The following is a 60,948-nucleotide window of genomic DNA, read 5'->3' as shown; positions in this document are numbered from 1 at the left end:
TTAAATGTTGCTGCCGCAAGAAATTGTGGGACATTATCTTCTTTCTTTTCGTAAGGGATGGTCCCGTGTACCCATGGATGTAGAATAAGACCTGGATACGGCGCCGGCACTCAGCCTTGCTTCCAATTTTGCCCAGTGGTATTGCAGCAAGAATTCCCCCTGCGGTGCAAAAAGCATTTCCCACATGGAGCACCTTTGTAGAAGAGATGTCTGTAAAACAGTCGACAGGACACCTCGAAACCGCTGATTCTTTCTATTGTGATTTTTTTGATCAATGGAGGTTTCATATTTGTAAAACTTCCCTGAGCCGATAAAAGCGGTTTACAAATCTGTGACAAAAATAGAATAAATCACCACAATGTAATGTAAAAACTTGTGGGCGGGGCCAGTGGGAGAAACATTACTGTGAATAGTCAATGGACGACATAACAGAAAGCTAGACAACGTTTTTAGCATATGCACAATTCTAATTGGATTAATCTCCGTCTTTGGGTTCATGATGAACTTTGGCATCAAGTTCTTAAAATACATCCATGAGTGTATCTATGCTAAAGGAGATAAGAAAGGAAGTATTAAAGCACCTTTCCTTTAACCTGCTCTTATCATGGCTGCTACTTTGATACTCCGGATAATTTCTCTCAGTTAGTTAAAAAAGACTATTTGACTGGAGCCTACAGCCATGCTAGCAGCTCTGTGGGGCTGTACTTTGGCACAGTGACACTTTGAGCTAAAGGCTAACATCGGCATGCTAACATGCTCACAATGATGATGCTAACATGCTGATGTATCATGTTCACCATCTTAATTAAATAATGCCGTGTCAGCATGCTAACATTGACTAATTAGCACTCAGCACAACGTACAGATGACGATGATGTAATGTAATTTGTTTTGCAGGTCATTAAACAAAGTATTGGACAAATAATGAATGTGTCCTGATGACGGCGCTCTCCAACCTGATGACGGTTACTACGAGTCATCCTGAGGGTACATGAATGTCTGTAACAAATGTCCTCGCAATCCAGTTGTTGAGACATTTTAGAGACTTCACACTTGTGGAGTACGACTCTAAAGACTATGGTGATTTCATTCTTGACAACTCGACAAATTTCTCAGCAATGTTTGCCTGAGATTTTCCACTCTGCCAGCTCATTTCAAGCTGTGTTAGAAGGTCACAGTGCCAGCAGACAAACAACGACTAGAGATCAAACACTGAAGTCATCTTTATGTGATCTCTGCCCAAACTCCACAGCTATTCAGGGACATGAAATCCTTTTAATGAGAGACTTGCACCCCTAAAAGTAACAAAACACACAAAAGGGGACAGGGTTTGTAGACGGTGCATTAGTGTATGTATAGATGGACTTGCATTGAAGCTCATACTGATCTGCACACCGCTGTGGGCATTTGCAAAACAAGGAAACATTAGACAGACTCATGATGCCACTATTTCAGGGTGATATATTCAACACATAGTAAGGTTTTGCAAATGTACATCAAGAAAAGGGACTTTGAAAATATTTCAGTAAGAACACATCTATGAATTATGTATTAACTGTACAAAACATTAATGTATAACAAATAGTAATTATAAACAAAATAAGTGCGACATCATTAAATGATGAATCAGTGAATCAGGAGTTGTCATAAGTGTTTCTTTTTCCATTTATCATATTTGAACAGATGTCAAACTGTGAAAATAAATTCAATCAACGTTGTCAGTCAAGAGCAGCTGTTGAACAGGTTTTTCCTGAGAGTCCCACCCAGTGGCTGGAGGCAAGTGTTTAAGAGGTGTGAGGGAGTGTGTGCGTGTGTGTGAGACTTTTTTCTCAGTAGAAGAAACAGAAAAAAAGTGGACGAGGGGGAAATGCATGTCAGGTTAAGGTTTGAAAAGACAGAGATGCACTTTGGCGGTTGTTTCTAATTTAAGTTTTACTGCATGCTCTTTGACCTTTACAGCTGTCACTTAAAAGGAGGGTCAGCTATTGCCGAATGCAGATGTTATAACGTGTTTCAAGATCTCTAAACATGTAAGAAACATCATGCAAATACATACAAATTGTGCATCATTTTAAAACATATTTCAAAGTTAAAACACGTTTGAAAGAAAACTTAATGTGGACGTTGTTATCTTTGTGTATTTTATATTTTGAATGATAAATGCATTTATTTTGGCAAATGAAAGTTGAGCATATTATAGGCTACACACACGTTTTCTACTTCTATACTTGTGAGGACATAATCCACTCCAGGTCATAACCAAAGTCTTAACCCTCACCATTATCTGCCAGACTACACCCTAACCTTGAAATTAAATGCAATGCTTAACCCCCCACAGCCAACCTTCACAATATTTTTTACTTTTGAAGAATGTCCTTACTTTTCCTAAATGCTCTCACTTTGGATTTTTTCATACTTTCGCAAATAGTCATCACATCAAGATAGAAAAAGCACAAACACACTCCAGCTGAGTTTAGAGGGTGTGGTACAGAGGGAGAAAGTTTTTTGGCCCAGCAGGTTGGGAGGGGCAGAGAGGTGTGGTCACCAGCCTCCAAAAACGATCCTCCCCTGCTGCTTGGTTGCAGTCTGCAGCGGAGAGACCGAGGTACGGGCTGACAGAGAGAAACCTGCTGAGTTTCTGCAGGTAGCTTCCACAGAGTCGCTTTTCCTGCCTTGCCAGAATGAGTTTGTACGGGATCTCAGAAGGGCCTGAACATGGGCCAAAGGTCCGGGTCCAAAGGCGACTTGACGGGCTATTACGCACGGAGCGAGTTCGTGCAAGGAGGCGGTAATGGATACGATCCCTACATGGACGGATACAACACCTACAACACCTTTTCAAAGTCCTCTGGAGGCGGCATGGGAGGCGGAATGACAGGCACAATGATGAGCGGTGCTGGAAGTCGAATGATGATGGTCCCAACGTCAGGCAGCATGGGAGGCGGAATGTCAGGCGGCATGGGAGGCGGAATGTCAGGCGGCATGGGAGGCGGAATGAAAGGCGGCACGGGAGGCGGAATGAAAGGCGGACAGACATTCGTAATGATGAGCAGTGGAGGAAGCGGAATGGCGAGCGGTACTATGGGAGGCGGCATGTCAGGCAGCATGGGAGGCGGAATGAGGTATGACTTCATTTTCTGATTTATGTTATAGTATTTAATTTGCGCGCTCCTCCTGGCCAACTGTTGCCAGTTTCTGTGAACCAGGGGAACACTGTGTGGCCCTCTCTGCAGGGAGGATGCATGTCAGCTTGAAAGCTGGCTATTAAATATTAATCATAGCAGCCTGTTTTATCCCAGTATTCATTTCGCCCCTGCACAATAAGTCCTGGTATTTGCAAGTCAAACAACAACTTTTCCAAAAGCAAATGCATGATAATATCCGTAGGCATCATATATACAAGGAAGTGCTTTAGTTTTGCAAATTTCACAGCTCAGATCTCAGAAATAACCTGATATTTACTGGAACAGTATTTAGTGACTTAATGCTCCTCAAAGGTATTGTCTCCAGTCTCCATATAAATTCAAAGAAAGTTGCATAATTCATAACGAAGTTTTCAAAAAGAAATGTTTTGCCTGGAGTGCATACATGGTTTGTTTGTTGAAGGAGTTACCACAGTCACCTGACTCTTTTATTACATTGATAATACACAGTGATAATTAAACAAGGCTGCACTGCAATAAATGTCAATGTCTAAAATGCCAATGTCTTAATAATGATTTAGAGCTGCTGTGTTTTTTTTAAATCAGCTTTTTCTCTGCAGAGCAGCTTCCCTCCCTGGAGAAATTCACTGAGTTTGATTTACTGCTCAGAGTGAGCTGCTACATTCCCTCTGCTGCAACAGCTTTACACTCACTTGTTCCAAAAACATGTTTGTCAGTTTCAGGCCTTCACCACTATCACCCACAGGGGAAATATGTCACTGTGGTACTTTAGAGAAGGGCAGAGAGGGCATCTGGCAGGTATGAGTGTAGGCCTAATGATTAGAAAAGTGTCAGTGGAGCTTTTCAAATACAAATCCACACAATTATTCAGAAATCTATAACTTGACCAATAAACTGATTGAGCCAATGATAACTTATGTCATGTGTCATATGTACGTCATTGTCCTCAGACTCTGACAAAGAGCCAAACGTTTAGATAATACATATACATACTGTATATGAGACAAGATCTTTTATTTGTTTGTTTGCATCCAGCACTCTTTTGTTTTGTGGAAGTGTGGAGTAGTTTTGGGGAAGTTTTGCTAGATATATTGTTATCGGCACATATGTCAGCTGATTAGTAACAACAGGTTGCAGTACAGAAATGCAAAATATATGTTTGACATTGTTTTGAAAAAGTGACCTTTTTTGATAAAATATCTTTAGTTAAAAAATACCAGGGAACATAAGTTGACACAACTTTCCTTTCAAAATGTTTGATAATACAACATTGTATCACTTCTTTCCTTAAAGACATGCAGCCTGATGCTGCATGTGATGCACAAGACAGGACATTAATCCAAACTGTGTGGTCTCAGCGGTTCCCACAAGATACATATAAGTGGTTACCAGATGATTAACAGGAAAGAAGGGCAAAAAAAACAATGTCTGCTAAACAATATTCAATCTTTGGTGAAAATGCTCGGTTCTCATTACATTACATAATAAAAAACGTTGGTGAGTGCTGGTCTAAACTGTGATATTGTGGTGGATATGCATTTATTACATGCAGCTGAAGATTCTTGTAGCATTGAGCTTGATGGTGATGAGTTTACTCTGCTGCCCCCTGCAGTGGCTCCAGCTCCATCCACCAGAGGTCCATGATCCTGCAGGCCCAGTGCCAGGAGTACCTGAAGAAAGCTGAATATGCCCTTCAGTCTGTGAGTCATGCTTTGTTCTGTAACGTTATTTTTTGGGACTTTTCCTTCAGTTGTGCAAAATAAAAGCCTGTCTGGGTCGGAGCTCATTCTGTAAGATTTTATTTCAAAAGAAAAAGCAGCGTCCTGGAGCTGCGCTTCTGTTGGCAAAAAGATGCAGAAAGAATGACAGAAATGCTGTTTGGTGGTAAATTGAGTAACTGGGTGAATGAGCCTTTAATGGCACATTTACAGGAAAGTAACAGGAAGCAGGTGGATAATGGTATGATATGATATAAAATGCTTTTTGTTTTCTCTGTTGGATCTGCTCTTAGAGCTGAACTTCCTTTAGCAATATTTCAACTGTCAATGTATCCACTTATAGCTTTACATTGTCATGTTCTGCAAACTAAATGTTACAGAAAACACACACGTCTCCTCAGCCATGCCATGTCCATAAAGCCCAACATAAGATAACATACAACAACATTTTTGCACATCATAAAGTTTTAATGACAGGTGCATAGGATTAGAAAAAAAAATGAAATGAGAAGGAACACACTGTTAGATACTTGTTATAAAACCTTTTGGTGGTAAACTTGAAAGAAACTGGATAAAAGGGTCAAACTGTTTTTGGTTCTTTCTCAGTTTACAAATAGACAAATCCTTTCTGTATACATGTATATTTTGCGTTTCTCTTTCTGCACAGTGGTTTTGTACACCTCCCTGAATGCTTTGTTTATGCCTTGCAGGGCGGTGCCCCAGGTGATGTAGAGCGCTACATGATGATGGCTAAAGAGACCATTGAGCAGCTGAAGGGCTGCGCGATGGACCTGAGACAACTGGGACAGCCCAATGACAACGTAGTCAGGACGTAAGGAAGACCTTTTTAAAAACACTATCTGTAAATGAAATGATTTACATACAACTCTTGCCACATGTCCGCTCTCTCTTCCTAATCTGTAGTTTGGAGATGTGTACAGATCAGATGAAGGTGGTCCACATGGCCATGACGGGCAGCATGCACAGGAGGAGGAGCACCAGAGGGAGCTCCGGAGGCTGGGAGGAGCCTGGAAGGAGCTTCCAAGACGCTATGGGCTGGATTTCCCAGCGCAAGGTGCACACACACACACACACACACACACACACACACACACACACACACACACACACACACACACACACACACACACACACACACAGATTGAGTTATTGATGAAAGATTTGCATCATAAAACCTTTATAACTTAGATTTAGTTTGTCTCTTTATTTAAAGAGTCTGTCAATCAATCTAAGAGTGATAGGAGATTCTAACAGTGCTTTGAGGAGGGATGAACTTTTTGTTTACACTTTGTTTACCGGTTTTTCCTTAAATAAAAAAGTGTTTAGCATTTTAATGTCACTTTTAAATATCTTAATACCGATGTGGTTACTTGGTGACCTGTTTTCCGGGTTAGACATTGAACTAGCCCCCTCTCAACATGTTTTTAAATGTCCTGATATGTTTACTCGATGACATTTATTTTATTTTCAATTTGCAAAAAAGAAAAATCCAAAATATACATTGATAAAAACTGCAGACACACAAAGAGAAATTAGAATACAGATATTGCAAAAAGGAATGTGGAAATGGTAGCTTTATGCTTTTAAAATACCTTTTTTACAGGAACTTTTAAAGCCTTTTCTTTGTCATTCATACTCAAAAGATAGATCTTGAGTGGAGTTTCACTTTAAGAAAAAGGAATATTCAGTGAACTGACTGACAGATCTCATCAAACCAGCATACTGTGCACACAGAGTTTAGACATGAAAGCGTTCCTCCACTGGAATGATGCTCGTAGTAATTTCGTTTACCATTAAGAACAATTTATGAGAAATTAAAAGAAAAACGAGAACACACACAAGAAGCCATACACAAGTTTTTGAAAGAAGGTTTTGTTTTGCCTTCAATTCTCCGACCAATCTTCTTCTGGTAAATTCCTGAGATGTTTTTGGTGAAGAGACTCATAAATCCTCAAAAAGAAAAACTAAATCCTGATCCAACTTGTTTCTCTGCCACCACCTGCTGGTGACATTATGTGTGTATATCAGACACATGTGTGGAACTCCCTCTCTGGCCTGAAAGATGGGATTCAGAAGGTTTTACTGCCTGAAATTTTACTTAAAGTAAAAGTTAATGTGTGTTTCTGCTAATCAAATAGCATTTTTTATGTTTCAGCGTCTGATTGAAACGGCTTCCTGGGGAGAGGATGCTGCAGCCATCGAGCAGCAGCTCATCAGCCACCACAACTTTCACAGCACCACTCTGAAGTCTGCCGAGGTGGACTGGGCCAGAGACGAACTGGTGGGTTCAGTCTGCACATTTCTCAATACTGCTGGGATGAAACGATGGCAAATGTATTATTGTTGGAAACAGAAGTCCCAGTTATATAATTTTTGAGAGCGAGCACATAATGTATCTCTCCTCTTTCATAAAACAAACTAAATGTTTACAAATTGTAAATCGGTATCTGGATTCGGATCTGCATCAAAATACACACAGTGACTTTTGGACTTATTTTCTGGCATATGTATCTTATTCTTTTTAAAATGAGAAAATAGACAAAAATAACAGACATTTTAATTAAAAAACAAGAATACGCAGTGTTAAGAAATCTTTAAAAGAAAATGCCTGGATGCTATGAAAGCAACCTACACAGACTATAACATGTTTATGCTCAATCTTTCAATATCAATTAAATATAAATTCATTTGACATTTAAAGGAGTAGTTGTTATTGGTACTTCAGGGATTCAGTATAAAGCTGGGGGACTCACAAAAGATGGATTAAAGAAAGAATAATCAAACTTGAAGCAGCAAATATCAAGATATCCAAAATCACTGGATCCTACAGTTTACATTTTCAGTAGCATCTTTCTGTGAGACCACCTTCACTGCTAAATGCCCAAATCTTTCAAACTCCACAGGATATTGTAAGATAACTTCTTAAGAGTGTCTCTCACTAATAGAGCTGCAACGATTAGTCGATTATTTGATCAACAAAAAATAATTGCACATTATTTTGATAATTGATTAATCGTTAGTGTAATTGTTTATGCAAAAATGTCAGAAAATGCTATTTCTAGCCTCTCAAATATGGAGATATCCCTCTTTTATGTCATGTTAAAGTGAATATCTTATAATATATAATGGACTGACAAAACAAGACATTTAAAGACATAACCTTGGACTTTGAGGAACTGGGATGGACAGTTTTCACTATTTTCTGACATTTTATTGACGAGAAAAGAAACGGCAGATTAATCGATAATATAAATGATTCATAGTTGCAGATCTATTCACTAACTGAGGTTCTCTTCCCACAGCTTAAGAAAGGAGACAAGGGGAATCTTCATGCTTTGGATCAGGAATGGGAAAGTCTGCAGGTGAAAAAAAGAGCTAATACTTTACAGTTTACTAGCTAATACTAATACTTGTGTTGTGTATTTTCAGGTTAATTGTTGTATTTAAACGTACTCTCTTCTCCCTTGCTAGCAAATGTCGATTGGCCGGACTGAACAGCTGCAAGAGCTGAAGAATATCATTCAGGAAATTTCCAGAGAGATCATGTGGGTGAACGAACGGGAGGAAGAGGAGCTGATGTTTGACTGGGGAGAAAAGAACATCGACCAGTACATCCCACGGAAGCAGGAGAGCTACTCGGTTAGTAAAACGATTTAAAAGATCAAAAGTTCAGTAACAACCAGGCGAGAATTGAGTTCATTTTGACGCCTTGACGCTACACAAATCCATGTTTAATTTCAATTTAGCATCATTCTTGGCAATCCTGTGAGTCTAAATTACACACATTTATGAATTTAATCTGCATTTCATAAGGGAGCAATCATCTGTGATACATTAGATTTTTGGCAGCTGCAGTCTGTCATCCACTTAGAGGCGAAGCCACTGAGAAATCCTCCAGCTGCATCCTGGTGTTTACTGTGTCCCCTGTGATTACCAAACCTCTTCGTATGTAACAGAAACTGATGAGTGCCCTGGAGGACAAAGAGAAGGACCTGAATAAACTGAAAACTAAAGTGGATAACCTCCTGAAGAACAACCATCCGGCTTCAGACAAGATCGAGGTGTGAACCGACCCATTCATCATCAGAGCAATACACAGTGTTTACATGCATTCATATGTGTGAAGAAGTGGCGGCCTTATCTCTTATTTCTATATGTTTCTGTCTGTGTTCATCAGGCGTATAGTGACACTCTGCAGACTCAGTGGAGTTGGCTCCTTCAAATCACCAAGTGCATTGATACTCATCTGAAGGAGAATGCTGCTTATAGCCAGGTAACATGGCAAAAAATGAAACTTAAAGACACTAAATAAATATGTTTTTTATTAACATTTGATGAAATGACTGTGTGTGATGTCAAGGGCCAACAAGCTCTGATAAACTCACGTTCACTGCCTGCCCAGCATCAAACAGCCTCATTTCAGTTTGACTAGCAGAACTGCTTACACTCTTATACTTAAGCACTGAAATTGTTTTATTACACGTCCCAAAGTGATTGTTACTGATCAAGCCTTTTGCTTTTCCCAACATGAAAGTGTAGAATTCTTATTTTTATGCCTCCACGGCGGCAACAGCCTGATTTCAGGTTGTCCATCCACTTGGACTCAAGCATGAACTGAATAGATTTTGATGGTCAAAAGTCAAAGATCAAGGTCACTGTGACCTCACTAAACACGTTTTTGGTCATAACTGAAGAAGTCATACATTAATTATGACAATTTCACACCAAATGTCTAACACGACGATACAGGATAATAAGAACACACATCAGCAGACTGAGCAATCACAGAACACATTACAATAACTGTGACTGGATATACACACACACGCAGACCTGTGTGTGTGTGTGTGTGTGTGTGTGTGTGTGTGTGTGTGTGTGTGTGTGTGTGTGTGTGTGAACACCCCCACCACTCTCTTCCTCCTCATCAACTTGTCACCATCTTCCCTACTTCACATGCACTCACGCGGTCACGTCCATGGACCCCCGTGTCCTCTCCCTCCAACCTCAAACCTTTTGTTTTGATCCTTTTTTCTATTAAAACAAGAAAGCTGTGTGTGTGTGCATTAATTGATGCAAGGGGAACGTATGGTGTGATAATCGGTCACTGTCCTGTGCTTAGCTGAATCCTGACACCTCTCATCTCGCCTGATCAATTAAGTTACCATACGGTGGTCTAAAGCGTTGCCTCACTCTTGTTAGATATGAGGGCTTTGCTCTGTGATATAGGTCCTCTGCTTTTATTCCTGTGAAGGTTAATATTGTATTTCAATAAAGTGCATTCCTTTTTGTCTGATGTTAACAGACTAATGTCGAGTGAAGAGGGGAACCCCATAATGTGTTCCTAATGATCTCTTTTATATATGTCAGTTCTTCAAAGAGGCCAATGAGACATACGCCGTTCTGCAGAGAGAACACGAGACGGTCCGTAAGAAGTTCACCTGTGACAAGAACACTTCACTGGAGAACCTAATAGAGCTCCTCAGGGGACTGGAGGTACAACATATTCTTTTTTCTTTAAATCATTTCTAGAATGTCAGAAAGTCAGAAAGCGACTTTGGGTTCTAGAAGAGCGCTATAGAAATCTGTAGATGGTCAAAACTCACCTTTTTATAATTAGGTTTTTTGGCGTAAGCTGTTAATTGTGTCTACCTTCTATTGTATGCATATTATTTGTGCCTTTTTTCATTGTGTGTTTATTTAATTTAATTTATATTATCACCTTTTTCTGTATGCATTGTCTACAGTCAATTATTATTATTGACCTGCATTATTATTATTGCTGTTGATCTTGCTTTGTTTTCCTGTCTCCAGAAGGAGAAAGAGACGATTATGGAAAACAAGAGGCAGGTTCACCATCTGGTCAACAAGTCCAAGAGCATTGTGAGGCTGAAACCCAGAAACGTGGAAGAGAAGAGCAGCAACACCGTCATCGTCAAAGCCCTGTGTGACTTCAAACAAGACCAGGTCAGGTTTTCTAAGGATCATGTCACATATACACACATCATTGGTCGATGAGTAAGGTTAGATTTGTCTTAATTGAAGAATTGTATTTTTTTCGGACCCCACAGAAGGTGATCTGTAAGGGAGATGAGGCCATTCTAAAGGACAACACTCAACGCAGTAAGTGGGACGTAACAGGCCCGGGAGGACTGGACATGTTGGTGCCCTCTGTGTGCCTGATCATACCACCTCCCAACCCACTGGGCATCAGTCTGGCCAACAAGTAAGAGGCAACAATGGTTAATTTTGGCTGAGAAGAAGGTACGAGAATCCTTGTTGTTGTGAGGTTAAGGTTTCAATTTTGTGTTGTCCATAGGAACGAGCAGTACTACGAGGCGATCCTGTCAATCTGGAATCAGCTGTACATCAACGTTAAGAGTCTCATCGCCTGGCAGTACTGCCTCCTGGATATCAAACACATCAACTCTCTCACCATGACCATGGTAAGTGATGAATAAACTCTCTGAAGTCAGTCTCTTTCCAAACATTGGAGTTATCATTGGAGTTTTTAAAATGAAGTGCATTTACCGACAAATCGCTTTCTAGACGTCAGTCAAACTTAATGTTTGTGTGTGTGTGTGTTCAGTTGTCCCGCATGCGTCCTGACGAATACCGCAAGCTTATCAAGAGCATGGAGACGCGCTACGAGGAGTTCAAACTGAACAGCTACGGCTCCGAGATCTTTTCTGACAATGACAAGAAGAGCATCGAGAACAAGTTCACCGGAGCCCAAACCCACTATGAGGAGTTGGTGGTGCAACTGCCTACTTACAGTCAGTATTACCAAAAACACACACCTCCCACTCATCTGCATGAAAGCAAATCATTACATTTATATTTTGATTTACAAGTGATAATGTGGAATTGTATTGTTATAATAAGAAGATGAATTATTGAACGTCATTCAAAGCTATGGCAACAAAAGACAAGAGGACGGTGCTCTTAAGAAAATAACTCATTTTTGGTGACGTGAACTATAATGAAGTCTGCATGTTGTTATTACTTTATCAATACCTATTACTGTTATTACTGTTAGACCAGTAATACTGTTATTTTGTCAGTCTCTCATCGGTCAAGACCAATTTCATTATATGTTATTTGCTAGGTTAATATAATGATTTATATATCACCTTTACCACCAATGTTGCCCAACTTCTACAACTATATTTTTATTGACAATATTTCTTTTAGAAAGTTGAACTTCTGCAGCTGCATCAGATATTATTTATTTTATTTTATTTTTAATTAAAAAATACCATATCTTTCATTGTTAAGAAACCCTTTAAAAAATCCCTCAATCTGCGACAAAACACTTCTTTGAGATTTTGTTACAGTTTCAGAAAATACCCACTGTATGTTCTGGACTCATTCTTTCAATATAAAGCCCTCTAATAATACTAACTTATAATATGAAAGAAACTATTGATTAAGTGTTCGAGAATGCAAATCATGTGCTACGAGAGACTCTCGGACCAGAGAATCATGTTTTCCTCCACCATTTATATAAAAAAGAAAACATGTCTTGTGTCTACTCACAGTTGTGCAACAAGAAGGACAGCAAGCAGCGGAGAACCAACGCAGTCAGCTGCTCCTAATACAGCAGCAACAGCAACAGGCTGCAGCTGAAGAGGAGGCCAGGAGGCGCGAAGCGGAGGCCTGGAGGCTTCAAGAGGAGGCCAGGATGCTTCAAGAGGAGGCCAGGAGGCGCGAAGAGGAGGCCAGGAGGCGCAAAGAGGAGTCCAGGAGGCTCGAAGAAGAAAGACGAAGAGCGAAGGAGAAGAAAGTGAATGTAACAGATGGGATGGTGGTGAATAGAGATGCAAGGATTACAAAGGAAGTAGTAAAACTGGTCAAGACGGAGACAGCGAAGAAACCGAAGTTGCATTCCTCTTCATCCTCCCGGAGCTTATCTGAGCTGCGCACGCTCAGACTCCGACTGGAGGGTGCTGAGGGCACACTGAGTCAGCATGTTCACATCTGCATCGGAGAGGACGGGATCCACGACTGTGGCCTGAAGATCACTCAGTTAGAGGTAGACACACACAAACTCATGAATACAAGAAAAACAGACAAACATGCAGTATTTAAAAAAACTAATCTTATTCCAAATATGTATTAATTTCAATAACTGTACTTGTGTGTGTGATTCCCTGCAGACGGTGCAGCGTGATGTCGACTCGATGCACAAGGAGTACTTACTTCTGAGGGAGCGGATCTTGAAGGAGCTGGAGGGCATGAATGATTCAGATAAAGCCCAGTTCCTCCGCAGTGAGATTGAAGTCATCAACCAACGACTGGGCAGTCTGGAGAGCAGCTCGTCAGCTTACCTGCAGCGGTAAGCCTACGCAAACAACATTGAGATCAAGATCTCATGAGCAATAAAGACCTGAGATTATATTTCATATACACAAGATCACATAAGATGTTCTCAAGTTACTTAGTGTGTTAAAAGTAAAAGCAAATGCTACTAAACCAACAAGATGTAAATGCTACTCTGACATATTGATCTCACACATCATCAACACAATTAATGTATTCTGTATAATTTCTTCCTGTCTATTAGGCTGCAGGCTCTAAGGGATATGCTGGAGAGTGTGGCTCAAGCTGAAGACATAGTGAAAGTTCACGAGGCGAGGCTGACGGAGAAAGAGACCACCTCACTGTCGCCCAGTGAAGTGGAGGATTACATGTCGACCCTGAAGGTATTATATAGAACATATTACATGTTCATGCAATACCTTTCTTGCAACAATCGCTGCAGTTTTTCAGCAAGACTTTTTCTAGAGTTTCAGTTAACCAAGTTAAGTTAAGTTAACCCCCACGTTATTATTTTTGGAGGCACCTGGAAGCTTTTTGACATCCTTCTCATATATGATCACATTAGCATTTTTGTCATATGGATATTCTATGTTGTCATTTTACTATGTTGTTTATTCTGGACACACAACGTATATTGCACGTCTGTCCATCCTGGGAGAGGGATCCCTCCTCAGCTACTCTCCCTGAGGTTACTTCCATTTTTTCCCCCGTTAACTGGGCCAAGGGTAGCACCTGATTATGTGAAGGCAGTGTGTTGCATTTGGTGTGTGCCACGCTCAGGGATGTCACATTTAACTTGTGTTTCCTGTGTGGTGTTGATTTGTAGAATATTAAAGTAGAGCTGGATCAGAAGAAGGGCGTTCTGGCCTCCATGGAGGCGGAGTTAGCCAAGGCCAGCCACTGGAACGGCCAGGTGGGCGGGCCCTTCTACAGATGTGACATGATGCTGTCCAAATACAGCGAGCAGGTCAACCTGCTGTCAGACCGCTGGACACGACTCCAAGGGCAGATTGACACCAGGTATGTCTCCCTCTCTCTCATATCCATTTTATACCAACGCCCTCACGTTTCACAAATGATTGTTGCATGCAAACCTAAGACAGATTTGTGAGTTACTACATTTTATACAGTAGTTTTATAAATTGACATTTTGCACATTTTAGACTGCTGATTGAGTAAACTTTGAGCTCTGGGAACTTGTGATGAGTATATTTCACTATTTCTTGACATTTTATAGATTCAACAGTTAATAGATTCATTCAAACAATGGAAAGATGAATCTATAATCTATAAAATAACCATTTATTACAGCCCTCGACACAGGACAAGCCTCTAACAGCAGCCTTCATCGGACTAGAGTTTTGTGTAAACGGGAACTCAGTTTTTGTCTCATTACTCACATTAATCAATAGTTATCTTCATTTTCTACTGAAAACATGCTGAAGATATGGTGCTATATTTTGAATATATTCTCTTTCTTTCTCAGAATCCAGGATTTGCAGGTGTATCATCCTCAGCTGCAGCACTACAAGCAAACCAGCACTTCCCTTACTAACTGGATTGATGCCACACAGAAGAAACAAGGACGGCCTGCAGGCCACCACGATAGAGAGCATCCCAGCACTGACAGACCATATTAACAACCAGAAGGTCTCCAGCTCAGCCCTTTATTGCTATTGATTAACTTATTTACTGTGTTGAGGGTCTATGTACGTGTGTTAAAGGTAATCTGACAATCTTTAAATTCTTGTGTTCTCAAGGCCCTGAATTCAGAAATCAAAGGGAAGAGGGAAACATTAGAGAGTGTGCTGAGGGACAACGACACCTGTGTGAATTCTATCAAGGTAAGGAGGTTTCAAACTTATCAAAATAATTAATTTTGTAAATTTAATTGAATATACTTTATTTCAAATATAAAAAACCATAATAATAGTGAAAATACAGAACAGACGTTCAATGAGTAACATACATGAATAAGGGTGGTGATGGCCTAGTGGTCTAGTGGTATGGCTTCCAAATTGAACACCAGAAGGTTGTGAGTTCTATACCAGGGCAAGGATATGTAAAGTAATGTAATGAACATTTCCTGTCTGAAATGGAGTAGGAAGAAGCAACATACTTGTCTAGTCTTACCCTTATTCTTAATAAATCTTTATCCATTACCACAATTAAACCACTATGTTCATGTTCATATTCAATTACGCTACTCAATCAAAAATGTGAAGAAGAAAATTTGTTAAGAAAATAAAACCAAATTGCAAAACAAAAGATATGTACATCTTTTTAAACCGTCTGATATTTTCAGTTAGTATTTGAAATATATTGATATATTATTATTTATTTTCTTCCTCCAATCCAATCCACAAAATCACCCCACAAATTGATATGCACATACTTTTAAGATTGGTGCAAAGACTACGTTGGTTTAAATTAAATTTCCCTTTAAATCTCCCGTTTTGTATATTGCCAGGAAGTAAACTATTTCTTGCTTTGTACATTGTTTGTGTATTCCAGCAGATCCCTGAATTTCAATGCATGTGACTTTAAAAACCTTTTGTTAGTGTGTTCCCAATGTCCAACATTTCATGACTATGTTTTTTTTACAGGACTATGAAACGGACCTGACTTCTTACGCCTCTGGTTTAGAGACTTTGCTTAACATCCCTATCAAAAGGACAATGCTGAAATCGCCATCGATGGATCTTAATCTGGAAGTAATGAAACCAAATTGGAAAAGTTAAAACACTCTATAAACACTCTATGTAAAAAACTCTATATTAACTCTTGAGTTTGACCTGTCTTTGTCTCAGGCTACACAACTGCAAACCCGTTACATGGAGTTGCTCGCCCATTCTGGTGACTACTACAAATTCTTGGGAGAGCTGCTCAAAAACATGGAGGAGCTCAAGGTACTGATGTTATTATTTGTAGTTCTTTTAATATTTTTACTTGCTTTATATTTTCAAATCCAAATTTAGTTTGGGTTGTGTCTTGCTAAATATTTTTGCTTTATATTTGTTTGTGTTTAGCTTTTATAAACATCCTGCTTAGGGACTTACAGAAAACAAACACAACACATTTACATGATTACGATGGTTAATTTAATCATGGTTAAGTTAAATTACTTGAAGAAGATTAAGTTCATTTTAATTTGAGTTTCACTGAGTAACACTGAGGTAACACTTTTTAGTGTTGCAAATTCAACAATTTAAAAACAGAAGTTGGTGGAGACCAAAACCGAGCTGAAAGTAGTGTGAAAAGTGGACTTGCCTCGAGCTGAAGGTAATGTTGCTCAATGACTGGTCGATGTGTAAATACAAAAATGCTTTAAAACCCCATATCAACCGTGGTGATGATATGTCAGTGTTGTGTTTACAGCTTGTTGCTGTGGTGAAGTGTTTTTATTACAAGTACATTGAAATGTATGTGCTTAAAGTCCTTTAAACTACCTCTGCATTCATCTTCGCTTTGTCTTGTTTTCAGATTCGTAACACAAGGATTGACATATTAGAGGAAGAACTTCGCCTGCTGAGGGAGAATATGCAACACGGCAACGCCAAGAACAAATCTCTGGAAGAAGTTGTTTCCCGTTATGAGTTGGAGTTGTCCAACTCTAACAATCAGCTGCTGTCATTGGAGGAGGTGAAGCAAAACACTGCGCTGCAGTGCAATGCCACCAAGGACAGTCTGGACAACACTCAGAGCAAGTTGGCAGACCTCAACGATGAGGTGACTCGTCTCAATTATTTGCTCGACGAAGAAAGGAGAAAGAAGAGGCTGGCAGAGGAGCGCTACACTACGCAGCAGGAGGAGTACGAGTTGGTGCTGAGGAAGAGGCAGAAGGAGCTGGAGACGGTCAGCTGGTCCAAGGTGGAGGTGGATAAGAGTGTGACAATCAAGGAGCGTGAGATTGATCAGCTGCGGCAGCAACTGGCTGATGAGGCAGCGAGGAACAAGGAGCTACAGAAAGAGATGTCAAAGGTAAGGAGCAAATGTAGTACGGACATCAATAACTTAAAGCTCAGCTACGAATCCCAGATCCATGTTAGCCACACAGACATCCAGAGGCTGTCAGCCAAGAGGGAGGAGGATACAGCAGATCTCCAGCTGCAGTATGACACGATGGAAGCAGAGAGGAGGAATCTGGAGGAGGAGCTCAGGAAGCTCAGGATGTCTATGAGCCAGTCTGAGGAACAAAGAAAGAGGGCAGAAGAAGAAGCTTACACTCAGCGTGCTGTCATCACTGAGGAAGGGCGCAGGAGGAGAGATCTGGAAGGTCAGGTGGAGGTGCTGTTGAGGCAGAGAGACGAGGAAAGCAGCCAGTACACAGAGGAGCTGGCTAAAGTCATGAATAGTCTGCAGGAGAAGAGTGAGGAGCTGGCCTACATTACACACAGTCTGGAGGAGGAGACCCGTAGGAGGAGAACTATAGAGGAAGGGCAGGGTGTGCTTGAACAGACTTTGGCCCAGTTGCAGGTGAAGCTAACCAGTTCATTAATGGCTGCGACCGAGCTGCGGGAGTGCGAGGCGGAGCTTCAGAAGATGCGTTCGGAGTTGGAAAAGGAGAGCAGGGAGCGAAGCAGAGTAGAACAGAACATGAGCAGGTTACAGGCACGCATGAAGGACCTTCAGGATGTGAGAGACGGGATGGAGAGCCAAGTGGAAAATATGAGGAAGGGTAACCAAGAGGAAGTGTCCAGAAGAAGGCAGGTAGAAATGGAGCTGGAAAACACCACCATGGCTATCACAGAGTACGCCAGCACCATTACCACTCTACGCCAGGGCCAAGAACATTTCAGCACATCAGAAAAGAGAGGGGAAGAAGAGCGTCTTAGGTTGCATGAAGAGCTAGAGAGAAGCTTGAGACAAAATAAGACCTCTGCGGAGCGCATGACACAGCTGAGTGCTCAGCTGAATACACTACAGCAACAATTCCTCCAGGAGCAGGCCAGAGCCAAAGAAGCAAACCTCAGGAATGAGGGCCTTTACAAAACTATAGAGGAGAAGAGTAAGGTACTTAATGAGAACTCTGTTGAGCTTCAAAGGCTGAAGGAGATGACAGAAACCCAGACCAAAGAGAGGCTTAAGCTGATGGAGGAACTAAGGGCAACACGACATGATAAAGATGAACTCTTGAGATACAAACAGGGAAGTGATGATGAGCTCTCCTCCCAGATTACTGCCCTGAAGCTGCAGCTGCAGGCCAGTGAGCGCAGCAATGTAGATTACCACAATCTGGTCTCAGATCTTTCCTCTGAGAGGGAGAAACTCAAGATGGAGACTGAGAACATACAAAAGCAGGCCATCGAGGTACATGGAAGTTTGGCACTTAGTCCTGGATTGCTCTCATCTTTAGTAGTTATTAGTATCTGTAGCCAAACTTTTGTTTGCATGCTCGACCACTTCTAAATCCCCTGTAGATGCCTCCCACTTGGTAACTCTGATTTAAACACATATGTCTGTATGTGTTTGCATAAACTTGCATGTCAGTCACTTGCATGTAAGCACAATCTATGCCTTTCTACCTGCGGACCTCCCCAACCAACTGTCTCCCTGGCCACACTGAAAAAATGTGCATTCTGTATGCTTTTTTGCCTTTCCTTCTTTTGCCCGGAGTGATCAACACCATCAATTACCTGCCGGTCCTCTGGTCTAAAACAGTTTGATTGTTGTTGTTTTCAATTATTGTAGCATCTTGATGGGCTTTAAGACACATTTTGCAAACTTGTAAAAACAGCACTGGTTGAACATGTAAAATATCCAGAATTCTTTACAGTATTTGAGGCACTTCTTCTCGCAAATTTAGACCAGGCAGTCATGATTGGCACCTATCTATTGGCATTATCTGTGTGTGCTGTTTTGCAAATTTACAGAATGTAGATAGCAGGGTGGTAATAGTAGTCAAAATAGTTGGTCTGCCTTTTTTAGTAGTTGAAGTTGCTATAAACAATGTAGTTTGTCTTCAGGATTGGGAAAGTTGTGGAAGTGTTTTTTTCTACTTTCATAACAATAACGATTGACTACTGTAATACCATTACCTATATACTTTTATTTCCCATTCTTGTAAGACATTTTCTTGTTTTAAGGTTTTTCTGAGGGGAATTAGTTTGCATAATATATTGCTAATTTAAAAAAGCAAATTATATTTTGGTAGATCGCACACAAACTTGCTATTCATGTGTTTAGACTATTTTTATAATCAATTGGTTTATTCTATTGTTATACATTTAACATTGTTCCATGTTTTTGGAGTCAAAATGTTGAACCTCCTTTCAGTGTTCTGCTGCTTAAAAAACATGAATAGAGCAGTCCTCCTTGGTAGTATTGAAGTTTAACATTAAGGTTCACGAGCACCAGTACAAATTAAGGTGCAGTTCATTTTAATAGTAGCATGATACTAGATAGAATAGATTAAATTTTTTATTTAGATTCAAACCTGTTCAATCCCAGTATAATTGGTTGTATGATTGTATACTATGGTGTAAAATACAAAACAAGAAATGTGTAGTCCTTGATATACAGTACATTTATCAATGTTTTTTCTGAGTTGACTAACCTTTTGTCTCTCTGCTCTTTCTTTTTTCCCTCTATTTTTCTGCAGACAACAGCCATGGTGCAAACCATTCAGTCCCAGTACAGTGAGATAGAGATAGAGAGAGATGCTCTTTTGCGGAAACTGCAATTGTCAGAAAAGGATAAAGATCGCTTCCAAAGGCTAGAGGAGGAACTCAGTCTCATTAAGACTCACCAAGACTCTGAGCTTCGAAATAAGCAACGTCTACAAGATGAGAACGAGAGGGTGAAGAGGGATTTAAATTACTGGAAGGCCCAGTATGAAAGTAAGCAGGACCAGATCAAGCAATACGACACAGAAAAGGAACGTATGGAGAGTGAAAAGAACACATTAAAAAGTGAGATAGAGAGACTTATGAGGGAACTCGGGGAGCTTGATAAGACATATAAAAGTAGGCTCTCAGACATGCAGAAGGAACTGCAAGAGGTGGCTGTTATAAGAACACACATGGAAACTGAGCTGACAAACGTTAGAGAGCCCCCAACCTTGGATGCATCCACTTTGGTTTTCGATGGAGTCCGTAAGACAGTCACAGCAGACCAGTTGCTTGACTGTGGTGTTTTGGACAAACCAACATTTAGCCAGCTTGTAAAGGGGCATAAGACTATCCCTGGCGTGTCTGTCGACAAAAAAGTCAGTCTCAAAGGGACGGGCCCAATAGCTGGTGTGGTAATTGAAGGTCCAAAAGGTACAGGGTCTACTACTGTACCCCTGTACAAAATGACTTTCACCGAAGCCAAGAAAGAGAATCTGCTGCCCACTGATATCGTTGACCTGCTACTGGATGCTCAGGCTGCCACAGGCCACATAATTGACCCCAGAACTAATCAAAAGTTGACAGTTGAAGAGGCATGTGCTCAAGATGTGGTTGATGAAGAGGACAGAGAGAGGTTGCTAGCAGCAGAAGCTGCAGCTGTAGGATATCGTGGTCCTGGCACAAGCCAACCCCTTTCAGTATTTCAGGCCATGAAGAAAGGACTAATTAACAAAATCACAACATTGCGTTTATTACAAGCCCAGGAGTCTGTGGGGGGCATATTAGATCCTGTACTCAGTGTGTTCCTTCCCAAAGACACAGCCATTGAGCGTAACCTAATTAATGATGACATATGTCATGCTCTGAATCAGAGGCCTGAGCTCTACAAGGACCCAGAAAGTGAGGATGGTGTAACCTATATGTCAATGAAGAGGAGATGTAAGGTAGAGGTAAACACAGGCCTTCTGCTTCTACCTATCCCTGAGAAGGTAGATGATTCCAAACTTATCTTTGATGGTGTTCGGAAACCTGTCACAGCCAAGCAGCTGCTTGATTGTGGTATCCTGGACAAGCCAACATTTAAAGATCTAGAAAAGGGGAAGAAAACTGTCCCAGAAGTGTCTGTAGACAAAAAAGTCAGTCTCAAAGGGACGGGCCCAATAGCTGGTGTGATAATTGAAGGACCAAAAGGTACAGGGTCTACTACTGTACCCCTGTACAAAATGACTTTCACCGAAGCCAAGAAAGAGAATCTGCTGCCCACTGATATCGTTGACCTGCTACTGGATGCTCAGGCTGCCACAGGCCACATAATTGACCCCAGAACTAATCAAAAGTTGACAGTTGAAGAGGCATGTGCTCAAGATGTGGTTGATGAAGAGGACAGAGAGAGGTTGCTAGCAGCAGAAGCTGCAGCTGTAGGATATCGTGGTCCTGGCACAAGCCAACCCCTTTCAGTATTTCAGGCCATGAAGAAAGGACTAATTAACAAAATCACAACATTGCGTTTATTACAAGCCCAGGAGTCTGTGGGGGGCATATTAGATCCTGTACTCAGTGTGTTCCTTCCCAAAGACACAGCCATTGAGCGTAACCTAATTAATGATGACATATGTCATGCTCTGAATCAGAGGCCTGAGCTCTACAAGGACCCAGAAAGTGAGGATGGTGTAACCTATATGTCAATGAAGAGGAGATGTAAGGTAGAGGTAAACACAGGCCTTCTGCTTCTACCTATCCCTGAGAAGGTAGATGATTCCAAACTTATCTTTGATGGTGTTCGGAAATCTGTCACAGCCAAGCAGCTGCTTGATTGTGGTATCCTGGACAAGCCAACATTTAAAGATCTAGAAAAGGGGAAGAAAACTGTCCCAGAAGTGTCTGTAGACAAAAATATTAATCTAAAAGGGACCGGGCCTATTGCTGGGGTTGTAGCTGGGAGTCGAGGCAAAATGTCTTTGTCAGAAGCAAAGAAACAAATGCTCCTGTCTGAAGATAGTGCAGATTTGCTACTGGAAGCCCAAGCTGCCACAGGCCACATCATTGACCCTACAACTAATCAGAAGCTAACTGTAGAGGAGGCATGCGCCAGAGGGGTGGTTGACATTAGAGATAGAGACAGATTATTGGCAGCTGAAGCTGCTGCTGTGGGATACAAGGATTCTAGCGCAGCCAAGCCTCTCTCAGTGTTTGAGGCCATGAAGAAGGGACTAATTGACAGGAAGACCGGGCTACGTCTGCTGCAGGGCCAGGAGTCTGTGGGCGGCATTCTAGATCCCAATCTCAGTGTGTTCCTCCCCAAAGACACAGCTATCAAGCGCAACCTTTTGGATGAAAACCTCCGTCAAGCTCTAAACCAGAGTCCTGAGTGTTACCGTGACCCAGAAACTGATCTTGAAGCCAGCTATGGAGCATTGAAGAAAAGATGCATGACAGAGCCTCACACAGGTCTGCTACTTTTGGCAATCACTGAGAAGCAAGACCCTTCCAAACTGATTTTTAATGGTGTTCGTAAACCAGTAACAGCACAACAGTTGCTTGATTGTGGGGTCTTGGACAAACCAACATTTAACCAACTAGTCAAGGGAGAGAAAACTGTCAAAGAGGTGTCTGTGGATAAGAAGGTATTTTTAAAGGGGACAGGACCAATTGCTGGCGTAGCAGCTGGACCTTTAGGGAAAATGTCTTTATCAGAGGCCAAGAAACAGATGCTCATGCCCTCAGATAGTGCAGATTTGCTACTGGATGCTCAGGCTGCCACAGGCCACATCATTGACCCCACAACCAATCAAAAGTTGACAGTAGAGGAAGCATGTGCCGGAAGAGTGGTGGACAATAGGGATCGAGATAGACTCTTGAAAGCAGAAGCGGCTGCTGTAGGCTACTGGGATCCTAGCACAGCTAAGCCTCTTTCAGTATTTGAGGCAATGAAGAAGGGAATAATTGACAGGAAGACTGGGCTACGTCTGCTGCAGGCCCAGGAGTCTGCTGGGGGAATTCTAGATCCCAATCTCAGTGTGTTCCTTCCCAAAGACACAGCTATAAAGCATAACCTTCTGGATGAGGACTTACGTCGGGCTCTAAACCAGAGTCCTGAGTGTTACTTAGACCCAGACACTGAGCGTGATGCCAGCTATGGGACTTTAAGGAAGAGAAGCAAAACTGAGTCTCACACAGGTCTGATACTTCTGCCAATTACAGAGCGGAAAGACCCTTCTAAACTGATGTTTGATGGAATCCGTAAGCCAGTCTCAGCACAGCAGTTGTTTGAATGCGGCGTCCTTGACAAGCCAACATTTAATCAGTTAGTGAAAGGGGAGAAAACTGTCCAAGCAGTGTCTGTGGAAAAGGTGGTCTATTTAAAGGGAACCGGACCCATTGCTGGGGTGCTGGCTGAACGTCAAGGGAAAATGTCTTTGTCAGAAGCCAAAAAACAAATGCTCCTGCATGAAGAAAGTGCTGATTTGCTACTGGAAGCCCAAGCTGCCACAGGCCACATTATTGACCCTAAAACTAATCAGAAGCTAACCGTAGAGGAGGCATGCGCCAGAGGGGTGGTGGACGTTATGACTATAGACAGATTATTGGCAGCTGAAGCTGCTGCTGTGGGATACAAGGATTCTAGCGCAGCCAAGCCTCTCTCAGTGTTTGAGGCCATGAAGAAGGGACTAATTGACAGGAAGACTGGGCTACGTCTGCTGCAGGCCCAGGAGTCTGCTGGGGGAATTCTAGATCCCAATCTCAGTGTGTTCCTTCCCAAAGACACAGCTATAAAGCATAACCTTCTGGATGAGGATTTACGTCGGGCTCTAAACAAGAATCCTGAGTGTTACTTAGACCCAGACACTGAGCGTGATGCCAGCTATGGGACTTTAAGGAAGAGAAGCAAAACTGAGTCTCACACAGGTCTGATACTTCTGCCAATTACAGAGCGGAAAGACCCTTCCAAACTGATGTTTGATGGAATCCGTAAGCCAGTCTCAGCACAGCAGTTGTTTGAATGCGGCGTCCTTGACAAGCTAACATTTAATCAGTTAGTGAAAGGGGAGAAAACTGTCCAAGCAGTGTCTGCGGAAAAGATGGTCTATCTACAGGGAACCGGACCCATTGCTGGGGTGCTGGTCGAACGTCAAGGGAAAATGTCTTTGTCAGAAGCCAAGAAACAAATGCTCCTGCATGAAGATAGTGCCGATTTGCTACTGGAAGCCCAAGCTGCCACAGGCCACATAATTGACCCTAAAACTAATCAGAAGCTAACCGTAGAGGAGGCATGCGCCAGAGGGGTGGTGGACATTATCACTAAAGACAGATTATTGGCAGCTGAAGCTGCTGCTGTGGGATACAAGGATTCTAGCGCAGCCAAGCCTCTCTCAGTGTTTGAGGCCATGAAGAAGGGACTAATTGACAGGAAGACTGCGATACGCCTGCTGCAGGCCCAGGAGTCTGCAGGTGGTATTATAGATCCGAATCTTAGTGTGTTCCTCCCCAAAGATACAGCTATCAAGCGCAACATTTTAGATGAAAATCTCCGTCAAGCTCTAAACCAGAGTCCTGAGTGTTACCGTGATCCAGAAACTGAACGTGGTGTCAGCTATGGAGCTTTGAAGGAAAGATGCAAGATAGAGCCTCAAGAAAGCCTACAACTTTTGCCAATCTCTGAGAAGTTCGACCCCTCCAAACTACTCTTTCATGGTGTCCGTAAGACCGTCACAGCACAACAGTTGCTTGATTGTAGGATCCTGGACAAACAAACATTTAACCAACTAATTAATGGTGAGAAAAATGTCCCTGAGGTGTCTGTGGATAAGATGGTCTTTCTGAAGGGGACAGGGTCAATTGCTGGTGTTGCTGCTGGATCTTTAAGGAAAATGTCTTTCACAGAAGCCAAGAAACAGAAAATGATGTCCTCTGACACTACTGGCATACTACTGCAGGCTCAGGCAGCCACTGGTCACATAATTGACCCTATAACTAATCAGAAACTGACTGTAAAGGAAGCCATTGCCAGAGGAGTAGTGGATAAGGAGGATGAATCAAAGTTGTTTGCAGCTGAAGCTGCTACTATAGGTTATAAAGACTCAAATAGTGGCAAGCTCCTTTCAGCAGGCCAAGCCATGAAGAAGGGATTAATTGACAAGGACACAGCTCTACGTATACTTCAGGCTCAAGAGTCTGTAGGGGGTATTTTTGACCCTGCCCTTAGTGTATTCTTACCCAAAGATATTGCTATGGATAGGGATCTCATAGATGAGGACCTTTACCAGGCCCTGAATCAGTATCCTAAGTGTTATCTGGACCCAGACACCCAACAAGCAACTACCTATGTATCTCTGAAGAAACAATGCAAGGCTGATCCAAGCACAGGTCTTTTGCTTCTCCCTGAACCTAAAAAACCCTTAACTGTCCAGGGCCTCAGGAGCCAGGTCTCGGTCATAGATCTACTGGATGCAAACCTATTAGATCGGTCGGATATGGACCAACTGAGAGAGGGCAGATTGAAGGGCCAGGACATTGAATATCGCCTGCGCTCCTACCTGAGAGGTTCCACCTGCATAGCAGGAGTTTATGATGAGGCCAGTGATAAGGTGATGTCCATCTATCAGGCCATGAAAGATGGACTGTTGCAACCTAAGACCACTCTGGAACTGCTTGAGGCCCAGGCTGCATCCGGTTTTATAGTTGATCCTGTCAACAACCATTACCTGACTGTTAGTGATGCCTGCAGTAAAAGACTATTTGGGCCAGAGTTAAAGGACAACCTGATATCAGCAGAGAGGGCTGTGACTGGTTACAAACTGCCGGGTACAGACAAAGTTATCTCCCTCTTTCAGGCCATAGAGAGAGGTCTAGTGGAGAAGGATCATGGCATTCGTCTACTAGAGGCCCAGATTGCCAGCGGTGGTATCATTGATCCTGAACACAGCCATCGTATTGATGTTAACGTAGCCTACCAGAGAGGTTACTTTGATAAAGAAATGAACAAGATCCTGACAGATCAGAATGTTGATACTAAAGGTTTCTTTGATCCCAACACAGAAGAAAACCTAACTTATCTGGAGCTTAAGAAACGTTGTATCACAGATAAGAAGACAGGCCTCATACTTTTGCCTATCACAGATCAGGCAGAGCTAGAGTCAACTCTGAAGAACACACTGAGAAAGAGGAGAGTGATAATTGTGGACCCAGAGACTAATAAAGAGATGACAGTACGTGAAGCTTATGACAAAGGATATATTGACCATGCAACCTTCCTGGAGCTATCCGAGCAGGAATGTGAGTGGGAAGAGATCACTATCACTGCTCCAGATGGTTCCGTACAGTTTTCTATAGTTGACAGGAAATCTGGAAGACAGTATGATATTACTGAGCTGCTTGAAACGCGAGTAATTGATCGAAGAGATCTAGAGAATTACCAATCGCGTACCATCACTCTTACTCAGTTTGCAGATATCATCAGCAACAAGACCAAACATGGATCATCAAAATTATCGTCATCAACTTCAAGATCATCAACAGCCCCAGTTACATCTTTAGTGACATCATCATCAACTTTAAAAACATCAGTGCCATCATCTTCTTCCCCATCAGTCCTGTCAAGACCCTCATCACCTACTCTTGCCAAGATGACCACAACAAGAACTACCACTGTCACAGAGCGAAGCGCCTCAACCAGCAGCGTAGCTCGAGACTCATCTGACTCCCTTAGGAGTATATCCAGCGTATCTGTCACCCTGGCCTCTCCTATTGAAACAGTGGGTGATCAAGAACCTGTGGGTGCCATCTTTGACACAGACACTATAGAGAAGATATCCATTACAGAGGCTGCAAATCGTGGTCTAGTGGATTCCATCACTGCCCAGAGACTGCTGGAGGCTCAGGCCTGCACTGGAGGAATCATTGATCCCACAAATGGCCGTAGGCTCAGCATCCAAGAGGCGACCCGCCAAGGCATAATAAATGACGTCATGGCCCCTAAACTCAAGCCTGCCCAGAAAGCCTACTATGGCTTTGAGGATGTAAAAAACAAGAAAAAGATGTCTGTTGCTCAAGCCATGAAGGAGATGTGGCTGCCATATGAGGCAGGACAGAGGTTCCTGGAGTTCCAGTTTGCAACAGGGGGTCTTTATGACCCACAAATGGGCTGCAGAATAACCATAGAAGATGCTGTAAAAAGGGGCTGGCTGAATGGGAGAGCAGGCCAGAAGCTCCAGGACGTCAGACACCACACAAAGATCCTGACCTGCCCCAAGAGCAAACTTAAAATATCTTACAAGGAGGCTCTGGATAATTGTCTTGTGGAGGAAGGCAATGGGTTGAAAATGCTCCAGGCTTCATCTGAGTCTTCCAGAGGGATCAGCAGTCCTTACAATGTCTCCTCTACTCCAGGATCCACTACAGGCTCCAGGAGTGGCTCACGACGAAGCTCCCGCAGGAGCAGTATGGATCTAGGATCCCCCACATCCTCATCAACTTATTGCACCAGTCATACCCTCACTACCCTCTCCTCCAGATCCTCCAGATAAAAGGATAGGTCATGCTCTTTTTTACAAATGAATCGGTGTGTTAAAAGTATACTGATTGTTAAAAAAAAAAGTGTTTTTGAAAGATAATGTCCTTGAAATGTTCTTACACTTTTTCCATAGTTTTAGTTTTTAGCTTTGTTGTTGCTATGATTTTAAAATGCTATCGTTCAAATGATCGTGAAAATTAATACTATGAAGATATTTTTTGTGGAAATTGACTAACGTATTAGTGACAGCCATCTTATGATGCAATTGTTCGGTCCCCTAAAATATGCTTAGAAATTATTGCCATATTCTTGCATACACATATTACAAATATATTTTTAAAAACCATAATGGAATGGAATTTCTTTGTAAGCTTTGCATTGGTATCATAATGGTTTTATATTTACATTAATTTTTCATCTGAAATGCCTGTTTTGTGAGTGGAGGGATGCAAGGGTTTTGTTACATAGATTGGTTTCACTGCAATTCTTTTACTGAATCAGTTGTTAATCCTTGGTGTTTTGCTCTTTAGGGCTTCTGGTTTTATAACCGCTTCTCAATATCTCATAATAAACATTTGCGTTTTTTGCTCATATGGATTCAAGCCTGTTATTGTTCATGGTCAGTTTTCATGCAACACTTTTGATAGGTATATCAGAATTAGGAGTAGGCTATTTGCATACAAGGAATTTTCCTTAACGTTTTGGTGCAAGAGAACATTTAAATAAAGTCAAGAAACATAAACATAGAGCAACATTTTTTAAATAACAATATGGAGAGAAAACACTGTACAATATATCTGTTTTAAAATCAAAGAGCTATACAGTTTTGTGCAGGAATGTGCAAAATATTAACCAAGGAATGTTCAAAAGATCACAGGTATGAAGTAAAACCTACTGATTGTGAGTAGTTGTTTTAAGAGTCCACAATTTAAACGGAACCTTTATTTTAAAAATTACAATTATGCTAATAAAATGTTAAACTTTTAGCATATAATCATACAATAGCTTACTGCTGGGAAAATATTGTCAGAAGTGATCAAATGAAATGTTAAAGGAAAATTATTATTATAAAATGAAAACTAAATAATGATTGAACAAAACGTCTGCATTGGTATTTGTTTTCAATTCGACCAAATTTCTTGTATTTAACATTCCATAACTATTACTGACATGGTCCTTCGGGTAATACAGTTTAGCAGTGTTTACCTTTCCTCAAACCAAATATGATATTGACTGACAGGCATTCATGTAGGCCATGTAACATGGTAAATATTTGCATATGTAAGTTTTTCCCATTGGACAAGAATTCTTTGAGGTCACATAACAGAGTAGATTAAAAAACCATGTTTACTTAAAATCACTTGTTAAAGCTACTCTTTTGGTTAATTGATTTGAGCCCTTTTCAGTTGTGGGACATGGACATGGGCGTGGAGGATATGACACCGGAATAAATGCTTTCTTTGCTTTGAACTTGCCTTAAAAAAGTGTCTTTACCATTTGCTTTCTTTGTGTGCTCTAGTTTTATTGTAGATCGGTCACAAGTAAGGGTCGCGTCTAGATCGTTACCCTCAATTTGCAAAACTCGCGATGTGGCTCAAGGCAATAGGTTGTCGGGCAGTGAGACTCGCGTTTTATTTCGAAAGTGCCAACCGGAAGTGTTCTGATAACAACAACGGTGGTTAGCATGTAGCTAGCAGTTCTTTTAATACATCCATGCTAGCACACCAGTTGTAAATGTTACTTTTGGGAATGTGGCATTCGTCTGCAGTGCTCCGACAACATCCACCTAAATGTCAGTCAAGTGATGTTGTCGTTGCCGTTAATGTTACAGTTACAAACACTTCGTACGTGGATCTGTAGCTAACGTAACGTTAGCTTGTTGGCTGATGTTATGAAGTTAGTTTACTAGTTTAAAGCTAATCCATGCAGTGCGTGAAACATATCTGAGCAAGGTAGGCGTACTTGTTTAATTTAACAAACATGTGTCACTGTGCTAAACCTAGACGTGTTGTAATTTGCTCATCTAAATGCACTGCGCTGTCATTGTCAGACCCACACAATCATTTGCTTGACGAAGGATTTGCCACAGTTTATATTTTCAAACATGCTTTAATCCCTAAATGAACACGAACTGCATTTTCCGTACTGTAGTGTGATGGCATAAACCAATTTTCACCATCTGCTCTTCGGATCCTTTACTTAGTGAAAGTAATGCCACACAGTAAAAATACTATGTTACAAATTAAAGCACTGCACATATCAAAAGTAAAGTACACGGTGTAGGTAAATGTCCCCTGTGGCCAATTAATACAATTTTGTCGAATAATTAATACAAAAAACAGTAAATCATCCCATATGTGTCGCTGGAACCTGAAATGTGTTTGCATTGTATGCTTGCATTTGTGACGTAACTAGTTACTAAAGCTGTCAGATAGATGTAGTGCAGTACAAAGTACGAAGTTTCCCGGTGAAATGTTGTAGGGCAGAAGTATCTAGTGGCATAAAAGTAAAGACTCAAGTAAAGTACCTCAAAGTTGTACTAAGTACTAGAGTAAATGTACTTAGTTACATTGCACTGTTGGCTCTCAAGATAAAAAGTAGCAAGAAACAGACTAAATGTTGTGGTCTTGTTTTATTCTTGTATGCAGCTGTTTTGCCTCTGTATGCTACAGGACATGTCATGTAAAACTACATACTAAAGGTTTTTGTAAATGTTGTGTAGGTTTCACTGACTAGGTTAAAGTATGGCTGACGACCCTCAGAGAAATTTCCGCTCTTCATATTATGAGAAAGTGGGTTTCAGAGGAGTGGAGGAGAAGAAATCTCTGGAAATACTGCTCAAGGACAATCCTCTGGGTAGGTAACATTTATTTTTCACCAATATTTCTGTCTAAACATGACTTACATGCTGGATGAATTTGGTTCAGGGATAGCATTGTGGTTGTTACATGAGTACACAAATCGCATAATACAGCCACTTCATTGAGCAGGTGTCACATAAAAAAGATCTCCTCCAGGTGTGTCTGGGGCAGTGCTCCAGACACACTTATTTCACCACTGTCCTGGAACCGTTCCAAACATCCATTTTAACCGAAGTGAATGTAAACCGTATAGTTATTCCCATCAAGTGCTTTAACTTTATTTCTCTTTTGTTCGTGGTTGAGTTTTTGTGGCTGTAAATCAGTTAATTTCCTGTTACCATCGTTTTCACTCTTCTAACAGATTTAGAAAAGCTGAGCACCTTCAGTCAGAGGTTTCCCCTCCCCTTGATGTACAGGACCCATGTGTGGAAGGTGTTGTTGGGTAAGAAACACGCACGCACGCACGCACGCACGCACCACATATCACAGTAATGGCTTGTATTTCTAAAAGTGCATGTTAAAGAATCAATTATGTGATTTATGCATAAACTGAACTCTCCTGTTCCTGCAGGCATCCTACCTCCCCACAGTGACTCTCACGCTCTGGTGGGAGGCTACAGGAAGGAGCAGTACCAGGACATCCTGGAGGCTCTGGAGGTGATGAGATACATCAACCCTTCCACACCCTCCACCCACGTCTACCTGCGCATGTTCCAGCTGGAGATCCAGGTGCTCCCACGGTGCTCCGAGACCTCCGCCCCGGTGAGACGAGGCACACACAGAGAAATACTGCCATATTTGAGACAAATAAAGCATCAGATTGGGAAAAGTTCAAGGTTGTGTACTGCACTGCCCATGCATGATTTGACAGCTATGTTTTAGATGCCCAGCTAAGCGCAATGTTTTTCTGATGCAACTTGATTGGGAGGTTGTAGGAAGAGAGATGTGAGTGATCTGAGGTGTGGAGCATTGTAGTTAACAGTTAACAGTATTTTGATGTGACTGTCATATTTACCTCTGAAATATCCATAGCGCTTTGACTGTCAGCAGGAATCCATTAAAACAAGGGTGTTTTAATAAACATCTTTTTGAAACAATTTAGCTGTAGTTTGTTTTATTTATTTTTATTAAAAGCACCCATATTAATGTTTTTTATATCAAACACATCAACCTTCCAGTATGTTTTCCTCTTTGCTTCCCTTTTCGTTCAGGATGAAGAGAACGAGGACTTCCTCTCCATCGGTCGAGCCATGGAGGAGATCGTAGATGATCCTATCGACTGCTATTGGCTGATCAAGTTTTTCATCAATCAGTTCAACACAAAGTTTGGGGACTCATTACCCCACCTTGTGAGTGTTACATTTAGCTTGAGTGTCAAGTAAAAATGTAACTTATGGGTTTATTATTAAGCTTAGAAATAGTAGGTTGACTGACTGGACATTTAGATATTTCAGCTACAGATAATCTTGTAGCAAAGCCTTAAACAAATGATCCTATGTAGACCTCATAATGAGAATTTTCAATTAAACTCAAAAGCAAATTGATTACCAAAATAATCATTTTAAATGGTTAAAAAAAGCGCATCATGTTGCTGTTTCCCTCAATGATTATAGTATTTACAGCTATGAAACTGGATGGTGAGGCTTTGGTAAATTAATCTTTCAAAACTTGCTCCTAATTTAAAAGAAAATGATTTTCTTTATAGTCCTGGTTGTAGTTTTGAACATGGCACTCTGCGATGAGAAAGATAATCATTGTGTAAATTTAGTTTAAAGCAAATGGCAGAATTAATGGGAAATTGCAAGTTCTCATGGATCACATTATTTTGTAAACTGCGTCACTGTGAATTAAGACTTTGTTGTCTCCTCCTGCTCTGTTCTGGTGCAGCCGAAGAGCCTGGAGCATTATCTGAGTCAGGAGGAACCTCGACTGCTGAACCATCTGAAGAACAGCGGAGCTCTGGCTCAGCTGCCCTACAGCCTCTGGTTCAGGCGCTGCTTCGCTGGCTGCCTGCCCGAGTCCAGCCTGCAGAGGTCAGTTTACTGTTCACAGCACACACCTGATATCGGTACACTTTCACTCAGCAAGGATTCATACTCTTCTTAAAACTCTCAGCAGTCTAATATTTTTATCTTTTCTTTATATTTAATATTTAGGCTTTTTTGAAAGATCCTTGAAACACATTTCCAGTGGTGGAGGAAGTACTTTTAAGTAAAAGTAGCAACACTACAGTGTAGAAATACTCCTGTTATGAAATCCTTAGCATCCTCAGCCAAGTATTAGCATCAAAACTAAAAGTATGTATTATGCAGAATGGCCCATTTTAGAATAATATTAATGGATTATAATTATTGATGCATTAATGTGTCTAAGAAATATCTCAGGATGAAATGACATTTCAATGCCCAACCAACGTTTTTGTTCCGGTTACTGTCAGGCTGGTATTGTGTAGTCTGCAGACGTGCAGCTACAAGCACATAATAAGCAACAGAGTGTCAACTATTTTCAGTGCCTTATGGGGCAAAAGAGCAAGAAAATATGAAGCCATAACACTTGTCGTGATTACCAAAGAAAGCTTATTTGCAGTAGAATGTTTAAATGTGTTGCTTATCTTGAAAGCTACAGATGGAGTGAGAGCCAAGAGACAGCCTTTGTTTGCAATTCTGAATGCTTCATGGTCTCTATCCTTCTCAGGCCTGTTGATACACACGAGGAGACTTTTGTTACATCTTGACCTTAAATTCTTCACTGTTCAAATGAACCCTTTGATTATTGTTAGGGTGTGGGACAAGGTGATCAGTGGCTCCTGTAAGATTCTGGTATTTGTGGCCCTGGAGATTCTGCTCAGCTACAAGATCATGTTGATGGGAATCGCCCGGGCTGAAGGCGTGGTCAAGTTTCTGTGCAATGTGAGTAAACAACAGCGTAACACTGATGATGTGTCTGTCCTCTTAGTATGCGCCCTTGTAAAACCTCACCATAACTTTTCTCTTCCAGATACCGCAGGAAAACACAGACGCTATTGTGACTAAAGCCATCGACTTGTGGCACAAATATTGCGGCACACCGATGCACGCTGTATAGCCACATGGAGCTCCACACAAATCTGGGCCCAGAGATGAACCGCTAACTCTCAACTCTGGATTCAACTCTGCATGACTGATCTGAAAACTAATCACAGGCAACTTTCTATAAGCCTGAGGACTTGGGAGACAATGTTCATATTGACGAGACAATTCCCAGCTTTGCCCAAAGAATATGATGAACTGTACGTGGAAAGGACTTGAACACTGAAAACAGCTGCTATACAATGCGGATGCACAAAATGTGTTTGTAAAGAAGGCGAGGAAGCAAACTTATTTGTTTTTAATAAGTTTCTTTCTTTAAGAAACTGCATACATCATAGAAGACTCACAATAAATTAATACCCACATGCTGTTTTTTCTGCTTTACAAAAAACATTTGAAAAGTCTTGTTTACTTTCTTTGCTATGTACAAGTCTTATAGTTCTGAGAACATTTCTCTCAAAACATTTTTAAACGTACAAGAGACGGTAATGTTACCGACGCTTGTACACACACACACACACACACACACACTCACTCAGACACAACAGATCAACCTTTCATTGACCTTATATGGACTGTAAACAATAAAAGAATCTAACAGTAAGGTGTCAGGGTTTTCATATTCTGTACCACCAAAGGTTCGTCTCATACAATAAAAAATGGAATGCAAAAAAGAAAAGTCTACTTTCTTGTAGTTCAGCAGAGAGTTCGGCAACATTTTACTGTGTCTACAGAGAATATTCTGCATCAATCAAAACAACTCAATTTGGCAACTTTTAAATCCCTGTAAACAATACTGTAGGCACAGTGACACAGTACGTTCCTGAACTCTCAACAGCGGTCACTCTGGGATGCATTCAAGATCGCGACTTCCACAGCAAGTCAAGTTGTTTGGTTTAAAATGGTGAAAGTCTAAACACTATGTTGAGCTCTTGAATGCAGCCCATAAACAGATGGACAAATGAGGAGAAAATCTGAAATTATTGCTCAGTGGATTGATGTGTATGTGTTATGGTTCTTATTTTTTTCTGTAACTGACTTGCAAAGAGCATTTTAGGACTTTGATTAGGATTTGAGTTCATTTTGGCTTAAGATTCAGCTGCCTAAAACAGCTTAAGCTGTGTAAAGATTTGAATTCCTCCGGCAAAATGAGAAACTATCATTGAGATGTCTTCCGTGGAATAAAACTATGCCAACACAAGCACGCCCCCAAGGAAAGAAAGTCCAGCTGAGAAACATGTGAAAGTGAGAACATGGTGAAAGGCAAGAAAACAATCCCTGTGTAAAACATAAACCTCCTTCCCTCCCTCGAAATGGCCACAGATTCTGTGTTTCACTTCTAAGCCTTGTTCAAAAACAAAAGTGCTGCAAAGTAAACAAATTGCCGCCTCCTCATCTTAAAAAACGAAAAGCTTTTGAATATCAAGAAGTCTGTAAAATCTCCACTGAGGAGAGACTCCAGTTGAGCGTTTAATCCATTTGTACTTGTAAAGTGTTTCCTGTGACGGCCGCAGCACACAGGTTGTGTTCGTGTCCGTCAGTACGAGGGCAGCAGTCTGAACACTTGAGGCTTGGTGTGCGAGTACAAAAGCATGGCCGAGCTCTGACCGATCCATCTTATGGCCGATGAAACCTGCAGGGAGAAAGTGATCTTTAGCTGCAGCCCTCCATGCAAACACTTACACAAAAAAAGACATTCACTTCATTGAATCAATACACAATTAAAAGCAGGGCTGTGGGACATCATGATAATAGAAAAGATTTAATATTTTATAAAAGAAATCTGAATGATATGTGTGTTTGTAAGATAACTAATGAGCTTAAAATGTATCTTTATCCATCACACTCTTGTTACATTTACTGCCTCTCTTCTTTCACACACACACACCCTTTTTTTTAATGATATTCCTAATGACATTCTATACTATAACCTTTATGACCTTTTTATGGCATACTATATTATTTTAATGTCAAAACGTCCACACCAATTCCTGGAATACAATTTTATTTAAATAATGTATAACATACTATACTATCCATTCCTGCATAGACCCTGAACTTTGTCTTACCTAGTCAGGTGACGGCTCGACTCATGCACCTCCATCTCTGTGCTTTTGAACTCATTCAGCTCTTTCCTGATGGCAGCCTGAACTCCACACAAAGAAACACTTATTTGCACACAGTCTATACTGTATATATGTACAGACTACTTGAGTCCAGAGTTAGAGAAGCATTCTTTGGATTTGTTGTGCATGTTTGTGAAGTTAACCTTATCAGCAGCTGTTAACCGTGTCCATGGCTTGTCTGCTCTCCTGTCATAGTCCTGAGCCTCAGCGACCTCCACGTAGTCACTGAAGCGGATGAGGATCTTCGCCTCCCTCAGCTCCTCTACTGTGGGCCTCTGGCTGAGCTAGAGGGTGCAAGGAAGGAGGGGTGTCAATAGCTCAATGCCCTGCAACATGCATGCTGAGGAACACGTGTGTAGTTTGCCAGCTGTCAGAGGGTCATTAGTAAAAGAAATATGGGAAAACTATTGTTTTCTATGTGCAGTTGAATAATCAATAGAATACTAGAAAGCACTAAGAGGTTGAATTCGTCTTCCAACAATCTTCTAAATTCTTATTTTAATTAATAGAAATGTTAATTTTCTTTATCCACCTTTAGACTCACTACACATATTTATATTATATTATTAAATCTCTTTAAAATCGATCATCTCCAAAATATAATCACTTGTTCTTTGACTCATCTGCATTTCCCACCAAATTCTATTCACATCAAAGTCGTTTTTGTTAAAATATTCTGATAGAACGTGACACACACACACACACACACACACACACACACACACACACACATTACCTTTTTGGACAAATGTCTTTTGATCTCCCTCTTCTCCTCCTGTTCCTCCAGATCGTTTCGAGCTGGAAGGAAGGAGAAAGAGAGCATGATCACACACACAGTGAAAATGTATTTAATTTTCTCCAACCATGTGCAAAGTTACTTACGCTTGAGTATGTTCCTCTGTTCCAGTTCGTCTGCTGTCGGCCTTTGACTCAATCGCCTGATAAAATAGAGACATGTCTGTCAGGAATTCTTTTGCGCGTGTACTTCCAGATCATCATCATCACTGTACTAGATTCATGCAAAACCTTATGCAGGCAGGAATGTTACTCTCGTGGACCGACTGGGCAGAGAAGCTGACCCTGCATGTGATGTCATTTTTTATGAGGTTGTATTTTGTGAATTTACAGGCACCGAGTCTGAGGGGGTGCAGAGATGTATACAGTTGGTAGAATGATTGATGAGTGAGAATAAAATGAGGAGTAAAAAATAAAAAGAATAGACCAATGTGACTAAACCATTTTATTAAAGAGTTATACAAATCAAGAAATAATACAAGATGTCCTGATATACAAAACCAATGGATGGGTGGAGAAAGGGAAAACTATAGTTTCAACTGAGTGTATTATTGCCATTATGCCATTGCCGCTTCTCAAAGGACAAAATGTGCACGGTTTTCAAATTGTCATCCTTTCTTTTCCATCCACTCAATGTTTGATTTATATAAATGTGACAAGTGATGGCATATAGTTCAAGAAGAATATCTAATTAAGACACTTTGTGCTTCAGCAAGTGTCCGAACGTTTCTTTCTTTTCTTTTTTTAAATAGTCAATCGTCTTGTTCCACCTTCTCAAGTGTGAGGATTTGGTGCTTTGGTGTTTTATATTTGAATATTAAATATTTATGGGTTTTGGACTGTTGGTCAAGCAAAACAACAAAAAAGACATTCTGTGACAATTATTGTTTTTGTAGTTCTAATAACTATACATAAGGAATGATTACAGATTGCACTGTACTCTGTTCTATTTTCCTCATGTCTAATTGTCTGGTAGCTGCTTCTAAGCTTTAATCTCTCTCCTCCATTATGACTCATCATCAATCATCTGCTCCCTTTAGCAGCCAGGTCACATCTACCACAGCTAACATGGGCTAAAGCCCTCTGCGGGTGAGCCTGCATGTGGAGTGATGTGCGTCTGTACATGTGTATGATGATGTGTGTGTGATATCTAATTAAACAGTGGGTCAGTGGGTGTGGAATCTTTGAGTGTTGTTATTCCAGCCACTCACCGGGTCAGTTTGGTGGCTGTTTGTTTTCGAAACTCGAATCTCTCTTGGTCCGACTGCATCGGCAGGATGTTTTTGTCCTCCAGGTCGCTCTTCGTTGGACGGTTACTCAGCTTGATAGCCAGAGAGTCTTTTCGTAAAACCTTCATGGCCAGTGTGCCTACAATGATTGTACAAGAAGCAAAATGGATGTGGTGTATTAATACTACAGCTGAATGAAAGGAGCCTGCAGATTTCATTCCTTAGCCGAACATCATTTTGGTGGTTATTTATCACTGTTGTTCTTATTTTTTCCATTGTATTGTTTTTTTTTCCGCCCCGAAGGCTACAAAGTGGAACTTCACTCTGTCTCGTGATGAATTTAGATGCTAGATAATGATCTGGTGGCTCACTCTTGTAAGTGCTTGTTTTCCCTGAAGCTTCATATATTTTATGAAAGTGTAATATGACATAAACGTTAGCGGAGGTGCTCCCTATTGCGGGCGAGGCAGCGCCCCTTGACTATAATACACTGGTGGCTTTTTGTGTCTTTATTGATTGAATTTAATTTCAGCTTTTTAACGCATCACTAATCCGATATTCATTTAGTAACAATGAATCAAATGATTGTAATGTTAAAGAGGTTGTTGGCAGTGAGAACCACAGAGAATTCTCACCACCTCTGCAGCGCTATGCTGCTTTTTAGCCTCTTTTACCCCTTTCAGTTTGCTTTTACAGCATTTACTATGTGGTTCAGTCAGCTGTTTTCAGCAAACAAGCTTTGATAAACACAGCGGCTAGTTAGCGGCTAGCTGGCGAACATAGTGGAGCGTTTAGCAGCTAATAAAACTGATGTTTATATTTTTTCTCAGGAGTTGGTGAAAACCAAAACAACGGTTTGCTAGCATGTTAGCCATGATAACTTTACAAAGTGATAATATATCAGGGCGTTGTGTTCCTCAGCTTGCTGTGGAGTTCCTCTGCGCCCTAGTGGCTAAATAAAATCAATTATTGCAGCTTGTCTTATTATTTGACCTTTTTCCCTCCCTGGTGAGATTTATTTATAAACCTTTCTTGTGTTTTTGTTCTCATCAGCACTTTTCTCCTTTCCCTATGTATTATGTAGTGTGTGTATATTACTTGTGCAAAACAAACAAACTAAATAAACCATATACACAATGCTTCTGTGATAAATGATTCACATCACTGATAACAAACTGCTTCAAGCCATATGTGATACTTATGCAACTATATGGAAACATGTTAACACAAGCTGAAACACACCATAAATTATGTTAACCGTTAAATGATTCAAATCAACACTGGAAAGCCATTTCTGGTTACAGTATTAATGGTTCAAAGATCGGTGTGATGAGCTTGAATAACATGGATAAAAGACACAATGAGCAGGTGGACGACTTCAAAGAAAAACACCTACTTGTAAACAATGTATCATCATCATCTTCCTCGTCATCTTCGTCTTCCTCGTCATCGTCTTCCTCCTCCTCCTCTTCCTCCTCCTCCTCGTCTTCCTCAGGCAGGTCGTCGTAGTCCTCCTCGTTGTGGTGATTCTCTTTGTTGTCGTCACACTCGATCATCACCGTGGGAACAGCGTGCATCATGGAGCTGCAGGTTGGTGGGAAAGGGCAAAGGTCAGAGGTGAGAGCTCAATGTCGCATGAAGTGAAATAACAGTGATACAGATGAAAAGAAATATAAATATATATATAAATTCAGAGTTTCCATAGTTTGATCCTCACCTCTCAAACCTCTGCATGGTGAGGGCCAGGGTCTTGTTGAGCTCCTCTATGATTCTTCTGGGGGGGTGGAGCACCCCGTACTGCAGGGAGTGCCCGCCCATTGGAGCATGGCTGGGAGGGGGGCACTTTTGGAAGGCGAGCAAAGAGGGCTCGATGCTCCCTGCAGGTACGGAGATCATGAGCTTCTTTGGAGGTAGAGGAGGAGATAACTTGGACGACATACACGGCAACTTCACCGGGGAACCATCTGCACGGAGAGGGAGGGTGTGAAAGGATTAGACATGCATACAAAGAGTCACACATGCAGGCATGAGCATGGACAAAGACAAACGTACCCATTATGTGATTATGATGTAGCCTGTTGAAGGGTTTGGGTGGTAGCGCAGGAGGTTGTTTGTGTAGTGTAGGAGGTCTGGAGAGGGTTGATTCGGCACCGTCAAGCGGATACACAGTGGACTTCTTTGTGGATTTTTGGGCGTGGTCCTGTTGACATGCACCCTCACTTGGCATCTGACACTCCAGAGAGCCTGAGGAGAAGAACCAAAGATATAAAAACAGTCAGATGCTACAATACGAGGTGAGAGAGGAGGCAACACGGGGGCAGAGTCTGTGCTGCCTACCTACAGCTGCAGCAGCTCCTTCCATTAGCTCAGTACCTTCAGACTCTGACAGGCCGGAGATGGGCACCGGAGAACGCCCGTTCTCCATCTTCACCTCCTCGGGTACAGCCAGGGAAGAGCCTTCTGCACAGACAGAGAGCAGCGAGCAGGAAGAGATGAACAGGAAGGAAGGTAGTCAAAAATAGGGACGTGGAAGAGAGGAAGAAATTCAAATACAGGGGGAAGCGGTTTATTAATTTTTGTTATAAAAATGTGGACCAGGTAGCAGCAAGTAATGCAGAAGCACCAACAGTTGTTATAATCAATTAATTGTTAAAGCAAATAATCAAGCAAAAATGCCAAAGGTTCACTGGTCCCAGCTTATTAAATAGGAGGATTTGCCCCTTTCGAGTATCTTTACTTGTTTTGTCCGACCTTGAAAGTCCAAAACTCAATGTCAAGGCTTCACCTTGGGCTGTGGGGAAATTGTGGTGGGCCCTTTTCAGTCTTCTTCTTTCTTTTCTTTTTTTACATTTTAGAGACTATATGGTTAATCAATTAATAGAAATAATAATTAAAAGATTATTCAATAATGAAAATAATCCTTCATTGCAGTTGTAGTTCCACACATTCAAAGTCAAATTCATGTGTAGAACTTGTGTGACAAATATTGTTTGAAAACGTTATGATACGATATGAATATTTTCCCAATATCAAATATCCTATGATACGGCAAATGTATCCAAAATCATATGTAAAATACTCAAAATGATCAATATGTTCCACTGATTTGCATTTCATCACACAAAACAAACTTAAAATAATAATTTTTAGAATCACAATATGAATCATTAATTTATACAACAGAAATGAAAAATGAAAAATGAAAACAATAACCTGATATGATCGTATGATCAAGATTAAACTGTCCATAATAACAAACTGAGTTATTGCCCGGCCATAGTTCACAGACTGAAGACACCAGATATTCCAAAAATGATATGAGACGGAGAAAAGCAAGCAAATGGCCACATCTGTGAAGCTGTAGTTAGATAACCTAAAGAGAGGATTGTCACTTGATACAAAGGACACAATTGTTAAAAAATGAATAAAAATGTATTGATCCCATTAGTTTTCTTGCCCTCACCTTTCTCATAAACCTCCTTCAGCACACCTTTCTTGATGAGCTCCTCTCTGCTCTGGCGAGTGGACATTTTCCTCTCCAACACTGAGGGAGCAGAAAAGACAGGACGTTGAATAAACAACAAGAAATAAGGAAACCGTCAGACCACTTGTGCACTGGACACTCAGGACGTCAATAACGTTGGAGGGACGTGGTAGCTGCAGCAGATGTTAGTTTAAACTCGCTGACTCTATCTTTGTTGACACCCAGTAATAATGTTGTGACTGAGCCTCGGAGCGATGCTCAGGCTTCACTACCAGCGAGCTGTTCCACAGAGAGAGTGGAAGTATTTAGGTGATGAACCCAAACACATGAACACATAACGTTTGCAGCAAAGTAACTGAAGAGGTGGTTTCAAACTGTCCGATTCTGTAAACGCACCTCATATAATCGCATCTCAAAGCTTTAAGCTTACGCAACATGAGCTTATAGTAAGATGCAACTTTCATTTGGCATTTTTCTACTTTATTTTTAGAACAACTCTCCGTTTCACGTCATCATTTGCATTTAATGAAGGTCGACATGATAGTAACACATTGCAAATTTGGACGTCGTGCACATAAGTCACCTACAGTACATGACTAAGGTGAAAAGACTATTTGTTTTTCATATCCTGACACTTTGTTTTACTACAATGAAGTATTAAATATGACGAGCATATTTCTGCACATCATCTATCTTCGTTTTACTTGATGTTTCCTCACCAGCTGCATCTTAAGGTCTGCACAATTTCTATAACTTTCATCATATTTAATTGATTTTTTTAAATCCTTACACTGTTATAATGTTTTCCTTTATATTTCTGTCATGATATGTTCAACTGTTATTAGATCAAGTCAAGCTTTGATTTCTCTGCCTTTAAGTATCATAATTGTTAATTGCATTAGGTTTCCATCAGTTATCTGACAGGAAGCATTTGACTTTTATCGCAGACTCTCATTAATCACATCTTCTCCAAATTAAATTAGTAGGACGTGGGAAGATTATCCACAGAAATACACAGGCTGATAACAATCACCAAATGGCAAATTACCAAAAGACGTGAGGTTAATGCACAAATGTGAAAAAACAATATGAAGCATTGTGGGAATAAACAGGGAGTTCAGTTTTTTAAGAGCATTTTCATAAATTCCTGTAAATGTGTACACGCATGGAACAAATGGCAGGCAAACCCACACACGACCATAACTGTGTAGCAACAACACTAACATGTGATCCAAACCTTTTTCATATGATATGCTCTAATAAGAATATATATCTAATATGTAGTATAGCAGTGGTTGAAAGGTTGTAGACATGAAGTAAAAAAGATTGTCATCACACGGATCTGCCTCATATGTCATACATTCTCTGGGACTAGGCATCGTAGGTGATGTTTTTTAATCAATATTCTTAATAAATATTCATCAAAAATATAGAAAAAGAGTTCTCCTGCACCATTAATGCCTTTACCTTCTTGGTTGTACAACTTACAGAATGCATAGAAAGGACTTTTATGTTTTTGTTGATTATTAAATGATCTTTTAAAAAAAGAAGCATGGATACCTTCTCTGTATCAGATCACGATAAACCCAAATAATTCTAAGCACCTGGACTGAATGATGGCAAGAGTCCAGCAGTAACACATGGTGCTCACAACGTGCATCTACCTGCATGTGTGTTGTAAAATGTACATTGTGTTTTTATTTGCATACAGAAATAGGAGGCGAGCTGCTGTGACAGCTGGGAGAACAGCTTGGCTGTAGGAAGCCTCTCTTCACCCCTCTGCTCGGTGTGTGTGCGTCTTCTCAGAGACAACAGGATGTAAAACCGTTCAGCCAGCTGAGAAACAACAACAGCTTCCATTTCCCCGTCCAAATCAAAGTCTTTCTACTGTTTTACAGTGTACTACTGAGAGCAGATTGTAGTGGAGAACCAGACATATGTACCAACATCCACATTTCCTCAGATAATGGGTCTAACATTGAGATCATTTATTGTAAAAGAGATGACACAGTGACGCACTGACAATCACTGTTTAAATCTAATTTGTTGCTGCAGTGAACGCTAACAATCAACTGCACTTACACATCTGTTGTGGTCGCATCTCTGATAAATACTGCAATTACCAGCTTTTAGTCATAATGTTCCAACAGAGTAGAACAAATGTAAATTGTGTAAGTTAGCTACTAATTGCGATATGCTTGATTTTTCCACAAATTCTAGATTCCTCCTTTCCCCAAGTAAAATTGACAATACAACACAAGAGTGTAGTAATACTCTGTAACGAGTACAAGTACTGTTCAAAAGTGTTGGTATCAAAATATATCCTAAGTAATAACTATGTGATTGTTTATATTCTGTCCTCTTGTATTTTCACATTTCATATACTTTGTTTATTTCCATTTAAAATGACTTTTTTGTAAGATTTTCTTTTATTTATCAGATTTCATTTATATCTCCTCTGGGAAGGCATTTGTCAACATTTGTTTTTGTATGTACTTTATAAATCAATTGAGTTGAATCGGTAAGTAATAATTGTGATTTCTAAGATGTATTTGGCATGTTAAGGACAGTTATTTAGTTGTGTGTGCCTGCTGTTATACAGTAGACTGGAGGACTACAATGGAAATAAGTTGACGATTTATCAACTATGTGTAACATGTTCATCATTTCTCACATATATCACAAGTACATCTAACTACTCTAAAAACATGTTAAAACCAGACCCTGCAGTAAAAAGCAGGCTCAGCAGGAGCAGCTGACCAGAAGCCTCCGGGCGCTTCATCAGCCTTACATAAACAAATCATATACAGTAGATCTTTGCAGCAGCCCCTGTGTGACCCCCTGCTCTGCAGATTCATTCATCAACGCTCCTGTTCCGAGGTGCCACGGGCAGACATTCATCGACTGTGACTGAGTGAAGCAGAGACTACAGGGAGGGAGGGAGGGAGCGGAACCGGGTGATAATGGACGTGTTTGCGTTCTCACCGGCAGAGGTCTGCTTGAACTTTTCACTCTTCTTCTTCCTCCATTTCCAGGGTTTGAACAGACGTCCTAGGGTGGCGAATTTGCTCCGCCGTCGAATTGGAGGCGTGTGTGTGCCTGGAACCAGCGAATCAGAGCGCATCGCTGCCAATCCTCTCCACCTCCTCAGCTGGAAAACACATCGGGAACAACGAGGTCATCAACAAGCAGATTAACAACACTTACTAAAATATGTTTATGACTTGTGTGATGGGGATTTTTCCTTTATCCATACAGCAACAGCAGACTTCAAATATATGAGTACTAATGTATTTATCTTTTTAGAATTTTTCCACATATTTTGCAACACATACATACAGCTGCACTGATTAACTGATTGATTGATCAGGGGATCGACCGAAAGTTATTCAGCAACTATCAAGTTTTCTAAAGGAAAATGTTAAGTATTCTTTGCTTGCAGCTTCTGAAATTTGAGCTTTCCTCAGTTTGATATCACTGTGAACTAAAAAGCATAAGGTTTAGGACGGTTAGTCGGACAAAACAAGACATCAGAGGACATCTCCTTGGACTCTGGGAAAGTGGGATGGACATTTTTCACAGTTTTTGACATTTTATAGACCCACCGATTAAGCAACAAATCAATAACGAAAATAAATCGGTATTTTCAGTCCTTATAGGATAATAGTGCAAGATTCCCTCCTGATGTAATTCATCCTACCCCACAAATGACTCCTCATTTGTCACTTGAAATCAATCGAACACACCTATACTGTATATTTCCCTTGTCACACGCCCTTGATGACAGAGGTTCTCAGATTCTAATCTTTTACCTACAATAAGATTTTCTCCTTGCTCCACATGTAAAAGCATTGTAAAGGTTAGTGATTGGTAACGTAAGCTAAAGATTTATAGGCCTGAATAACATCTCATTTCAGTTTACTTTGTGTGGTCACTTCTAAGTCAGGTAGAAAGCAGATATTCAATTATCATATTGCAAATTTAGTGCAATATTGTGATTCTTAAATCAACAGTTAAGGAAAACAGATGATCACTTGGTCTGCGATTCAAATGTCATGGGGCAAATTCTCCGCGAGGGCTGTGCATAATCAAGTCAGGTAAAGCTTATTTTGATCGCTCTTCATCACAGTTATATGTGAGGAAAAAACTTGCAGACAGAAGCCTCATGGAGCAAAATGAAGAAAACCTCCAGACAGGTCTGAAGGGGAACTTAATATGGATAGAAAGTGTCACAGTGAATATCCACAGCGCATTACCTTGTTTCAAAGTCTCTCCCTCCTCCACTTTTCCCACTCACTGTCTGACTCTGCACTGTAGTTCTTGGCCCTACAGGGAATTGTTTGAAAGTAATCACGCCGGGGATGTTTTTCATTTGAAATGACACCTTTCCCATTACAAACAACATCCTGCTGTATGAGACGGACTCTACGCAACCAGGGCATGAGGCCTGAGCCAGAGGCGGTGAATAATAAAACAGGAAGCCAGCACTATTAGATGTAAACACACACACACACACACACACACACACAACACACACACAAATAAGTAGACAACAACCAGACAAATGGGAGTGAAACACGACTTCTGTGGTGGTCTGGTTGGGTATTGAATCAACGCTTCCTTGGAACAGCCCAAAATGTATTTGTAGCTCGAAGTATCGACAACTACCAAGTACTGAAAGCTGTCAGCGTTGAATGTTTGGTTAGAACGGATGGCCACAAGCAAAAGCTGAATACTATGTCAGTGGTGAGGAAGGAAAAACAAATCAATGTGGACAGTAAGCAGTGAGCAGCTGCAGACAGGAGGAGATGTCAGCCTTGAGGTGGCCTTGTTTACAAGAGGGATGTCAGTTTAAATCTGCACCATTGAGAGGCAACAACAACATCCAAACCCCCACCCGACCCCAAACCCTCTCCACCTCCCCTCCTCAGCAGTCCCTGTGGCAGATCTGTGTCGCACCCTAGTGTGAATATCAGACGACCCACAGAAACCTTCCCTGAACAAATAAAGGAATAGTTTCTCTCAAAGCAAAAAAACAATCATCAATATTCAAGTCATGTGGACATAAAACACAATAATTATGTTGCATGCGTGGATTTCTCTGGGGTGAGGAGATGTTTTCATTCACATCTTGGTTTTGACTCATCTTTGTCTCTGTAAACAGACTATAGGTGTCCTGCCTCTGCCCCCCTCTCCTCCCTTGCAGCGGAGCGAGCGCAGCAGTGAGTCAGGGGGCTCAGACTCACACTGCAGGACGATATTCTTTCAGTCAGACCCCCGGGTCTGTTTTTTTTTACTGCCGTCTCATAACATTGACTCACTCAACAACAAGCTCAGAGGAGCCAAACAGGAGAGGATGCTGCCGGCGGCCTGAATCCCCCCACTCCATTAGCTGACTCATCCAAGTTCTTGGTCCATTCATGTTTTTGGATTTGTTTTGCTTTACGGTCTTATTATTGTGAATGAGCTGTAAATCAATACTGGGTTGGGTTTTGGGTTAACTAGGCAATAAATATTAAGCACCAACCTTCTGCATGTCTGTAATGATCAGTGGTGGGAAACAGTTTGCGAGATTTTCCAAATAAATCAAATCAAATAGATTCCGTGTTTATAACACATCAGTCAAGAAGTTATTTAGTCTTGAGTATGACAGTACTAGTGCCAAAACAATTACTCAATTGATTGAATAGCTGAAGAAAGAAACATTTATTATGCAATTTTTATAACTGAATATTCAACTAATTTATTAAGCAAACCAGAAATGTACTAAAAGGTTTCAGGTTCTCAAATATTTTGCTTATTTTCATATTTATTTGAAGATCTTTGGGCTTTAGAATGACAAAACCAACTATCTAAATAAGTCACCTTTAGCTCTGGGAACAGGCAATTTAAATTTAAAGTATTCTGACATTTTATAGACTAAATAATAAATAATTGATATTAAAAATGAGAAATAACAGTAACCCGATAAGATCTTGATCGAATAAGATGTTTAAAATCAACTGGTTGTATTTGTTAATGGGGAAACAAGTTTATAAAAGTCCCATCTCTGGGTCTTGACTCAACAGTACATTTTAAGCAATCTTTTCCATTACTGTATTGATCTGCGGGCCGACAATAATACTTGAGAGAGATTTTCAAATTAATTCAGCTAGCTGATTGATTGGACACATTTTACAGCCAGCTGGTCAGGCCAAAGATGCTGCGAGTGTGACGACACTAGTGCTGCAACGCTGAGTCCATACATTCATTAGTCCATTGACAGAACACTAACTAGCAGCAATGTTGATAATATAATAATAGTTTGTGTCATTTTACACCAAAAATAACCTATTATTCAGCTTCTCAATTGTGAACATTTGCTTTTGTATAATTGTAATCTGAATATCTTTGGTTTGGACTGCTGGTCGGACAAAACAAGACATTTGAAGATGTCCCCTCAGACTAAAAGAGAGCGATTAATGGACAATGAAAAAAAATCATTTGTTGCAGACCATTAAGGTCTTGGTCAATTAAGTAATTCATGTTGACTGGTTGTTTTTATAGTCCTTTATAAAAAGCTCGAACTCATTACTGAAAAAATATGAATGTAATATGTTTTATTATAATATTGTTCTTTACTAAACACTAGTTTAAATGATCTGCATGACTACATCCATCTGTGGACAGATATTGAGATTGGGAAGTAATTTTTCAATTAAATCAACAAGTCCATTAATTAGAGATGTGTGTGACTCGCCCTCCAGCCCTTCATGCTGTGACGGTGATGATATGACGTTATTGTTTTACAGAAGTGGACCAAGGAACCACAATGCAAGCAGGGAAGTAAAACTCAGCCACAAACACTGAAATCATGCTCCACGGTAATTTAATCTCAATTCAATCGAAAACGGGCTCAACTAAATTGAATCAACAGGCGTTTGAAATACCTAAGAGGTCTTTAAAGATCACTATAAAGTAAACACAGTTAATTGCAGGACTGTTAAGGGCTGATCTGAGCGCTGCTCTCGAGCAGATTTCCCCCCCGACAGGCAGGGAGCGGCCACCAGCAGATGACAATAATAATTTAAAACCAGGAGAGTAAAACCTCCTCCTCCTCCTCCTCTTCCCCTCTATCCCTCCCCGTCTGTCTTTGTAGTAAACTGAACCGTGTCCTCTCACCGTCCAGCGGCTCGGCTCCCCGGCAATTGCTGCAGATGTGTTTGATCTCTTTGCCGATCTGGCAGGGGATCATGAACGGCATGTTGTTGTTGTGTACGGCGGGCTGATGCTGGGGCTGTTTGCCGGTGCGGGACTTCATCCTGGTGAGGCAGAAAGCTCTGCTCCTCTTCTTAGGTTTTTGCTCCTCTGACACCGCTAAAGATGGGTGGTCGGTGGCAGCTGATCCGGACCGGGACCATGAACACATCACGTCGCCTCCACGGCCGGCCATGTTTCAGCTGGACTGCAGGGCTGGACCCTCTCGCCCTCTGCTCTGTTGTTCCAGTGGAGGGGGATTTCAAATGGTTTGCAGCTCTGTCCACTACTAAGAAGTCAGCCATTATAAAAACTACTTGTACATCCGGTAATATCTTACAAAATAAAAGCATTTTGATTTATGTAGCCGCTTCATATGACTGAGCATAGCTGGATTCACCATCGTCATACCAATGTGCAAAGAGAATAAAAATACAAATAACATTCTAAAAGTTGCGTTACTTGCTTGGGTATAAACACGATGTAACAACGCAAACAATTGTAATCATGAATTCAATGGCTCTAATCTCCATTTTTAAACACAATTGTGTACGTTCATGCAATAAAATCAATATATTTTAATTATTAAAACATGTGGCAATCCACTTTATTTACAAGAAAATATATATTAGCAAACGTGAATAATCCTATTTTGACATCCTATCTATTCTGGATCATTTCCATTCCATGTACAAATCAATACGTTTCTTCTTTGATTTATTTTGAAGGCCTACTTCCTTTCCGGCTGTCTGTCTTTTCGGCCGTACTTTAGCTCCTTCACAGAGCCAATCACGGCTCGCCATTGCTCGTCAGCCTCGCGGTGATAGCCAATGAGGTTGAAGCGCCGAGAGATTTAGAATTTAGAGGGATTTTGAAGAACCAAGGTTCAGATGAATTAACTGACAACAAACAGAATCTGTGTAGCTAACATTTGTCATCAGTGACAGGAAAGCATAGACAGTTCAAAAGCTGGAACACAATGCATTTTTAACATACAGAAATAAGCCCCTGAGTTTTGAATGGCATATTATTAATACCTTTTATTTAACCTTTTTTAATTTATAATTTGATTATTATGTATATGTATATATATAATTTATAAGTATTTATTCTATCTATTCTTTTTATGTAAAGCATAATTAATGAATTGTGCTCTTACAACAACAATAATAATTATTATAACTATCGCAACCCACTACATGGACACCCTATTCTGAATTATTATGCACCATCATTTGTTTCATAAACAGCTAGACCCCTATTATATAGAATAAAGTTTAAAAAGTGCTGCATGTAAATAAATGAATAATAAATCAAATATTAAAACAATGACACATAAGATTTTTAAAAGGGATGGATTAAAAAAAGTTAAAGACCTTTAACTTAGATTGCACTCAGACTCATATGGGGTTAAAAGCTCGATAATATTACCAGGTCACAAGCCAACATCGAGTCTCAAAAGTAATCAACAGGATCTTAAAATCAATCCTGAACTCAGCAGATACAGGAGTAATGAGTTCACACTTCCAAGCTGTAAGCAGTCTGACGTGTGTTTTGTATTCACTGTAACTCTCTCCATGAAAAAGATGATGTACACTCTTCGACTACAGAAAGGCAAGGGTGAAAAATAGAGGATACGGATTGGTTTGTTTTTCTCTAAATAATTTCTCTAAATACTTTTTAAAAAATGTCTTCTTTCTGTTTCTTATACCAAAGAAGCTCTATACGTAGAGTAAACAGCGCTTACATCCCCATGTATTGAAATGTTGTTGTACTGCATCTCATGTTCTCTACTAAATAGAAGTTTAAAAATCCATGGAAAACAGCTTCAAGATTCTTAAAGGATAAAAGCAAGTCAAATGTGGTCTTTCAAAGAAAAACGACACGACCTAACAAATGAGTCAATATGCTTGTGAGAGACAGTTGGTTATATTCTGTGGAGGCCAACAAAAGTTCACAGGTTGTAGTTACGAATCTATGCCAGGAGGTGGAGCTCACTTACAAGTAATAAGGATGTGATTAAGCCTGAGCTACAGGGTGCAGACTGGTGAGGAGTCGGTGTCTCATCAGGACCGACTCAGTTCTCTCCTCCATGTTACAACACTCAACTGGGGTGCAAAAGCATACATTGTGTGTGTTTGAGGCAAAACGTATTATTATTTCACTCACGTACAATGTGTGTGTGTGTGTGTGTGTGTGTGTGTGTGTGTGTGTGTGTGTGTGTGTGTGTGTGTGTTGATGTTCATATCCTTTATGTAACAGTAGGTTCATAAGCATATGCTGCATTTTCCTCGCTGCAGACGATGAGTCACGAAGGCTTTCAAATTCAAAGTACAAGGTGTGTAACAAGATGAAAGGGGAACAGTTTAGTGAACAAGTCCCCTGTCTGGAGTGAGAATCAGGCCTTCAGTTTTCCTATCAGATACAAAGATGTGGAGGAAATATTCAGATCCCTCACAAAGTACTAATACCACAATGTAAAAATACTCTGTTGCAAGGGAAAGTTCTGCATTGAAACCCTAATAAATACAAGTTTTATCAGGAAAATGTACTTAAAATATTAAAGTAAATACTATTATATAATATTATAAAATATATGTTTTTATTTAATTGTGGGGTAGTTTAATTGATCACAAAACATCATGTTTTATAATTTCTTCATATCCTTTCAACTGCCTTGTGTGAATCTTGTTGATTAAAAAAAAAAGTAATTAGTAATTAAATGTCGGATAAATGTAGTGAAGTAAAAAGTACAATATGTTCTTCTGAAATGAATTGGCCTAGAAAAGAAAATACTCAATAAAGTACAAGTACCTCAAATTTGTACTTAAGAACAGCACTTGAATAAATGTACTTAGTTACGTTCTTCTACTGGTTACAAGTAAATACATGAACATAAACCAAGAGATTTGCCCCACGGAGATGCAGTTAAACAGTAAACTCACAACCGTTCTTATTCTGATGACTGGCATGATACATACCTGCTTTTCATTGATGTTGCTTTCTCTAATAAGGAGGAGATGCGAGACGAGAAGACTTGTGGTGTCGGGCGGATCAATACATCTATAGTCTCACTTTCTTACACACAGGCTGAGTCCGATAGTTTGTCTCAAGTGGCTGAGAGCCAAGGTGGTGTGACTGCAGGTAGGATTCACATTACATACAGAAGTGACACAGGAGAGCATTGATTGGTCTACACTTAACTTACAGGAAGTATTCAGATATTTGACGTAAGCATATTCTGCTGATAACATTTACACAGTTCTCTTTACTCTCGCATCAACTAAGATAAGTTTAGATACTCATTATGCAAGTTGGCCCAATGTTATATTTGTTGGCACAGATATCAATGGTGCTCTGAGGATGAATCCTAAAGACTTTGGTGATCCTCTGACTTTTCCTCTAGCAGCACCAGCTTGACTTTGTCCAATACTTAAGTTGGAAAGTCACTCCCTAAAACCTTTACCATCAGCCTCTGCTGTACTTTGTGTTAAGTGCTAATTAGCAAGTGTAAGCTAATAAACAAAGACAGTGAACGCGGAAAACATTTAACTTGCTAAACATCAACATGTTACAATTGTCTTTGTGAGCATGTTAGCATGTTAACGTTAGCATTTAACTCAAAGCACGACTGCATGCATGAGTAGTTGGGGAAGTCATGGGAGACACATGAAAATAAAGAATTGTTAAATCATAGCAGCAGAGGCTGAGAAAGTTATACTTTTAGTTCAAGATGTAAAATTGCTAAAAAATATTGAAACATCTTTTTGCAACTTTTCTTCAGAGACTTCCTGACTCTGGTAAATGTCCACATTATTAAATGCAGCACCTGCAATTTGTAACAGCTATCTGTTATAAATGTGAAGCCCAAGCTGAGATAACCTTTAAGAGTGATTTGAGTGGTCAGTAGACTAGAAAAGCACTGTACCTTGTACTTAAGTTTAGCCCTTAGAAACTGTAAGTGAGTGCATTTATATAGCGCTTTCATCAAAACGCCATTATAGTTTGCTTTTCAAACACACACACACACACACACACACACACACACACACACACACAGATAGATGGTAGTTTAACTACAAGCATCAAGATTTGAGGTTCAGTGTTTGACATGTGGACAGGAGGAGCCGGGGTCGTTCTCCCTCATAAGCCCCAGTTACCCTAATTGCAATTTAGAACTAAGGTCAGCGGGCTTATTTACTATGTTTTAAGCTTACAGTATGGTACAGCATGCTGCGGTAATTCCTTATGAGCTTCATGAAGCCATAACGTGTTATATACTGTATGTCTTCGAACTAATATTGGTCCACAGTGGGTTCATAAGTAGCGCACAATATGATTCATTTACATGCCGGAGCCGCACTCAGTACGGTCTTTACTAAGGTAACGTCAAAATTGTATCCTGAGGAAATCAACACACCAGTATTTTGAAACACAACCTTTTTAAAACAAAATAAATGCTCACATGGCAGAACAATTAGACTAAGATATTTGTATTTTACTTTGTCATATTTTACTTCTTCATACACAGAGAACTATATATAATTTCTTTCCAGCCCCTGCCTTGTAAATCTGAAGTCCCCAAATCTGCATAAAAAGAAAGAGCAACAATAAATAGAAGTGCAGTGGGGACGAGGTGTCATTTAGTTTCAGTCCTCAGAATGGCTTCCTGTTCCACTCAGTGGGGACTCAAAGGGTTGGCAGGTTACAGCTCAATGTGCTGCAAACAGTAACACCCTTCATGCCTCAACCTTTGCTGACAAGTCGGAGCACTATAGCTATACAACAAGTTCTGAAACACACTTAAACACACGTACACACAAGTACAGACAGAAATACATGTGTGAATGCACACACACACACACACACACACACACACACACACACACACACACACACACACACACACACACACACACACACACACACGAGATCACAGGTGTGCTTGTCACATCAGAGATGGTAGCACATCGTCAGTGAGACAGCCTGCAGTGTGAACTGCTGTCAGATTATCTGTGAGACACTGAGCCCTTTACGACTGTCTCCCCATAAATCATCCTGTCCAACAGCATCTATCTTCTGGACGTGTCTTTCTCATTAACCGTACACTAAGCTCAGCCATGTCACCACATCAGCAAACAGCAAACCCTATACAGCCTATCGAGTTGCTTATCAGAGATGCCTTGACTGAATCAATCTCACCTTGACATGCCTGAGCAGTGAGTCACATCTGACAACTCTAACCAATCAACTGGATGCAAAACAAAGTCCGATTGTATAGTCTATAAGAAAATTACCTGACTACTCCAACTTGATTTATTATCTCAGATAAAGCAGAGTATGTTTTAAGACGTGGCTACCTTTTGATTGACAAGTCACTACCACGGTGTTGCTATCACACCTTTGTTTAGCGTTCGGTTGTACTGAAAGATGCTTTAAGTAGTCAACGGTTAATTTTTTTCTAGTAAGTAAATTTTGTTTTAAACATATTTTTTCCAAAAGGTAGCAACACAATTAATATCACAGTTAACTTGAATTACTGATGCACCTTGCTAACCAAGCTGAGCCGGCTAGCTAGTGTTAGCGTTAGCTGGTAACTTTACGCTTGTTATGCTAACAGTACCTGGCGCGACCGGACTTTGCTCTTCGCCAGCTCCACCCTCTCTTACAAATGTTGTATTGTTCTTGCTCTAAATCAGTGTTACTCAGGTATGTCGGCCGACATCAGCGCCACTCGGAGAAACTGCGAACACTGCCACCGGATGGCACCATCCCAGCCTTGAGCTCCACCTACCCCACCTGTCCCGGTTGTTTCCCTCTTTCAGGCAGTGTGCTCAGACTTCTTCGTACACAAGGGTGTCCATTACCTTGTGACTGTGGACTAACTGGCCGATCATCTCGACGTTGACAGGTGGCGCCACTGGCCTTATAAACCACTTACACCGCGTCTTCGTGACGTACGGGATGCCAGAAGAGCTTGCATCGGATGGGGGACCCGAGTTAATTTCCACCGAGACCAGGTCGTTCCTGCACAGATGGGGCGTTCACCTCCGCCTATCATCGGTGGCTTTCCCCCACAGCAACTGTCGCGCGGAGATTGCCGTGAAGATGATGAAACGACTCATCACTGACAACACTGACACCTTGCACAGAGCAATATTACAATATCGTAACACGCCAGACCTTGACACAAAGATCTCCCCGGTAATGTGTGTTTTCGGCCGCCCGATACGCGATTTCATCCCGATCTTCCCCGGGAAGTACAGACCGCACAACACTTGGCGTGAGACCCTGAAAGCAAGAGAGGAGGCCCTCTGCAAACGTCACATTCGCTTGTCAGACACCTGGGCGGAGCACACTAAACGTCTTCCGCCACTCGCGGTAGGGGACTTAGTCCGTGTACAGAACCAGACAGGACCCCACCCCAACAAATGGGATAGGACCGGCGGTGTCGTGGAAGTACGGCAACACGACCAATACGCGATCAGGATCGACGGCTCGGGCAGAGTCACTCTTCGGAACAAAAAATTCCTGCACAAGTTCAGCCCAGTCCGTAACGTCCAGCCGCCACCCCCGATCGATCTATGACGACCTAGCAACCCGCATCATCGTGCCGGCACCCGTCGTGACGGCACCCGTCGTGACACCACAGTTACCTGACCACGACATCGATCCTGTGACACCTGCGAAGCAAACAGGCCCACATCACCGTCGGTACTGACATCAGTGAGCACACCCCGGCGTAATGCACTGCCTGCATCAGCAGGACGAGGCACGCCGACGCACACGACCCACCAGACGCCACCACCAGTCCTTGGGACCCTAAGAGCCCCACCCCCACCGGAGCCCGACGTGAGACCGCCAGCACCAGCGATGGGTCAACGCCGATCCACCAGGGCGACCGGCGTGCCTACCTGGCACAAGGACTATTCCATGGGCTAGTCATACAATGAGTTCGATAGACGTTCGTTCATATTCATTGAACTTCACATTTTTCAGCTTTTACCCGTTGGCTTAATAAAGACTCGGAGGGAGATAGAGAACATTATACGCATATGGATTGCATAAATAGATGGTCCCTTGTATTAGCGCATGCGCGACCAGAACCAGGAACCAGATTTAATTGTAAACACGTCTGTGTTTCAACCTGTATAATACTTGTTTAGTTATTGTCATTTCACGCTGATGTTATTTATAATAAAAGCGATCGAACGAATGGAACTATGTTCTTATTTAGTTAGCACGTCTTTCTACAGACGTAAAATGGATTGATTTCTTATTTTAAAAAGTTGCACACCAGGTGGACAGAAACAAAGCGTGACAAACGAGGAAAATTAAGATTTGTCTTTGGAGCATCAAACCACAGCGGAATCGAGAGGAAGATGCTGGAGATGGGGTTTGTGGACAGACAACAGCTGTTCCCGTTATAAAAGAAAGGTACGAGCCATTCAAGACGAGCAAAGGAAATTTCAAGAAAAGTGGACAGAGAAATTTTTATTTGTCCTCCACGAGTCGAACCCTTTGTGCTTAATGTGCAAACAAACCCGCTCTGGTTTCAAGCCAAGTTATTTGGAGCGGCATTTCTGAACGACGCATCCAAAATTCAACGAAACTTACGCACCTGGAAGATATATTAGCAAGAAATAAATAAAATAGAGCTTTGGATTTTGGCTCGGGCAAAAAAACCTTCTCAGACTCAAATTGTGAAAGACTGCTTTTTGACTTCAGCAGAAATATTGTTTGCAGAGTTTGAAAACATTATCCCAGTATTAAGCTAATCCTGTTTTTATTGAATACATTGGTTGGCTGCATTGCATATTGTATGTTCTGGGTGAGATGACAGATTAATAAGCAGACAGGCTTTTTATGACTGGATGTAGCTTTTCATACTTTGCGGTAAAAGTGGCTCTCCTATTGACTCCTATCAATGTGGCTCTCACGTAAAAAATAGTGAAGACCACTGCTCTAAATAAACAAGATGGGCTTTGGCCAAAATGCAAAACTCAAGACTTAAACATTGTTTTACAAACCAATAGGTGACGTCACGGTGACTACATTCAATTCTTCTATACTGTCTGAGACAAACTTGTGACTTTTCGGAAAACAATGTCCAAGAACTCCATAGACTTCACTGTAGATAGTTTTCATAAGAATTATTTCTACTAAAACAATAGTCTTTCAAGTATTCTGAAAGATCACAAAATTGTTTCTGCAAAGATTTACTGCTGTTGAGTACTTTGTAAATGCTTTGAATATGAAATTCCATTCACTTTCATCGTGTTGGGTTCGTGACTGAAGTCTGAAGCAAATGAAACCCTAACTATCCACCTCTTGTGTTAGGAGGTTACATTTATGGTCATTACTGTCCATATGATTAATGTCTTACTGCACGATAACCTTCCTTTTTCTCTATTTCTGATGACCATCCATTACCCCACATATCACCTTCTCATCCCATCTGAGCTTCTATCTCCATCAGGAAAAAAATATTAATCATCCTCCGGCCTTTGAGGATGATGCTGCTAATTTGGGCCCCAAACTGAGACGACAGTCCTGACAGAGATTTAGTATGCAAAGTATGCTGCTCTGCCGCATGAAGAGGTGAGACCGGCTGTTTGGAGTCTAAAACAGACTCCCTCCCTTCCATTTAATCTTCATCAATCTGCTACTTTTACCTCCATTTTCTCACCAGTCCACTTACCTCTCTGATTTAGATGCTGGCTGGCTGTAGTGCCACGGAGGAATCGTCTCTTTAAACCTGAGGCTCTGGATGTTCCTGGGTGACAGAAGTTAATTGTTTTGAATTGAGTGGATGGAAAAGGCTAAACATGCTGCAGTGTTTTGAAGATGATTAGCTGTAGAGCCAGTGGATAAACTCACACTAAAATCGGTAATATTATCATCATCCTTATTCCTTCGGGAGAGGAAAATTCTTCGGACATCCAAACACTCTCATATACAATCTGTTTGGGCGATATGTCATTATTATCAGACCTTTTTAATACCTGATAGAATGCAATGTAGTAACGTTTTCACAGTCAAAGTGGTCAAAGACTGATGTCAAAAAACCAGTAGGGACAATTAGGCCTGTAGTTATTTATTAATTACATGGATTTATTGACATTTTTGTCTCCTGACTGCCTGCAAACTTCAAAGTCATAACTAATGTTGTGGTTTCAGGCAGGAAAGTGAAAATATTCAAATAAAATTTAAGAGTTTTTAATACCCTCTAAGACCTTTTTTGAGGGACCTGAATTCAATGCTTTTTAAGACTTTTAAAGACCTGCACATGCCCTGATCATCATTTATCGATAAACCAAAGGATCATATCATTATAATGTTCTTAACTTGAGATATTGTGGTATTGTATTTGAAGGAACTGGAAACAACTTCATATGCCGACTCTGAGGCAAGAGAGACACAGAAAGATGGATTAATCCTCTGTAGCTCTTCCTTTTTTACAAAACATTAACTGGGGGTTTTATTTATTTTGGGTTGTATAAATAAAACTGACCTGTCTAAGTGGTCTCTTTTTCTTTCGACATCTGTCTTGAGATTTCTTTTTAGCATCAACCCACCAGCAAACACACAGGAACATTGTTGAATAAGTTTTGATGAGATGAGGAAGGACAAAGGAAGTCTGCGAGTTCAAAGGAGACACAAAGTTCAATGTTTTCATACAGTTTGCTTGATCTCCATCTCGCTCACTGCCATTCGGTGTTCAAAAGCCTCGACACCCTCCCTCCCTCCTCTCTGTGACTAGACCCGCTATGTGTTGAATTAATACAAAGTGACAGAACAGTAGAGCCTGTAGGAGCTGTGTGTGTGTTTTTTGTGTGTGTACATCCCTGTAAATGTGGGACTTGGCATATCAACGGTAAATGAGTCACCCCTCTCCTGTAGGTGGTCTTTCCTACAGACAGCATACTTAAAAAGGTATATTATGTAACATTTCCACATTAAAATGTCTAAAAACTACTACACTGGAGACATGTATTTTGTTAAGTTGTGTACTTACATTATACCAAATGTGTCCAATAATGTTTGAACCTAGAGAAATCAGTAACTTTAATCAAGGTAATGGTGCGTTTCAATTGGTCGTTCCTCAATGACGTCATATCGCCTCGACCCCCTCTTGTTGCTTCAACTTCCGGGAAACCCCAGATGAAAGGCAACAACTAGGTATAAGTAGTTACACATTCCCTGAGGGTAAATGTATACACAGCATATTTTTTTCATTAAATGCATGTCATTTTGCAACACCATAACCAAGTAGAGACCTAATTTATGATATGATATTTCAATATCGATCCAGGTTTCTACGATGTGCTACTATGACAAGTGTCTCATGCCAGCCACTAAGCTAATGCGTTACAACAATGTTCAACATGCTCTGATTGTTTTGACCAGGGACAGCAGCGCCAGCAGCTGTATGGGTCATAAAGACAACAACTCCCATTATCTCATGCTACGTCACAATTTCCGTCTTTTATTATAGTTTTGATTGAGACCCTGAGCGGCAGAAATTACATACTGTGCATTAAGGGGGGGGGGGAAACAAACACACCTAAAAACACAAAATGGCTACAGGTGATGTGTCTTATATATCTCCCTGCATTGTGTGATTTGGTTGTGTATTTTTCTTTTTCTGTCCTGAGGACAACTCCTGCAGCTGCCCCCCACAGCTGAAGTGCCCAGGGAAGAACCACAAGGAGGCACACTTACAATAACCACAGGGGGGACATTTATAAAAGAGAGGCTCGCAGACTGGCTACAAGGAGGAGAACAATACAGTACTGTACTGAAGTGATTTACAAAGTCACAAGACATTACCTAGTCATGGGTTAACTCATGTAAAGTGTAAAAATGCCCTCTCTGATATGTGGCTAATGAATGCAACAAGTTCACACATGCTGTCTAAACGCTTTCAGGGAAACAAAAATCAAAATTAAGGCAAAATTAAAAAACAATACCGTACCAGCGTATTACTGATCTATAAAGCATTAGAAAATGATTTATTAATCACTAATAAAGCCATTGATTACAACATATAAACTATTTTATAAAGGGTGCCTTATAAAGTGGTAACAACATTTTATATACTCAAAAAATTCAATGCATATCAAAAGAGCTTAAATTTTGAGTTTGCTAATTATGTAGATATTTTCCCATAATGCTCACAGCTGCAAAAACACTTAATATAAAATAATAAAAGGTGGGAAAATCTTGACCGTGTGGGTCCCCATTTTGTTTGTGTCTCACGCATGAGGACACACATGCATGTGGTCGTGCACACGTGTGAGGTGATACACAGTACAGCCAATGCTTTCACATTGTCCACTGATCGACAGATGGCTGTAATACGCTGAGAAATGGAGCAATGTGCCAATAAAGGCAGGGGATAAGGAGACTGCTGGCTAGTTACAATGGATGTTAACAAGGTAGGTTTTAAAATGCTCATGTTGCTAATGTTTTATAAGGAAATAAATGCATTTAAAACATTGACAGATACAGTGCATGTTAGTGAGTAACATGCATTTCCCTCTCGTTCCAGGTCACTTAACTTCCTGCCTTGTGTGTTTTCCCGCTTCTGTGATCGCCTGCCCCGCCCCTGATTGTTGTCACCTGTGTCCCCTTACCTCATGTATAAATAGTCCTGTCTCCCCTGGTCATGTGCCAGTTCGTCTTGTAAGATCTTGTAAAGATTAATCAAGTGTATGGTTCTTGTTAAACTTTGGATTAAAGCTCTTTTTGTTTGAATGTCCGACACGTTTTGAGTTGTGTATTTTGGATTCTATGTTTTTTCGTTCCGTGGTCCGTAACCCAACTTGAGAGAAGTAGTAGGAGAGGGAAAGTTGTTACAAGCAAATGATACATAAGAATAACACCTTGTATTACAATAAACCAAATGTATCAAGTAACAGACTGTTCATCTCGCATGACCTAACATTTACTCTCATTGCCATTTTTAACTACAATATAATTTAACTGAAAAATATCTACAACAACAAATGTCATAAATCGAGCCGTCCCCCAATGTCCAGCCCAAAGGTCCAGAAAGCAGTGATACTGTAACTAAACCAGACAGAAACAGATGAAGAACAATTGCATGATAAGCATGCAAAGGGACATTTCATGTACTGATGTTACAGATTTTGAACACTTCAGAGACACAAAAGTGCAGTGTTTTCCTTTAATCCACATTTCTTAGATGTTCCTGTACTCTGAAATCACACCAGCTACGAGACCTTCCCACTATCTTCACTGTCAACTTCTTCCTTGGCTCAAGTGTTCTCACAATGGTTAGCTTGTCTGCGCTGAATGGATGAACCCGTGTGCCAGTGGAGGAAGAGTGAGGGGTTTTGTATGTTTGCTGGGAGGCAGCATGGCACAAAGTACTCCTCTGCATTTAAAGCTCTCACGCTTCCTCTCTGTGTCCCTTTTGTATTCTGCTCAGGTATTTCTACCGTTCTGCTGCTCAAGGTCTCGGCTAATGTATGCAGATAGCAGTGTTGATGTATGTGCATGAGAAAAAGACAAAAGAGTATAACTCAGCTAGTGGGAGGCGGTGTGTGTGTGTGTGTGTG

General features: G+C 40.8%; 3 protein-coding genes across 4 annotated transcripts; 2 read left to right on the top strand and 1 right to left on the bottom strand.

The window, feature by feature from the left end:
• The first annotated feature begins 938 nt into the window (after window positions 1-938).
• On the top strand, window positions 939-28,151 carry dspb (desmoplakin b). Its single transcript, XM_029429575.1, is given in 27 exon segments — window positions 939-987; window positions 2,687-2,854; window positions 2,966-3,122; window positions 4,777-4,864; window positions 5,593-5,714; window positions 5,807-5,957; window positions 7,059-7,184; window positions 8,206-8,265; window positions 8,375-8,542; window positions 8,860-8,964; window positions 9,081-9,176; window positions 10,271-10,396; window positions 10,715-10,867; window positions 10,972-11,126; window positions 11,220-11,346; window positions 11,490-11,676; window positions 12,442-12,935; window positions 13,060-13,238; window positions 13,467-13,605; window positions 14,049-14,242; window positions 14,709-14,805; window positions 14,807-14,872; window positions 14,983-15,066; window positions 15,829-15,936; window positions 16,033-16,131; window positions 16,706-18,532; window positions 19,824-28,151. Coding segments are annotated over 27 exon segments (13,077 nt in total). The 3' UTR covers window positions 27,576-28,151.
• A 1,030-nt stretch (window positions 28,152-29,181) lies between these two features.
• Window positions 29,182-34,379, top strand: tbc1d7 (TBC1 domain family, member 7). Of its 2 annotated transcripts, none has more exons than XM_029429901.1 (8): window positions 29,182-29,354; window positions 30,285-30,418; window positions 30,785-30,865; window positions 30,995-31,185; window positions 31,635-31,772; window positions 32,311-32,456; window positions 33,203-33,332; window positions 33,421-34,379. In XM_029429901.1, exons 2-8 carry the CDS (start codon window positions 30,307-30,309, stop codon window positions 33,505-33,507), a joined length of 885 nt encoding a protein of 294 aa, XP_029285761.1. In that variant the 5' UTR covers window positions 29,182-29,354; window positions 30,285-30,306; the 3' UTR covers window positions 33,508-34,379. The 2 variants fall into 2 exon arrangements, with proteins under 2 accessions (XP_029285761.1, XP_029285760.1); XM_029429900.1 differs by having other exon boundaries at window positions 29,183-29,514.
• Window positions 33,775-48,621, bottom strand: phactr1 (phosphatase and actin regulator 1). Its single transcript, XM_029429899.1, has 13 exons — window positions 48,287-48,621; window positions 44,111-44,276; window positions 41,105-41,185; window positions 39,979-40,101; window positions 39,694-39,885; window positions 39,359-39,605; window positions 39,038-39,225; window positions 37,624-37,780; window positions 36,500-36,555; window positions 36,354-36,415; window positions 35,761-35,901; window positions 35,561-35,637; window positions 33,775-35,124 (listed from the first exon to the last, which is right to left on the bottom strand). Exons 2-13 carry the CDS (start codon window positions 44,247-44,249, stop codon window positions 35,109-35,111), a joined length of 1,479 nt encoding a protein of 492 aa, XP_029285759.1. The 5' UTR covers window positions 44,250-44,276; window positions 48,287-48,621; the 3' UTR covers window positions 33,775-35,108.
• Between the last annotated feature and the right edge of the window lie 12,327 nt (window positions 48,622-60,948).

This window comes from Cottoperca gobio, chromosome 4 (assembly GCF_900634415.1).
Source record: "Cottoperca gobio chromosome 4, fCotGob3.1, whole genome shotgun sequence".
In the NCBI taxonomy this organism is placed as follows: Eukaryota; Metazoa; Chordata; class Actinopteri; order Perciformes; family Bovichtidae; genus Cottoperca; species Cottoperca gobio.
Note: the sequence above shows the minus strand (reverse complement) of the source record. Positions and strands in the feature narration are given on the sequence as shown.

What these genes read in the sequence shown, in the direction of transcription:
- tbc1d7 (XM_029429901.1), top strand. Translation starts at nt 30,307, where the DNA reads ATGGCTGACGACCCTCAGAGAAATTTCCGCTCTTCATATTATGAGAAA. An exon ending in CCCGAGTCCAGCCTGCAGAG is followed by an intron (nt 32,457 to 33,202) that starts GTCAGTTTACTG and finishes GATTATTGTTAG; the next exon opens with GGTGTGGGACAAGGTGATCA. An exon ending in TGGTCAAGTTTCTGTGCAAT is followed by an intron (nt 33,333 to 33,420) that starts GTGAGTAAACAA and finishes TTTCTCTTCCAG; the next exon opens with ATACCGCAGGAAAACACAGA.
- phactr1 (XM_029429899.1), bottom strand. Translation starts at nt 44,249, where the DNA reads ATGCGCTCTGATTCGCTGGTTCCAGGCACACACACGCCTCCAATTCGA. An exon ending in AGGAGCTGCTGCAGCTGTAG is followed by an intron (nt 39,886 to 39,978) that starts GTAGGCAGCACA and finishes TCTTCTCCTCAG; the next exon opens with GCTCTCTGGAGTGTCAGATG. An exon ending in AAAGACATTTGTCCAAAAAG is followed by an intron (nt 35,902 to 36,353) that starts GTAATGTGTGTG and finishes TGCACCCTCTAG; the next exon opens with CTCAGCCAGAGGCCCACAGT.